This window comes from Platalea leucorodia (genome assembly GCF_965183815.1).
Source record: "Platalea leucorodia genome assembly, chromosome: W".
In the NCBI taxonomy this organism is placed as follows: Eukaryota; Metazoa; Chordata; class Aves; order Pelecaniformes; family Threskiornithidae; genus Platalea; species Platalea leucorodia.
In genome coordinates, this window is record NC_138859.1 from 39,808,188 (window position 1) to 39,880,276 (window position 72,089).

The window sequence follows — 72,089 nt, forward strand, 5'->3', positions numbered from 1 at the left end:
GAAAGCTGATCCTGCAGAGTTTATAAGCACAGTGAGACAATCTCTTTTTTTTTTCAAACAAAAGCTACTGTAAGCAACATATACATAGGAAATGTTTACATAACCAAGTAGTGTGGCAATAGGGGCAGATCTGTATTTGCAAACCTGGAAGTAGAAAAACAAACAAAAAGCACTAGGTATTTTTTCTGGTTTACAGTGTCCAGGAGATCCAGACCATCAGGGATACCAGAGACATTAGGCAAACCCAAAAGGAGTCAGTGTTCACAGAAGCCTCTGACAAATGAAGATATGCTGACACACACACCAAAAAAAAAAAAAAAAAAAAAAAGAGGGAGAGAAGCCAAAGGGCAGAGAAACTTGTGGGAGGACCTTAAAATTACCAGGGAAATGGTGACATGGGTAGTCCTCTGCCTCAAGAGAGAAAGAGGGAAATGCTGGACTTACCAGGGAAACATCCTTGAAAAGCAAAACTGAGGCTACTTAACAGAGGAGATATTTTAAATATGTCTCTTTCTTTCATTGCATCATTGAAAGGCCATACTGAAAAGCAGCAATGAATTTCCTCTCAAATACTTCTTCAGTTTGTCATCCTGAGTTAAAGATCATACAAAGCAGTTTATCATTGCTATCGATCCCTACTGTATAGATCAACAAGTATAGATCTGTAAAGATCAGCATAGAGTCATTATTTGTGTGAAAATCTCCATATTGGTCGGTTTTTTGCAATCTAGTCTCTGTGAAGACAAAGGTCTGCCTTTCAGCAATCTAAAGCTGAAAGGCTTAAGTTATCAGTGTAAAACAACTAGACAAAAGTTTCTGAAATGCAGATTTCAGCAAGACATCAAGTAAATTCTTTGTTAAACTTTTCTTAAACTGCAAGCTATTTTTAGCTGTCGTGGTTTAACCCCAGCCAGCAACTAAGCACCACGCAGCCGCTCGCTCACTCCCCACCAGTGGAATGGGGGAGAGAATCAGAAGGGCAAAAGGGAGAAAACTCGTGGGTTGAGATAAGAACAGTTTAATAACTGAAGTAAAATAAAAATAGAACAGTAGTAATAATAATAATAACAATAATAATAACAAGTAATAATAGTACAATAGTAATACAAAACAAGCGATACACTCTACAATTGCTCACCACCCTCCGACCGATAGCCAGCATGTCCCCCAAGCAGCGATCATTGCCCCTCCCCCGGCTAACTCCCCCAGTATATATATACTGAGCATGACGTCACATGGTATGGAATAGCCCCTTGGCCAGTCTGGGTCAGCTGTCCTGGCTGTGCCCCCTCCCAGCTTTTTGTGCACCTGGCAGAGCACGGGAAGCTGAAAAGTCCTTTACCACTGTGAGCGCCACTTAGCAACTACTTAGCAAGAACAAAACGTCAGTGTATCCTCGACATTGTTCTCATCCTAAACCCAAAACACAGCCCCATACCAGCTACCAAGAAGAAAATTAACTCTGTCCCAGCTGAAACCAGGACATTAGCAAAAAGAAAACATCCAGCCATCATAGCAAAGGCTCAAGAACAAGTTGAAGATCAAATAGCAAGAGCAAGTTGAAAAGCTAAGAGCAAGGGTAAGAGTATATACTCCTACTGAGAAGACAAATTCTACAAAGGTCTGAGCTCCCTTCTTAAAAACTAGCAGCAGCATCTTTCAGTGTGCTTTTTAAATGTAGTTCATTAAGGCTTAAAGCTGGCAAAAAAATTACACACCTTAGTAGCCCTCCAATCCTGAGGATATAATCTCCACAAGTAATCTGCTGAGTCTATTATGTCTACTGGAAATAGAGCTGCTCAGATGTTCATTTCCCTAAATTGTTCATCTGCTGTCAGTCTAAATCCCTTGTGCAATATTTGAGCCTTCCAGTTACTGTAACAGCAATTTTAACTTTCAGAAGGCTTCCCCTTTGTCTTAAAGACTATTTTTTTTTTGCAATTCAGTTCATTTTATTTATAAGTATTTAATTTTCATTTTCCTCCTTAAAATTTGTTCTGAGTGGGTAGTAACATGAATTTATTATGAAGTGTATTTATCTTTCTGTACCTCATTAGTGCTTAAGAGTTCTGTTGCCTCTACTAAGCATACTGCTAAACAAACTTCTAGAGGACAAATTCAAGCGCATGGAAGGAATGAAACAAATTTAAGATGCAGTTCTTTTTTTATGCCCCTCTGCAATCTTCCTCAAAATCACATGCCCCACTGGAGTTCAGAAATGGCATTAAGGCCAGTGACCTGAAAACAGGAGACATAATCTGGAGTAATTTTAACTCCCCTGTTCCCTATACAAATTGCATCAACATTATTTCCAGGAATAACTCAAAGTGGCAGTTCCAGGGGTTATAAACATACACCCAACAAAAGAAAAAGGGGGAAAAAAATCAATCTTTAAAATAAAACAAGAAACTCTGAGTCAGAGCCTGTAGTTGTTATCCAATAGTACTTTATATTAGGTTTGCTCACTGTTCATGTCTCTCTGAGACACAACAGGACAAGTCAGTGCAAATCAAATTTGAGGCTGCTTGAAAAAAGAAAAACCCAGAAGTGAAGAATTAAATGAACACACAAAAAGTTTTAAGATTAAAAAAGAAAGAAAAAAAAAAAACAAATCCCTAACATACAGCTTGTCAGTGAAAGAATAACCGACAAAGAAATAACGGAACTTTTAGCCCATCTGTGCATCTCATCATGATAATAGCTGATGACATTTTTAACGTACTTTCAATTAAACCAACCACAATTAGCAAATATTCTGATAGGATAAATATCCTGAAAACACTGCCCAGGAACAGCACAGCATGATTTCAATCTGTTTTGACTTAGGTGCATCACCTACAGTTTCATACAAACAGAAGGTCACAATTAATGGAATTTTATTTGTCATTTTAAAATATTTATGATGCAACTTTCTTGGCTGGCTATCAAACACTCTCTGACCTCTTTCCTGTTAGGGAGAAATTAGAGAGAAGTTAGTAAATGGGCAATTCCAGACATATCTGGATACTTTTTTCCCCTAAGACTAATATCACAACAACTTTATGTTGTATCGGTAAGTTCACAAAGGGAATCAAATTTTCTCATTAATACTAAATAATTTGGGAGCTGGAAAGTAACAAAATGTAGAAGCAATTAATTCTATTTTGAATTATGATATCAGAAATCATTGCAATGCTAAACACCTTGAGTACAGTAACTAAGTAGGTCAGCCTGAATGAAAACCATACATTATACTTGCTATTGTTGACTTAATGCAGCACAGAGAAAAAAAATGAAATAACACTGCAAACATTTAACAAAACTATTGAAGGAATAAGTGCTTCTTACTCTGTCTCTGCACAGATAAAAAGGATAGATAATGTATGTTGGGGCTGAATGAAAATGCATTATGCTCTTAAATCAGTGGGAAAGCATATAGTCAAAACTACCTCTACAGGCACTCTTGAAATGTCGTGATAATCTATTTCCTTTAGAATGGACTGATATTAACATCTGTGTGTACTTCAGATAAAGCAACTAGTATTTTGAAAAGTTCACGCTGGTTTACTAAAATAGATACTGCAGTTCTCCATATGGCTAAAATACCCATTAATCTGCCACTGCCATGCTGTGATATTTTAGACATCCAAACAGGTTTCCAGTTACTATTATAATGGCATTTAGACTGGGTTTTATAGTTTATAAGAGATTGGGTAGTGCTCTAACACATTTTCTTCTTATTCCCAAACAAAACACAATGCTCAGAACTGCCAGTACGGTCCTACAATGACAACAGACGCACTATCAAAATACTGTTCACTACAGATGTCTCTGGCATTTAAGTTTCCTGAATAGGAACTACTCCAAAAATTGATGCCTACAACATCATATTAAAAATTTCTAGATACTAGATGTTTACAGAAGTCACATATTTTATAACAGAAATTTCTGGGTTTCGGTGGGGTTTTCTTAGCTATTGGGAGAGTCATACCAAACACATTATTTAGATAGCAAAGCCTTGTGACAGTGAAAGCAAACTACCATAACCACTTTAGCCTTCTTGACTATTTCTGGATTCTGCTAAAAAATGTGGTTTGCAGAGAAGTGTTAAAAACTGTGGTGGGTGTTAAAACTAAGACTGAGGTCACATCTATATGCTTAGTACATTACAACTAAAATCATATCAGATTACAGTTTGAAAAAACAATTCAGTTATTATCACAGTTTCTTCTGAACCAGTAGTAAAAGTGAAAAAAGTGTTATTATCATCTTGATGGTAGTGATTATTATTAAAGAAACAGAACAAAGTCCTATAAGCTGCATAGTTCCCAAACGTTGGAAGAGTTCAGATCACCGATAAAAATGTGGTTTAACCCCAGCCAGCAACAAAGCACCACACAGCCACTCACTCACTCCTCCCCAGTAGGATCGGGAAGGAATCGGAAGAGTAAAAGTGAGAAAACTCGTGGGTTGAGGTAAGAACAGTTTAATAATTGAAATAAAGTAAAATAGTAGTAGTAATAATAATAAACAAAGCAAGTGATGCACAGTGCAATTGCTCACCAACCACCAACCAATGCCCAGCATGTCCCCGAGCAGCGATTGCCGCCCCCCAGCCAACTCCCCTCAGTTTATATACTGAGCATGACGTCATATGGTATGGAACAGCCCTTTGGCCAGTCTGGGTCAGCTGTCCTGGCTGTGCCCCCTCCCAGATTCTTGTGCACTGGGCAGAGCATGGGAAGCTGAAAAGTCCTTGACTAGTGTAAGCACTACTTAGCAACAACTAAAACATCAGTGTGTTATCAACATTATTCTCATCCTAAATCCAAAACACAGCACTATACCAGCTACTAGGAAGAAAATTAACTCTGTCCCAGCTGTTACAAAAATATTCAGTGGATGATGGGTAACTCTAGGTTTGCTTTATTTTCAGGCAACAATATATCGATGGACCACCACTGCAGAGAGTGGTGGTTCAAACTATTTTACTCCGTGCTTATATACCTTGTCTTTTACCATTATCTCATATAGATTACATAATATGTGTGTCTGTTCTGAACAGTCAGAAATTTCCAGGGTGTTCAGGGCATTTAGAACGTCTCGATTTGTTCCTGTTCCAAAGTCCCACTTCTTCTCTTTTCTTCTTGTTTTCCTTCTTTCAGGTTGGCTTGTCACAAAGGTCATCTTGGCCAAATTTCTTATTTGATCCTCGTGGTTTCTTCACTTCATCTTGATTTCCACGTATACCTAAGTTATTTCTAATTCTTATCCCTATGTACTTAAAGGTGAATAATTATCTACATTTCAATCAACCTTTTTACTTATTCTCTAATTTCTATTTAGGTAGGCAGATATTAGCCTGCCTCTGGGTTGGGGCTGTATAGGGACAAATGAGCAGTCTTGCATGAATTTAATATAATGATTGATGTTGAACACCTGCAAGCATACAACCCATGTAATTTATATTCTACATTGTTCTTCTTAACATAATAGCTTAAAGATTAAAACTTATTACGCATTTAACACATTGTTAACACCAGCCACAACCAGGATAATTTCCACAACTTATTCCATACCATATATGTCATGCCCAGGTCCCATACTTTCCAATACATTCCAATTAATCACCACCACTTTTCCAGTCTTTTGAGATATACACACAGATATCATTCCCTAAGTCTATGGGCCATCCCTCTAAAACATCCATTGAGTTCATTTAGTCCATGACTTTGAGCTTCATCTGTCATAACAGTCCTTCAAGGCAGGAGAGAGGGTGTGTGGTGTTGGATTGTTGCATGCTAAAGCCAGTTCTGGTTCCATCACCACTGCACTTTGCTCGGTTTCCTCAAAGTTCATTCTTCATTAATCTGGGTGATTCTTACTGTAATACCACTGATATGGCATATAGCCATGACAGAAGTGATGACATCCAGTATTATATAGCAACTAACATTATACAATTCAGTTCATTGGCTATTCTCACCCAAAATCAAATCCCCTTGAGGTACACATCGGACTCCCCCATCCTCCCACATCACCCACCAAGTGCATCCAGGTCCTTGAGCAAAAGCAATCCCACAAATGGGTTTGCCTCTGCCCAAGGCAGGAGTAACCCAGACTGTCTTCCCCAGCGTATTTATGTGCACTACAGGGATTTTATCCCCTTCTACAGTACGTAAAAGCTTTGATTGTGCAGGGCCAGCTCGACTGGCAGATCCCCTAGTGTTGACTAACCAGGTGGCCTTTGCTAAATGTGTATCCCAATGTTAGAATGGCCCACCACCCATTGCTCTCAGTGTAGTCTTTAACAGTCCATTGTATCGTTTGATTTTCCCGGGGGCTGGTACATGATAGGGGATGCTATATACCCACTCAATGCCATGCTCTTTGGCCCAGGTGTCTATGAAGTTGTTTCGGAAATGAGTCCCGTTGTCTGACTCAATTCTTTCTGGGGTGCCATGTCGCCATAGGACTTGCTTTTCAAGGCCCAGGATAGTGTTCCGGGCGGTGGCATGGGGCACAGGATATGTTTCCAGCCATCCGGTGGTTGCTTCCACCATTGTAAGCACATGGCGCTTGCCTTGGTGGGTTTGTGGGAGTGTGATATAATCAATCTGCCAGGCCTCCCCATATTGATATTTCAGCCATCATCCTCCATACCAGAGAGGCTTGTACCGCTTGGCTCACTTGATTGCAGCGCATGTTTCGCATTCATGGATAACCTGTGCAATAGTGTCCATGGTCAAGCCCACCCCTCGATCACGAGCCCATCTATATGTTGCATCTCTTCCTTTATGGCCTGAGGTGTCATGGGCCCACTGAGCTAGAAGTAATTCACCCTCATGTTGCCAGTCCAGATCCACCTGAGCCACTTCAATCTTAGCAGCCTGATCCACCTGCTGGTTGTTTTGATGTTCTTCAGTGGCCCGACTCTTGGGTACGTGAGCATCTACGTGACGTACTTTTACAACCAGGTTCTCTATCCGGGCAGCAATTTCTTGCCACAATGCGGCAGCCCAGATGGCTTTACCTCTGCGCTGCCAGTTGCTCTGCTTCCATTGCTGCAACCACCCCCACAGGGCATTTGCCACCATCCATGAGTCAGTATAGAGATAGAGCATTGGCCACTTTTCTCGTTCAGCAATATCTAAAGCCAGCTGGATGGCTTTCACCTCTGCAAACTGACTCGATTCACCTTCCCCTTCAGCAGTTTCTGCCCCCTGTCATATAGGACTCCATACAGCAGCTTTCCACCTCTGATGCTTCCCCACAAGGTGACAGGACCCATCAGTGAACAGGGCATATTGCTTCTCATTTTCTGTCAGTTTATTATACAGTGGGGCCTCCTCAGCACACGTCACCTCCTCCTCTGGTGATATTCCGAAATCTTTGCCTTCTGGCCAGTCCAGGATCACTTCCAAGATTCCTGGGTGACTGGGGATTCCTGTTCGGGCCCGTTGTGTGATTAGTGTGACCCACTTACTCCACGTAGCATCAGTTGCCTGATGTGTAGAGGGGATCCTCCCTTTGAACATCCAGCCCAGCACCGTCAGTCGGGGTGCCAGGAGGAGCTGTGCTTCAGTACCAACCACTTCTGAAGCAGCTCGAACCCCTTCATATGCCGCCAATATCTCTTTTTCAGTTGGAGTATAGCCAGCCTCGGATCCTCTGTATCCCTGACTCCAAAACCCTAGGGGTCAACCTTGAGTCTCCCCTGGTGCTTTCTGCCAGAGGCACCAGGTAGGGCCGTTCTCCCCGGCTGCAGTGTAGAGCACATTTTGTACATCTTGTCCTGCCCGGACTGGCCCAAGGGCTACTGCATGGACTATCACCTGTTTAATTTGTTCAAAGGCTTGTCGTTGCTCAGGGCCCCATTTGAAATTGTCCTTCTTCCAGGTCACTTGATAGAGAGGGCTTATGATCAGACTGTAATTTGGAATATGCATTCTCCAAAAACCCACAACACCCAAGAAAGCCTGTGTTTCCTTCTTGGTGGTTGGTGGCGACATGGCTGTTATTTTGTTGATTACATCCATTGGGATCTGACGACGTCCATCTTGCCATTTTATTCCTAAAACTGGATCTCCTGTGCAGGTCCCTTGACCTTACTTTGTTTTATGGCAAAGCCAGCCTCCAGAAGGATTTGGACTATTTTCTTCCTTTTCTCAAAAACTGCTGCTGCTGTGTTGCCCCACACAATGATGTCATCAATGTATTGCAGGTGTTCTGGAGCCCCACCCTGTTGCAATGCAGTCTGGATCAGTCCATGGCAAATGGTGGGGCTGTGTCTCCACCCCTGGGGCAGTCGATTCCAGGTGTACTGGACGCCCCTCCATGTGAAAGCAAACTGTGGCCTGCACTCTGCTGCCAAAGGGATTGAGAAAAACGCATTAGCGATGTCAATGGTGGCATACCACTTGGCTGCCTTTGACTCCAATTCGAATTGAAGTTCTAGCATGTCTGGCATGGCAGCACTCAATGGTGGCGTGACATCATTCAGGCCCCAATAGTCTACTGTTAGTCTCCACTCTCCATTAGACTTTCGCACTGGCCCTATGGGACTGTTAAAGGGTGAGCGAGTCTTGCTGATCACGCCTTGGCTCTCCAGTCGACAAATCAGCTTATGGATGGGAATCAGGGAGTCTCTGTTGGTGCGCTATTGCCGCCAGTGCACTGTTGTGGTAGCGATTGGCACCTGTTGTTCTTCGACCCTCAGCAACCCCACAATAGAAGGGTCCTTTGAGAGACCAGGCAGGGTAGACAGCTGTTTAATTTCCTCCATCTCCAAGGCAGCTATACCAAAAGCCCACCGGTACCCTTTTGGGTCCTTGAAATACCCTCTCCTGAGGTAGTCTATGCCAAGGATGCACGGGGCCTCTGGGCCAGTCACAATGGGGTGCTTCTGCCACTCCTTCCTGGTTAGGCTCACTTCGGCCTCCAATACAGTCAGCTGTTGGGATCCCCCTGTCACTCCAGAAATACAGATGGGTTCTGCCCCTTTATAGCTTGATGGCATTAAGGTACACTGTGCACTGGTGTCCACTAGAGCCTTATACTCCTGTGGGTCTGATGTGCCAGGCCATCGAATCCACACAGTCCAGTAAATCCGGTTGTCCCTTTCCTCCACCTGGCTGGAGGCAGGGCCCCTCTAGTCCTGGTCATAGCATTTGTTACTCACTTCTTGTAAATGCGAATCAAAAATCCCTTTATTAAGATCGGCAGCCCTTCTGCTCTGTCTGGGGAACTGCTCACTGGAAACCAGAGCAGCAATTTTCCTGGAAGAACCCCCTTTTGTAGTTGTTTTTCCTTGCAACTCACGTACCCGTGCCTCTAGGGTGGAGGTAGATTTTCCATCCCACTTCCTCATGTCCTCTCCGTGGTCACACAGACAAAACCACAGGGTGGCCCGTGGTGTGTATCCACTATATCTTCTCTCTTGAGGAGAGAGATGCTTACTCCTGATGGCTGAGATACTGGTCCGTACAGGTGAGGAATAGGACATATCCTCTTCGAGTTGCTAGAACTCCTGGGACAGTTTCTCCACAGCTGAGGTGCCGGCCCATAGGGAGGAAGAGAGACTTTCTTAGCAACAAGTAAATCATCAGCGTGTTATCAACATTATTCTCATACTAAATCCAAAACACAGCACTATACCAGCTACTAGGAAGAAAATTAACTCTATCCCAGCTGAAACCAGGACACCTCTGTCACCTCTAAGGTTTTTTTCAGAGCCACAGCTTTCCAGGCTCCTGTTCTCCATGCGATAAGCAAAACTTCAACAGCTGTGAAGCCCCATATCAGCTCCTGGGTGTATGATGGGTGACATGATTTTTTGCCCTGTTGTGTACTGTACTCGACCTAGTCATGTCATCTGTAACATATGCTGTGTTGCATGCTCATGAAGGTATCTAGGTAAGGCTGAGGGAAAAACTTGGAGCCTTGTCAGCCCTCACATGGTTCTTGGTGGTTCCCAAAAGCACTTTATGTACTCTTTATGCACTTTCAAGGTCTAATGGTTGCTGAATGGTATTTTCAGAATCTGGAGTTTGGCCCTGGGCACCACAGGGGCAGGTGGATGTTAAAGCCTTTTGCATAGCTTACAAATACATGTTTATCAAATGCTGCCTTGTTCATTCTGTAAGTACTTGCATAACCTGAAATGTTTCAGGATAGGCTCCAGTACAAGAACCTGGATAAACAGAGGAGTCCTGTCTCTAATGAACCAACAAATGACAGCATTGGAAATTACAGAACTACCCTGTAGTGCCAAATGCAGTATTGGAGGCTCATGCCCAGTCTTGTACTTCATTTAATGCATTGATGAATGATTGGTCACAAGGGAAAGAAGAAACATTATGCTGTCCTTCAGATGACAAACACTAATGTAATCTTTCAGAAATAAGTGGTACATCTAGTAGGAACAACATATCCAACCAGATACACTGGAGCGTAAACCATTCTTTCTTATTGGCCCTGGGAGTACAGACTCTTCTGAGTGACTGAAACACTTTCTGTGCATGCCGATACCCTGCATGTGTGCTGTAATTGGGATCAGTGAGCCATTCAGCTGGAGCAGTCCTTCTCCTTGTAATTTTCTGTTAGATTTTTGCCTATATTTAAACCTTTCACTCAGAAAAGCTTTTGGTTCAGATTAAGCCTAAAAGGTAATTTACTGCTTTACATCAGCAGGCAGGTAGGTAGACATCCCCTTTCCACTGCCAAAGTGGAACACTCTTTATCTTGATGATTCTCTTCAAACACGAAAGCATCAGTGCTTACAGACCTGCATGCAGCAGGGACCATGCTATCAGGTATCAGATGCCTGGGTAACAGCTTCTGTTAGATTTGCCTAACTGCTAACACTGTGGCAAAGTCAATACTAGTAAATTAAACAGAAAACCAGAGGAGGTTCCCAGGCAGTGGAACTTGATTACCCAGACAATTACATCATTCTGGCACAGTTCTGGGTGGGATAAAGATTACCCTCTCAGATGATCCCCAGATACTGGTCAGTAGCTAATACAGAGTCAGACCCAATACATACACAGTTTGGATGTAGGTACCATGTGCTGGAGTTTAGTAATATGGACAGAGTCTATGCAGTTGGTGTTGATGCTAGACAGAAGTCTTGCATGTGTTTAATTTATTCATATAGATGAGAAAAACAAACCTCAAAGAATATAACGCTGTGCTCTGCCTTATAAATTATTCTGTTCTCATCAAGATCTCATGAGGCCCAGAGCTAATTGGTCATGTATACAGCCAGGAGGGACTGCCAGTGCATTCAAGGACAGTATTAGAATGCAAAATGATCTTGGTAAATTAGAGAAATATGTCCTGAGAAAAGAAAATCAGATACAACCAACTTAGCCCAAATCATCCAGATCATTGATAAAAATATTGAACAGAACCGTCCCTAGGATTGAGCCCTGAGGAACACCGCTGGTGACCGGTCGCCAGCCAGATGTAGCCTCAGTCACTACAACCCTTTGAGCCCTGCCGTTCAGCCAGTTCTTCACCCAGCGCACTGTGTACCTGCTCATCTCACAGTTGGACAACTTGTCCGGAAGGATGCTGTGAGCATATATTTGAAATATATTTCATGAAAGGATATTACTGTTATCTGAACAGATTACCAACATGTCATCTGATACTTCTGCTGTTACACATACAATATTCCCCTGTATTTTCAGATCTCCCCTGGATCTGTGAAAGAGTTGTTTCCGCATCAGGTTTCTAAGAGCTGGACAAGGCAATCATCCTGGCTGGGTTGCATACACATTTGGCCTATCAGCTACAATGAGACAGCAGACTTGAAAGAAAAGCTTTCTAATACAGGTTTTATCTTTCTTTCTAAACAGCAAAGATGATAACAAAATGATCAGGCTGAAAAAAGGACCAAAAATATTTCTGCTGGAAAATCATCATGGCAGGTTTTGTTCTATGAAATCATGATTTTCTGTCATCCCAGCTATCATTTTGAATTCCCTTGGTTTTGGAAACTTCAGTCTAAAGTATACTGGAAGAAATTCTTGGCAATAACTGCCATTAAGAAAAGAACACATTAGCATAATAGCAACTACAGTTCTGCTGATTTTACAAATGACAAAGTAAAAGGCAAAATAAAAACCAAAAAGAGCTTCCATTTGAAATATGTATGTCCCAACCACAGAAATAAAATCATTTGGAACTGCAATGATAAGAGCTTCCTGTTGTAGGCATATTAAACAATTTTTTTGTTTTATTTAAGAACGTCTTGTGTTAAAGTAGCAGAAGTTGTTGTGTTGATGATAATAACCCTCCTTTTTCCAGTCCCATAGTGAAAGGCAGAAACGTTCTGTTTCCTGATTTCAACCATGAGGGCACAGAGGCTACCCTGCTAAGAGACATTTTTCCCACAAACAACCCTCGTCCTAAAAAACATTTTAATGGCTTATGGCAAATCAGACTGTTTTGATGATTAGCACATTGCTTTTAAACTGATTGTCTTCTGCTTGGTTTTCTGGCTTGTCACTTCACAGGACTTTTTTTCTTGTGAGGTAACTAAATATACATCTGGCTGTTGAAAAGTTGACTGCCAGGATAATGCCGGATTATGTTGAAATTATCAATCACGCTGAGGATCATATTTTGCACCCTACCTGCACTTTTTCTTCCACGAATCACTCTTTGTTTCAAAAACTTTGGATCCTCTTTATTCGTTTAAGAATAAGAACTTGTCCAATAACAAGGTGCTTGTTCAAGTCTTTAATAAACAAGCACTGGCATTAATACTAAACGTGATATAAGGAAGTAAATATGTTTTAATGAGGTTTCACATAAGAACATTAGAACCTGGAGGAGCAAGAAAAATTCCCACCATTTGTCCCCTCTTCAATGTTTAATTCAAATTTTCCACTAGGTAATTCTAATGTGAATAAGCACCACTTTCTATCCAGGTATGCACAACTTTTTGCTGCTTTTTTATAAATCCTCTAATGGAAAACAAAATCACCTTACCTAAGCTCTAAATCTTGTTGTAGGATGCCAAGATGGGATATGCTGTACTGAGCACATATGATATCTGCTGAGCAGGCAGTCCTTGCCCAGCACAGTTTATGGTCTAAGTATACCAAGAGATTCAGTGTCAGGTAAGAAGGGGGAATAGGGGGATTGCAGAAAACACCATGTTTTTGTGATCATCTAGACAAAAGTGTCTGATCAAAAACAGAGGAAGTTACTGAAATGCCCACATTTTTCTCCTAGCTGTTTTCAGAGTGGCTCCCACTCGCTGACGACTCTGGCTGTTTCTGAGCAGACTTTCTTTCAGGGATTGTCAGGCTGAGCACGTATTTGGTCTTTACACCCGTTGAATAAGAGTGATGGGATCTCCTGGACATTTATGGACTCAGGAATACCATACAGCAATCAGGAATGTTCCCCAGCATTACAGATGAACTCAAAGTAAACACCATTTCTAACCACAAAATCTCAGCTAATTTAAGCTATATCCTTAATTGCTTGCTTGTATGGGAATGAAAGTTTCAGATTTTTTTCTTAAAATAACCTCTGCCTCCTTTTTCTGATCACTCTCTGATTCAGCTCTTATCCTCTAACTCCCAGACTATATGGCATAATGTTTACACTTCATCCAGTTGATATCCTGCAGAAAGTGAAAATTTTCCACTGAGCAAAACTACAAACCACCTGTGCTCTGGGAAAGGAATTTGGGAGAGAGCTAAAAGATATAAGAGTATTTGTTTAATTAACGAATCGTGGAAAACTAACAGCTATACCCTTGAAGAAGAGCTACTGGATTGATAAAAGGGAACATCTTGGCACCAAAGACTGAATGGTGGCCAGAAAACATCAAGTCTGATAAAACTGCAGTGACTGGGTGAAAGGTAAATGCATACGAAATGTTAATCACTAACCAATAAGTGTAAAATTAGGCAGGATTATACTAATCATGTAGCAAAATAAATATGCTGTAGTTTTGTATGAAGGTGTGCTAGCTTTGTGGATTTACCACCTAGCACCCATCTCCGCGCAGACATGAAATAAAATACCTCTGCTCTGTGCGTTAATTGGCGCCTGCACACCAGGCGAATGACCCCGCTTTTGGGACAACAGTTTTTGGCGACCCAGATGGGACTGCGCTGACAGCCTTGCCCGGGTCGTCTTGCCATACCCAACGGAAAGAAGTGGTCCAACTGGACTCCAGCATGCACTGACCTGTTGATTGGGGACTCCATCGGCTCCTCTCCTGCAGTAGGGCGGTAAGCGACTCAACGGTGCAACGCTATTTGAAAGAGGTATTTTAAAGGGGAAAAGGGGGGAAAGGTGAAACCTCTTAAGGAAGCAGTTGCAGTTGGTTTTGTGCTCTGCATAAGACGCATCAGTAAAGACACGCAGTGGCAGCGTTGGTTTCTGCACGTTGCAATTGTAACATCGAGAGAAAATTCCTCATTTTGTAATTGGAATTTTGTGTGTATGAAACATTGATTTAAGCTTTTCGGTACCAAAATGGGTTCCGCTGCTTCCAAGGAGGCTCCTCCTCTTTGCACTCCCTTAGGATGCATCCTAAATAATTGGAGTAAATTTGGAGGGGATCCCATGACAAGGAATAAATTAAAACGGTATTGTAATCAATGGTGGCCACAATATCAATTGGATGATGGTGAAATATGGCCTGAAGATGGGTCTTTAAAATATAATGCTATATGAATGTTATTTTGTTGGAGAAATGAGAAATGGGATGAAATACCATATGTTGATTTGTTCTTTGCTTTAAGAAATGATTGGGATGTTAGAAAGAAATGTGGTCTGGTGGATTCAAAATACCAGAATGGAGTATACTCTTTAACTGAAAAGAAGAGAAAAAAAGAAAAAGATGGCCCGTGTTTTACTAATTGTAAGATGGAAAAAAATGGGTCAGAAGACATGGATGAAGATACTCAGCTATTGGTAGCTCCTCTGAAACAATCAAAATTGAATGAGGAGGAAACTGAATCTGCTAGCCTTGTAGCAGGGAGAACTAGGGGACGGAGACCTATAATCCAAGCTCCTATTAGGCAGGCTGTAGGACCCGAAGGACTGCTGGTATATGTACACGTACCATTTACTACTTCTGATTTATTAAATTGGAAACAGGCAGTCGGGTCTTACTGGAATAATCCTGAGGGGATGTATAGTACTATTAAGACCGTAATGGTGACTCACAATCCTAATTGGGGAGATATACAAGCCCTTTTGGAATATTTGTTTACCCATGAAGAAAGGAAGGCAGTCCTAGAAAAGGCTCAAGAAGGACTTGCCCAACAGCAAGGAGGAATACCTAATGCTGACGCATACCTCCCAGGGGAAGATCCAGGGTGGGACCCTAATACAAGCAAAGGATTAGAGAATGTGAAAGAGTATCAAAAATTGATTCTATACGGAATCCAAAATGGGGTAGAAAAGCCCAAAAATTTGTCTAAGTTGTATGAAATAAGACAAGGAAACAAAGAAACTCCATCTGTTTTTTATGAAAGGTTGTGTGAAGTAGCTCGAAGATGGACAGACTTGGATCCAGATGATGCTAGCAATATGAAATTGTTTAATATGTTGTTCATTGGTCAATCAGCATTGGATATTAGACGGAAGTTGCAGAAAACAGGGTGCGGATGGAATGGCTATTTCACAATTAATATCAATTGCATACAAAGTATACAATAATAGGGAAGAGGTAGAGGAAAAAGAGAATTAATTCCTCCACGTGCCAGAATGTCTGTTACCATTACTTGGATGGGATTTACTCTGTAAATTGAATGCACAATTAACTTTTTCTGAAGATTCTGTCCAGCTACATATTCCCCAAGAGAATGCATGGAAAGCCCAGATATGTTTGCTAACTGAGAAGAATCCTGAGGAAGGAGGAGACATTCCGAACAAGGTATTAGAAGCGGTAATACCCATAGTGTGGTCATCGGGAACACCGGGACAAGGCAAGAATGTGACTCCGGTAAAGACTGAGCTAAAACCAGGAGCCCAGCCGGTAAGAAAGAAACAGTACCCTATTAAATTGGAGGCCCGGAAGGGATTAGAACCAGTGATAAATTCCTTTTTAGAGCATGGACAATTAAGGGAATGTCAGTCAGAATTTAATACTCCAATTTTGCCTGTAAAGAAGCCTCACTCTCAGGATTAGTACAGGATTTACGAGAAGTTAATGTGAGAAATATAGACACGCACCCCGTGGTTCCAAATCCATATACCCTCCTCGCCTCAGTTCCTGACAGCAATACTTATTTTACAGTGCTGGACTTGAAGGATGCTTTCTTTTGCTTACCTGTGGATGAACAGAGTCAGACTATTTTTGCCTTTGAGTGGGAAAACCTGACTACAGGATGGAAGATGCAACTCTGTTGGACCGTCCTTCCCCAAGGATTTAAAAATAGCCCCACATTGTTTGGTAACGCATTGCCGAAAGAACTAGAACAATGGCACAGTGAGTATGATACCATAACTCTGTTACAGTATGTAGATGACTTATTGATTGGTTCTGATACCTACGAAGAGTGTTTGGAAGCCACAAATAGCTTACTCAATTTTCTGGGTCTAGCAGGCTACCGAGTTTCTAAAAAGAAGGCCCAGATTGGAAAAGAGAGAGTCCAATATATGGGATTTGAAGTTACAAAAGGACAAAGAGAATTAAGTGCTGAAAGAAAAGAGGCCATTTGCAGAATTGCTGTACCTACTTCAAAGAAACAGTTAAGGGGATTTTTAGGGATGGCCAGGTGGTGTCGGCTATGGATCCCTAATTTCGGACTGATTGCCAAGCCATTATATGCTGCCACCAAAGGAACTGAGGGGATTTTAGAATGGACAACAGAATGCCGTAAAAGCTTTGATGAAATTAAGAGAAAATTGATGGAAGCCCCTGCCTTGGGGCTCCCGAATTTGAGGAAACCCTTTCAATTATATGTACACGAAAGGCAACAAGTAGCGTTGGGAGTGCTGACACAGAAATTGGGGAGCTGGAAGAGACCAGTGGGATACTTTTCCAAACAATTGGATGAAGTCAGTAAAGGTTGGCCCGCCTGCTTGAGAGCAGTGGCGGCGACTGTAACCTTAATTGAAGAATCTCGAAAACTGACACTGGGTCAACCGATTACTGTGTTTGTACCCCATGCTGTATCGTCTCTCCTTGAAAATAAGGGATACCACTGGATTTCCCCAAATAGGTTAGCAAAATATCAAGCTGTGTTACTAGAACAAGATGATGTTATGCTTTCTCTGACCTCCACCTTGAATTCTGCCACTCTGCTTCCAATCTCTGAGCCTGATGAACTGCAACATGATTGTCTAACCACTATTGAACAAGTGCATTCCAGCAGACCAGATCTACGGGATGAATCCCTGCCTGACCCAGAAGCGGAGCTTTTCACCGACGGTAGCAGCTACATGTTAAATAAAATATGGGGCAGAGATTATGAAACTGTTACAAGCAGTTCTTCAACCAAAAGAGGTTGCAATAATATATTGTAAAGCCCACCAAAAAGGAGATAGCGGAGTTGTAAAAGGCAATCGAAAAGCTGATCTGTTAGCTAAAGAGGCAGCCCTGAAGGAGCCAACTCTAGAAGGAGCCTTGATTCCAGGATCTCGTTTAGAACTATCGCCACCAAAATACACTGAAAAAGAAAACCAATTGGCAAAACAATTGGATTGATACAAAAATGATCAAGGCTGGTAGGTAACGCCACTGAAACAATTATTGGTTCCTGAGAAAATGATGGAAATTCTGCTTAAAAGGATACACCAAGAGACACATACAGGAGCAGATGCCCTGGTATTAACTCCTAAAAGAATCATTTTTGGGCCCAAAATGCAGAATATAGCAGATATCATAGTGAAGAAATGTACTGTCTGTTGTGCTAATAATAATCCAAAAACTGAAAAGAAGTTTATGGGCGGACTTGTAAAACAAGGAATGACTCCTGGGGAATACTGGCAAATAGATTTTTTGGAATTACCTAGATGTAAGCTATATAAATATTTATTGGTATTAGTAGACACCTTCTCTGGTTGGCCAGAGGCTTTCCCTTGTCATACCAACAAAGCTAGAGAAGTAATTAGGATTCTGTTAAAAGAAATTATACCTAGATTTGGTATCCCAGAGGGTATCTCCTCTGACAATGGGCCTCATTTTATTGCAGAAGTAGTGCAGGAAGTATCCAAGTTTTTGCAGATCAAATGGGAACTACACGCTCCCTGGAGGCCCCAATCTAGTGGGAAAGTAGAAAGAATGAATCAGACTCTTAAAAGACAAATTTCTAAACCTTGCCAGGAAGCACACCTTAAGTGGACAGAAGCCTTACCTTTAGCCCTTCTACGAATTCGAATAACCCCTAGGCTTAAGGAAGGGGTAAGCCCCTTCGAGATCATATACAGGAAAGCATACCCCACAAACCTTCTAAGCGTCAAGGGAGACCAAATGCATATAAGAGGACAGGCCGCAATTAAAGAATATTTGATTTCTCTTTCGCAGACTTTCTCTTCACTACACAGGTGTCTAAATCAAAAGACTTCTCTTCCCTTGGATGCACCGGTTCACCCATTCCAGCCAGGAGACACGATCTATGTACGAACCTGGAAAGATGAACCGTTGAAAGAGAAGTGGAAAGGACCTTATACCATGCTGTTGAAAACTTATACTGCAGTCAAGGTAGAGGGAATTAATTCCTGGATTCATTATACACAAGTGAAAAGAGCACTGAGGCCTGATCAAGATAAATAGACTTTCACACCAACCGCGCCTGGAAAACAGGACTGACCTATATAGAAATTGAGTGCTCATAGTTATGAACCCCTCCCTTTTTTTAGCATTGTTAGTTTAACTTTACTAAAATGAAAGTTGTAAATGTTGTAGTTATATATTCAGTATTTGCTGTCTGTAAAGGAAATTAGTCTTACAACTCATCCAGTCATTCGGGAGAATCCACAATATCAGCAGCTTGACTGCGTGTCTTCCGCTACCAAAATCTGCTGCAAACCCCCTGGAATGGGGAATCCTGACTATAGATTTAAATCGAACATTTGAAACTGAAAGGGTTAAAGCAAAGATAGACAAAGCCACTGCATCAAAATGCCTCCTGAAAGAATTAAAGCCTAGGGGAAAGGAGGACATTTTAAATATCTTAGTCACTTAACTAAACAAAAGAAAGGCCTTTGTGATTTAGGGAGTAGTTAGAATGGTTGTAAAATAAGGGGGCTCCGGGATAATCCCATCTCAGACAACTGGGCCTTGGGAGAACAAATACATGGAAGATAGGAGGTCACAAAAGAATGACAATAGCCTTGAAGGACACCGTTTAGGTGATCCTAGGACTGAGTTTGCACAGAAGCAAAGGTCAATCAGCGAACACAGTGAAGAAGACTACGAGCCTTCATCTGAAGACCCCCAAAGACCACCTTAAGACCACCACGGGAGACTGAAAAGGGGCTTTAGAGTGTAACTACGCTTATCTAACTATTGTACAAGGTGATTAAAGTGAGTAGCCTGGTAGTCTCACAACAAAGGACAGCTCCTGATAAGAACAGAAACTTGTCTCAAGAACCAGCTGAAACCGACCCTGCGATTTGGAAAAGAGCCAAGGAGCAACTGAGTCTGCGCAAGAACAAGGGGTTACTAGCAGTGACGAAGAGGAGTCATCAGCCTTCATCCCCACCACCCCCGCGACCACCACCAGGAAGCACTGCGCAAGCACAGTTGGGAGGAGTTTATGGAAACGACCTCTTGGGGCTAATTTTAATACGAAGCGGGGACAGGTCATGCGTATGTATAGGCGTACTGGGAAATCTTATGTATATGTAACACTTTGTCGTATAAATCCAGGACGAGCTACCACGTGGGCGCGCACGACTTTGGCGGGATGACGCCCCGTGCTGCCCAGCGCTGAATAAACATACCTACTTTACAACCTTACGGGTTGTGGAGTCTGTTTCCGCAGGTCAAGACGACTGCGCATGCGGATCGTACATTTGCATATGTTAATAAGTTCCAGGAAATCTCATGTTTATGTAAATGATTTCGCGGAAATCCTGTGAATATGTAGGATTTTATAGTATATAATCTCTGAAAGTCTACCAGATCGGTGGAGCACTCATGGTGGAGAATCCCCAGTGCTGCCCAGCGCTGCAATAAAGAATACCTGCTTAATAGTAACTTCGTTGCTATTGAGTTTCATTTCAGGGACTCTCTGAATACTCCATTTCTCCCTTGGGGAGATTCAGACTGTGAGGAGAAGCATCCGTGAATTTTTGTATCAAAACCTTAATTGGCAACAGCTCGAGAGGCCTTGGTCGTGATGCTCTGGCAATAGGTCAAGGACAAAATATTACTTGTCTAAAAGTTTCAGACCTTCCAAAAAAGAGAAGCCATCCAAGACCAGGAGAGGGATGTAATAGATTCCCATGGAGAATGGATTTATCTCAAGTATGGATCAACCCTGAGGAAGGTGAGTGGCATTATATGCAAGGTGCATCCCAGTGCATTGAATGGACTGGAGAGGAGAAGTCGATGAACACAAATAGTCGAGAACCCTAATATCCTAGATGGAACTTTACACGAGTTTTTAATTGTTCCACGATTGATTATGAAGTCCAACGATTGGGTCCAATTGCCAGAGCTTTACGATTAGGGTGCCTTTGTAGAAATTATACCACTCATATAAATGATATAAATGATACTTGGACCGGTACTGATACAAAAATTCGGAGTATTCAGAGAGTCCCTGAAATGAAACTCAACAGCAACGAAGTTACTATTAAGCAGGTATTCTTTATGGCAGCACTGGGGATTCTCCACCATGAGTGCTCCACCGATCTGGTAGACTTTCAGAGATTATATACTATAAAATCCTACATATTCACAGGATTTCCGAGAAATCATTTACATAAACATGAGATTTCCTGGAACTTATTAACATATGCAAATGTCCGATCCGCATGCGCAGTCGTCTCCCGCGGTGGTCTTCAGGTGGTCTTTGGGGGTCTTCAGATGAAGGCTCGTAGTCTTCTTCACTGTGTTCGCTGATTGACCTTTGCTTCTGCGCAAACTCGGTCCTAGGATCACCTAAACGGTGTCCTTCAGGGCTGTTGTCGTCATTCTTTTGTGACCTCCTATCTTCCATGTATTTGTTCTCCCAAGGCCCAGTTGTCTGAGATGGGATCATCCTGGAGCCCCCTTATCTTACGACCATTCTAACTACTCCCTAAATCACAAAGGCCTTTCTTTTGTTTAGTTAAGTGACTAAGATATTTAAATATCCTCCTTGCCCCTAGGCTTTCAGGAGGCATTTTGATGCAGTGGCTTTGTCTATCTTGGCTTTAACCCTTTCAGTACCATGATTCAAAATAGTTCTGTTAACTGTATGTCCTGGTTTCAGCTGGGATAGAGTTAATTTTCGCCTTGGTAGCCGGTATGGGGCTGTGTTTTGGGTTTAGGATGAGAACAATGTCGATGATACACTGATGCTTTGGTTCTTGCTAAGTAGTGCTAAGTTGTTGCTAAATAGGTGCTCACCCTGCTCTGCCAGGTGCACAAGAAGCTGGGAGGGGGCACAGCCGGGGGGGGGGTGTGTGTGTGTGGGGGGGGGGGTGTGCTGACCCAGACTGGCCAAAGGGCTATTCCATACCATATGACATCATGCTCAGTATATAAGCTGGGGGAAGAAGGGGGGGGATGTTTGTAGTGATGCTGTTTGTCTTCCCAAGTAACAGTTAGGTGTGATGGAGCCCTGCTTTCCTGGGGATGGCTGAACACCTGCCTGCCGATGGGAAGTAGTGAATGAATTCCTTGTTTTGCTTTGTTTGCATGCACGGTTTTTGCTTTGCCTATTTAACTGTTCTATTTTATTTTCCTTCAATTATTAAACTGTTCTTATCTCAACCCATGAGTTTTCTCCCTTTTACCCTTCTGATTCTCTCCCCCCTCTCACCGCGGGGGGAGTGAGCGAGCAGCTGCGTGGTGCTTAGTTGCCGGCTGGGGTTAAACCACGACACTGTAACAAAACGACAATGCCTTCCATGGGTCATACTGTTTGGGTTAGTAGTGATGGAACTTGGACTAATCAATTGCCATTAAAAGGAAAGGTGCATCAACATACTTTAGGTATGCTAACCTTGTGCCCCTTATGGAGAAAGGGACCTTTAGATTCCCAATTCTGGGGAAAATAGAAGCGAGATGAAACAGACCCATGGAGACATCCCTCTACAGGAACGACAGTAGGATGGATATTGGAGGACATTTTTAGTCCTCAAATTGCATCATTTCAAAATCGCAGTTAGTTATACAGCTCAACTAATCAAGCTATCATAGTTCACGCATGTATTTGAGTATTAGTCTTCTAACAACTCTAACAGCATTAAAGAGCAAAAAAAGTTTACTCTGAGGCAAGTAAAAGTTTATCCTAATCATATTCAGTGTCCATGTTTTCTGATCTAGCACTTTTAAAACAAACTGGTTTTTTTTTTCCCATACATGATTATCACTCCAAAGCTTTCAGTTTTTCTTCATGATATTTTGACTTGCCACCTAAGTGGCTTTTCACCTTGACTAGGAGTTCTAGGTATCAGAACCATTAGTTCAAAGGGAAACTCCTCAAACTTACTAAATCTTTCTATTAACTCTAAAAATTTTACACAGCAGATAGATACAGTAAGATCACGTGCAATCTGTCCTGCAATTCTGTGGCTGATTTCTATCATATTCTCTAATTAAAGAACTAACACTATTTTACAAAACCAATCTTACTATCCTTGCACTCTAAACTTCTGTTGTTTCTTCATTGATTTCCCTGGCTTCCCTGCATTTTTAATTAGTTCTTTAGATGTATCCATTATAAGACAGACCTTATAGAACAAAAAACAGCATTCACTCCTTCACATATACACATGTGTATACATACCCACAGAAGGACTTGAGCACCCTCTACTATAGATTGAGACTTCTCAAGACACACAATCTGTTATGAGATGCTCAAAATACCTCATGAGACTGGATCTGCAGATAAGAAAAAAAAGTGGAAAAAAAGCAGAAAAAAACAGAATGCTAATAAGTCCATGAGCATCACTGTCACAGGCTTAAAAGGTGGGGGGGGAGATGATAGCAAGACTGAAAAAAGATCAGACTTCTATAATACATTTTCCCTTAAAGTCAGAGAAGAGGTTCCTGTAAGGATATAAGTTTCATGCTTCGGGGCACAGGTTTTGTGTCCTTCATAGCAACCGATGTCATCTAATGTAAGAGAAAGGACATTAGACCAGCCAGATCCAGGTGTCCAGTCCAGCATGATGGTGTGAAGGCTTAATTCCTGACCCAACAGAATTAGTACTAGTCACTAGTACTTTTCCCCTCCAACAGAAACACCGATGCAGGTGCCTGTTGTGGTGGTAGGTTTTTGTGGACTCCACAACCACCACCACTTGCGTGAAAGCCAGCAAGCAGGCATCAGATAAAAGCAATTGCTGTCCCTCCATCAGCCCAGCTGAAAACTGAACTATAATTACTAGGCTTTGACAGCAAGTATAATCCTATTTCTAATTCCCTACCTTATCATCTCACAGTCAAGACAAAACCAGTTCTTGAAGCAAATATGTAAACACTTCCCTTGAATGTACACACACCCTTCCTGTATTTAGCAACTGTCAAGGACTGTTATGGAACCAGAATTGTCTTGACATTGCTGTTCTACCGCCATCTTCTGGGTTCGACATCCAGCCCCCCGACGAAACCACCACAGGATGGATGCCCATGCAGAGACCAGGACACGAAAGGCGGGACCATGAACTTGCACGCACGCCTGCGCAGAGACCAGGGCGCGAAAGGCAGAGGCTGGAACGCGGAAGACGGGGCCATGGACTGCACGCACGCCTGCGCAGAGACCAGGGCGCGAAAAGCAGAAGCGCAAACTGCATGTATGCAGACCTGTTCTGCGCATGTGCATGGCCCTATAAAAGGGCCGCGTGCGCCTTTTGAGGTCCGCTCTTTTTCTCTTCTCGTCCTTCCCCACGCACCTCCTTGGAAGCTGCTCCTGCAGACACAGAGGCTGGACCGACTGGACCTTTGATCAACGGGACAACGCCGGACTCGGAGTGGTGGTAGCTAGTTCCCCTACGTGGCTCTTTTCTCACCCGCCTGAGCACGGTCTTTCTAGTTTTCTCTCTCTCTCTTTTTTTTCTTTTTTTTTTTTTTTCCCCCCATCTCCCTACCCGGTCCTCACCCCTTCGTTCGCCAAAATAAAGTCAAAAGGTTGTACGGCATTTGACCTCATTTGCGTCTTAATCTCGCCCTTGGGATCGTATCGAAACCTCTCCCGACATTGGATCGGGACAGCAACATAACTAACAGAGGCCAGATATAAGCAGTATATAGCTGCCGTGCTCTGAGGGAAGATCTTCAGCAGTGGGAGACACCAGTTATGCTCACCTGATGCAAGAGAATCTGCTGCCAGTCCTCATGTTTTGTGGTATCACCTCGCCACACCTGTGCTTATCTTTTTGTTAAACTGCCCAGCTGCAATCTCTCTCAGCTGCTACTCGTAAATAAGCAACTGGTAAAATGGCTCTGGCACATCAGACCTTTCCTTTCACAGAGAGCAGAGGTGATGCAAACTCACCTCCTTGTGCGAGGCTGTGTCCTGCAGTGCGTGGGCCCCCTTCCAGGGCTCCGCACAGAAATGTGCTGGGTTGCTGCGCCCGACCTGTGCTAAACCAGCTGCCAGCTCCTCGGTAAACAGAACTCTGTCGGGGCGCCCACCTAGCAGTAATGTCCTTTAGGGGAAGGTGCGAGGAGCCCTCGCTTCCATCCATTACGGCTGGGGCACATGAGGCGTTTTGGCCGCGGGGAGCCCTGTGTGGGAGGAGACTGCCAAGCGGGGGCTACGCGGGCAGGTACCCCCGCCCAGGCCAGTGCACTCCATTCCCCTCATCCCCGCCCCACTAACGGTCGCCCGCTTCTCCCTGCCGACGCCCAGCCTCGCACTGCAGGCAGCCCGGAGCAGAGGTGCTCGCTCCCGGCCACGTGCAACCTGCCCTCCCCGGCGCGGCCAATAGGGCGAGAGGGCGGGGAGGAGGTGTCCTTGTCCCCTCCGCAGTAAAACTCGGTGGGAGCGCCGTAGGGAGTTAGACGGCGCTGAGCCGGCTGGCGGGGAGGGGATGAGCGGCTGCTACCGCGCTCCGCTACCTTCCTGCGCTATCCCTGTGGGCACCTGGAGCTGCCGTTCAGGGCCGCGCTGAGCTCTCACCGACGTCGGTGTGAGAGGCAGTGAGGCGGCGACGGACGAGCACCTTGCTCAGCTCTGCGGTGGTGCCGCCCCGGCCGCCGCGATCCCCCTCCGGGTTTGGCGGCGAAGTGCTGCGATCTGCGCGGAGAGAGCAGCGGCAGGAAGAGACAGCCCTTGGCTCTCCCGGCTGCGGTCGGTCTGAAAGGATTAAAAACCACAAGAGCAAGAAACATGTTGTAAATACCTTAGTCACTTAATTAGCTCAGAAGACACCCTGGTGTGATTTAAGGATGTTGTGAATACCTTACAGTTTGATGTGATTTAGGGAGTAGCTAGAAGAACAGTTATAAAATAAGGGGGGCTCCGGGATAATCTCATTACAGACAACTCGGCCTTGGGAGAACAGATGCACGGAACCATGAAGATAGGAAGACGCAGAAGAATGGCAACAATAGTCTTGAAGGACAACATTTACGTGATCCTAGGACTGAGTTTGTGCAGAAGCAAGGGTCAATCAGCAAGCACAGTGAAGAAGACTACGAGCCTTCATCTGAAGACCCCCAAAGACCACTTGAAGACCACCACGAGAGATGACTGCGCATGCAAATCGGATATTTACATATGCTAATAAATTCCTGGAAATCTCATGTTTATGTAAACAAATTCCTGGAAATCTTATGAATATGTATGATTGTATGGTATATATTCTCTAAAAGTTCATTACCTCGTTGGAGCACTTATGGTGGAGAATCCCCAGTGCTGCCCAGCACTGCAATAAAGGATACCTGCTTAATAGTAACTTTGTTGCTATTGAGTTTCATTTCAGGGACTCTCTGAATACTCAGTTTCTCCTTTGGGGAGATTTGGACTGTGAGGAGAAGCATCTGTGAATTTTTGTATCAGGTTGGTGTTGGATGGCACCCCACTCCAGCTCCTTTTTAGGATTTTTTTTCCTTTTTTTTTTTTAACTAAAATACATGACTTCCCCCCCCCCCCTTTGAAGTTTTATTTTCATGCTAGACTACCCCCTCCCATCCTCTATTCTGCCTTTGCCTTTTCTTTTCAGACCCGCTCTCGCCTTTGCTCAACTCCCCAGCAGCAGCATGGGCATCGTGTCCTTTGACCCCACCATCATGCCACCTGCAAACAGCTCCACCAGTGGGGCCAAGGGTAGGAAGCTCCCCACCATCCCCATTGTCATGTTCATATTCAGCATGGTGGGCAACCTCATAGCTATTGTGGTGCTCTTCAAGTCCAGGAAGGAGCAGAAGGGGACCACTTTCTACGTGCTGGTCTGTGGGCTGGCTGTCACCGATCTCTTGGGGACCTGCCTGGTGAGTCCGGTCACTATTGCCACTTACCTACAGAATTGCTGGCCGGGAGGACCGGCGCTGTGTGAGTACAACTCCTTCATCCTCCTCCTCTTTGGAGACTCTGGCCTCAGCATTATCTGTGCCATGTCTGTAGAAAGGTATCTGGCCATCAACTATGCCTATTTCTACAACCATTATGTAGACTCTTGTCTCATTTTCTCTTGCTCACGCATTTTGCCATCTGTGCTTCCAATGTGTTGTTCTGTGCTCTCCCCAGCATGGGGCTCAGCAAATCTACCTTGCGGTACCCTTACACTTGGTGTTTCATAGACTGGCGAGCAAAGGAGGCCACCTATGCAGCATATTCCTACATGTACGCCGGCTTCAGCTCCTTCTTGATCACGGTCATTGTGATCTGCAACATCCTGGTATGTATGGCCTTAATTTGCATGCACCGTCAGTTCATGCGACGCACGTCCTTGGGGACAGACACCACCTCCAGCCGTTTATCTGACTTTTGCAGACACCGGAGCTTCTGTCGGATGGCTGGAGCAGAGATCCAGATGGTTATTCTGCTCATTGCCACTTCCCTGGTGGTGGTGATCTGCTCCATTCCTCTGGTGGTGAGTAACATTGTGCAACCCTTCTTTTCCATCATCCGCATTGCTAAGTCTTTTCTACTCCTAGTCTGTGCCTGGAGGACAGAATCCTATTTAGCTGGTGCTGCAAACTGTTATAATAATTTAAATGCAGTTAGCATACATACATGGTGAGAGAAAGTTGTATTGGTTTATATTTACAAGAAAAGAAACACGTTTATCCCAAGTCCTGGGCTCCTTTGGTTAAAATACAGTGCCAAAAATTCTTAATAATTTTTCCACAGTTTAACTGGAATCCACACAGCAAAAAATCTTACTGAGAGCTAAAGGCACTTTAAAGTTCACTTCCAAAATGAATTTGTGATAAGTGAGGTTTGGGTCTGGCCTGCACTTCTGGATGTTTATTGTGTTTTTAAAATGTGCATGCTGTTGCTGAAGGGTACAGCAGTCCTTGATACGCGGAAGGAGGAGAGAGTTCTGTTCACGTGGTACCAGCAATGCGCAGAATGCTTCACACCCAAAACCTGAGCCGAGCTTCCCCTCCTGAAGGATTCACTGTCTTTGGGGTAGATCCTACACTCTTAACATCCCTCAAGCAGCTCCCCGGTGTGGGAGGAGTAAACTCAGTGGAACCACTCATCGGTATAATTTTCAGTTAAATGAGAGTTGGAGGAATCTGGCCCACATAAACCTAGAGATCATACCAAAATGTCAGACAAAATTACCGCTAACCATTTGCTAATTTTCTGAAATGGCTGATACGATTATTGTCATTGAATTGAATGTGCAGGATCCACTTATTTCTATTCTTCCACTTTATCTCCAAGGAAAACAAAACAATCCCCACCAGCTCAAGGCTCAGTTCTTGCTTGCTGCCCACCATAATAAAACTTGGCAAACTTCTCTTCTGGCTTAGAGACATTAAAAAAACAGTTGGCTTGCCTTATTTGCCACCTTCCAAAACACAGTGTAGGGAGCCAAGCAGTAGTTGTTAGACAAAAAGTGGGTTTAGAAGGATTGTTTTAAGGGGGTTTATTGTAGTTAGGTGATCCTTCCGTTGTAGAGGGGTTACAATGTGTGTGAAATACGGCTGGCCAGCTGGAGACACAAAACAAATAGCATATACTGCAGTAAGGAAGTTTAGAGAAATACACATGAACAGGACTCAGAGAGGTCAGCGAGTCCATTCCCCTGCTTCAGTGTTGTTACTTCACATTGTGCCGTGGCATAACTGAGCACAGTGCCATGTGTTTGCTTGTCATCTTAAGGAAGTCAAAACGTGCCGTTTGAGTTGCACGCAGGGTGTCTTTGAGAGGTGCGCATGCGTTAGACCTAGGAACCGCACACAACCTGCCCTGCAGTCCAGCACCAGAAACTTCATGGTTAAGCAGACTCGCCACACCAAGAGGCATCAGGTCATAGAGTGGCCAAAACTCCAACAGTATCTGTGAATTGACAGTACTTAATTTGATTAATCTAATATTATAACAGCTACTTCACAGAAGAACAATATTGCATTTTCAAAAGAGATGCTGGTAAATGCAGAGAACAGGTTCTGGGAATTAAATACAATGGCATAACACGATACAGGGTATCAACTGATTGACTTGAGCAGTTTCAGAAAAAAGCCAAAACCTTATCTTGTGGAGGAGCAGCTAGAGTAAGGCTGAGAAGTCTGAATGTAAAATGCAAAATTAAATTGCTCATATCCATTTGGAGCTATGGAGTCTTTTACAGAATATTAAAAAACAAAAAAAGGGAAAAACCAAGAGGGAGGGGTTACCAGAAAGGGAACTAGATTCTTGACAGTTAAAATTAATGAACCTGGGTGTTGCAAAAGGTTTATTTTTTAAACAGTAGCTAGTGAAAAACTTGTATGTAGCAGAAGGTATGTGAAGGTGCAGGTGAAGTTGTGAGGCGCTCTCTGACCTTGATTTCACTACTTACAAAGGCACAGTGTTATCTTGGGAGTGTTTGCATAAGTTAGCTTTTCCCAGCTAAAGCAGCACATCTCTTCTATATGTAAAATGAGGTAAAAGACCATCATTTCACTATTTCCATATTTCACTTAGATGCGTGACTAAGAAAAAAAGGAAGCTTTTTTAATTAAAAATATTTATTAAAAATTAATTTTTATTTACATTTTATTAATATTTATTTAAATTTTATTAAATTTCAAAAATATTTATTAAAAAAACCCAAAACACACACATACACATCATTAAAGTGTCCAGTATGGTTAAATTGCTTCATTATAAAAGTAGCTTTTATAAGTCATTTGCATCCCCCTGCGGGAATAAGCTATAGCCATATATGCTTCTTTATACCATGATGTACTGCTGTGTATGCCGCTGTATTAAGCCATCTGGTTGCATATAGACTGAGGTTAAGAATTCAGATAAACTCAGAGAAGTGACACCTTTATGCTGTAGATCCCTAGAAAGAGCCACTAGCAGAGATAGGTAAATCACTAATATACACGTACATTTTATGACTCAGAGGAGTTACACAGAATTAATCTAGGGAGCCCTCACTGAGCAAGAGGCTCGTTTATAACAGGATAGCCTGGCAGACATCACGAACATGCAAGTGGTAAGGTGGTGGTGGTGGCATGATTCAGATACACAAAGCAGGCTCAGAGGGTGCTTTGTGACTGAAATTTTCTGATGACCTGACTTCCTACTGATGATTTCAGCTGAATAAACCATCACTTAAGTCAAAGCAAAGCAACTTCTGAGAGAGAGACATAAACCTCTAACTTTTTCAAATGAACGCTTTCACAGGATAATAAAATAGCAGACAGAGGCAATCCAGCAGGCTATACTTATTAGGGTTTAACAAAAATTTTCAAGTCTCAAAATATTAAATAGCCTTGAAATAATAAGCAAAGGCTTGTCTTGATTTAAAAAGCAGTTAAAGAACAGCAAGCTGAGTCACAGAGAACAGCAGTTTTTAATAATGAGATACTCCAGCACTCGGTTTACAAGCAGGGTTGTTTAGTGTTTTAATGATTTATTTATAAAATCGGCAAAATTTTACAGTGACAACAAGTGCTATAATAAAATTATGGAGGATTGTGCAAAATGCTGAATGAACTTGACAACTGAAGGCTAATCAAATTTATCAAGGAAAGAAAAGTTGAATGAAAAACATTACTGAAAGTAAACTTTTGATATAACCTGATGTGTTCTCAGTGTGCAGAAAGTGATGTGAAAGGCATGAAGAAAAATCTGACAATAGTTTGAAAATGAAATAAGGAGGAAAAAAAAAACCAAACCATAAATTGTGTGCTGTTATCTGCACTCCACACTGGTTATCTCATCTTTTAAAAAATTGTGAGTTTTTAGAAAGTAGAATTGGATAGAGTTAAAAATAGGGAATAAGTTATATTAGGAGGGATTTTGTCAAGAATATAGTAGAAATTATTATCCAGCCTTTAAAAAAAAATCAAACTCTCTCAAGAGTAAGTAGGCACACATTACTTAAACTCTGTAATTCACTCCAGCAGTCTGTCAGATACTCTTAGATTTTTAAGTGCATGATTTTTTTTCTGATCCTGACCACTGAACATTGTTATTAAATTATGGTGAAATGGAAAATAAAATATCATGTTTCAGGGTGTACATCTGGTTGATCGCATGAAATAATCAGGAGTTTCTAACTTAATGTTTAATTGATCTACAAGTTTGGATTTTGTTTTGGCTTGGTTGGTTTTGACTTTTCTCTTAAGTATCAGGGACTGCCCACAGCAAACAGCAAGGTGGCAGACATGATTTTTGAGCAATGGAGCAGACACCAAGCCCTTGAAGGGCAAAGGTTATTGGCTTGTAGAGCTGAAAAACTTGTTCCTGCTTACTACTGTTGGTTTTTAAATTTATCCTATCAGTATGTGGGGAGATTTTGAGGACAGGTAGAAGCTATGAAGACAATTAGCAGTGTGACAGTAACTATACAAGTCACTTTATAGTACTTCATAGGAACAGAAATCATGATTTGCATTTGTATTTAGTAAAAAGGAAAAGCACCAAACAGCACACGTGACTCTGATCCTACAAGTACCTCTCACTTGAGCATAAACTCAACATACCTTGGAGCTATGTGCTGCTTAACACAATTGCAAAAACAAACTGCTAATACTTTTAAGATATGTTGCCTGAATTCTACAGCTACAAAGGTAACATAAATTCATTATTTTGAGATTCGAATTGTTCTAGTTTGCTTCTTCAAATTGCACAAATTCAAGCATCAGATTAGCTAACTTAGTAATGGATACCACTTACTTGGCACTTACTTAGAAGATCATAGAATCGTTTAGGTTGGAAAAGACCCTTAAGATCATCAAGTCCAACCGTTAACCTAGCACTGCCAAGTCCACCACTAAACCATGTCCCTAAGCACCACCTCTACATGTCTTTGAAATACCTTGTCCTGGTTTCAGCTGGGATAGAGTTAATTTTCTTCTTGGTAGCCGGTATGGGGCTGTGTTTTGGGTTTAGGATGAGAACAATGTCGATGATACACTGACCTTTTGTTCTTGCTAAGTAGTGCTAAGTAGTTGCTAAGTGGCACTCACACTGGTCAAGGACTTTTCAGCTTCCCATGCTCTGCCAGGTGCACAAAAAGCTGGGAGGGAGCACAGCCAGGACAGCTGACCCAGACTGGCCAAGGGGCTATTCCATACCACATGACGTCATGCTCAGTATATGAGCGGGGGGAGTTGGCCGGGGGAGGGGCAACGATCGCTGCTTGGGGGACGGGCTGGGCATCGGTCAGTGGGTGGTGAGCAATTGTAGAGTGTACCGTTTGCTTTCTATTACTATTGTACTATTATTACTTGTTTTTATTATTATTGTTATTATTACTATTACTACTGTTCTATTTTTATTTTATTTTAGTTATTAAACTGTTCTTATCTCAACCCACGAGTTTTCCCCTTTTGCCCTTCTGATTCTCTCCCCCATCCCACCGGTGGGGGAGTGAGCGAGCGAGCGGCTGTGTGGTGCTTAGTTGCTAGCTGGGGTTAAACCACAACATACCTCCAGGGATGGAGACTCAACCACTTCCCTGGGCAGCCTGTTCCAATGCTTGACGACCCTTTCGGTGAAGAAGTTTTTCCTAATATCCAATCTAAACCTCCCCTGTTGCAACTTGAGGCCATTTAGGCCTCTAGTCCTATCACTTATACTTGGGAGAAGAGGCTGACCCCCACCTCACTAAAACCTCCTTTCAGGTAGTTGTAGAGAGTGATAAGGTCTCCCCTCAGCCTACTCTTCACACTAAACAACCCCAGTTCCTTCAGCTGCTCCTCCTAAGACTTGTGCTCTAGACCCTTCACCAGCTTCGTTGCTCTTCTTTGGATGTGCTCCAGCATCTCAATGTCCTTCTTGTAGTGAGGGACCCAAAAATGAACACAGTACTCGAGGTGAGGTTTCACCAGTGCCGAGTACAGAGGGACAATCACTTCCCTGGTCCTGCTGGCCACGCTATTTCTGATACAAGCCAGGATGCTATTGGCCTTCTTGGCCACCTGGGCACACTGCTGGCTCATATTTAGCCAGCTGTCGACCAACACCCCGAGGTCCTTTTCCATTGGACAGCTCTCCAGCCACTCTTCCCCAAGCCTGTAGCGTTTTTGAACCTCACTTAGCCTTGTTTAATCTCATACAACTGGCCGTGGCCCAGCCTGTCCAGGTCCCTCTGTAGAGCCTTCCTATCCTCCATCAGATCAACACTCCTGCCCATCTTGGTGTCATCTGCAAACTTCCTGAGGGTGCACTCAATCCCCTCATCCAGATCGTTGATAAAGGTATTAAACAAAACAGGTCCCAATACTGAATCCTGGGGAACACCACTTGTGACCGGCTGCCAACTGGATTTAACTCCATTCACCACAACTCTTTGGGCCTGGCCATCCAGCCGGTTTTTTACCCAGCGAAGAGTACGCCCGTCCAAGCTGTGAGCAGCCAGTTTCTCCAGGAGAATGCTATGGGAGACAGTGTCAAAGGCCTTACTAAAGTCCAGGTAGACAACATCCACAGCCTTTCCCTCATCCACTAAGCGGGTCACCTTGTCACAGAAGGAGATCAGGTTAGTCAAGCAGGACCTGCCTTTCATAAACCCATGCTGAATGGGCTTGATCCCCTGGTTGTCCTGTACGTGCCATGTGATGACACTCAAGATGATCTGCTCCATAACCTTCCCTGGCACCGAGGTCAGACTGATGGGCCTGTAGTTCCCTGGATCCTCCTTCCAGCCCTTCTTGTAGATGGGCATCACATTTGCTAACCTCCAGTCTACTGGGACCTCCCTGCTTAGTCGGGACTGCTGATAGATGATGGAAAGTGGCTTGGTGAGCACTTCCACCATCTCCCTCAGTATCCTTGGGTGGATCCCATCCGGCCCCATAGATTTGTGTGTGTGTCTAAGTGGTGTAGCAGGTTACTAACTATTTCCCCTTGAATTATGGGGGCTTCATTCTGCTCCCTGTCCCTGTCTTCCAGCTCAGGGGGCTAGGTACCCCGAGAACAACTGATCTGACAATTAAAGACTGAGGCAAAGAAGTCATTAAGTACCTCAGCCTTCTCCTTGTCCTCTGTCGCTATGTTTCCCCCTGCATCCAACAAAGGATGGAGATTCTCCTTAGCCCTCCTTTTATTGCCAATGTATTTATAGATACATTTTTTCTTGTCTTTTACAGCAGTAGCCAGTTTAAGTTCCATCTGGGCTTCGGCCCTTCTAATTTGCTCCCTGCATAACCTCAGGACATCCTTGTAGTCCTCCTGAGTTGCCTGCCCCTTCTTCTAAAAGTCATAAACTCTTTTTTTTTTTTTTTCCTGACTTCCAGCCAAAGCTGTCTGTTCAGCCAGGCCAGTCTTTTCCCCCACCAGCTCGTGTTTCAGCATATGGGGATGGCCTGATCCTGTGCCTTTAAGATTTCCTTCTTGAATAACATCCAGCCTTCCTGGACTCCTTTGCCCTTCAGGACTGCCTCCCAAGGGGAGATGCAAGGCAATATCCTTTATTATGCTACATCCTGCAGCAGAAGACTTGTAGCCAAAACAGGATACATCTCTTGCTGTTCTTGTAGACGATATATTAGTAAATGCTGTTTCACCAGTATGTAAAGAAATGATAAAACTGACATTCTGACACAGATTATTTTTTACCATATTGCGATTAAGATGTAATCCAAGCAATAGGTTTGATAAATGCATTTGACATTTTTGGGGGCTTCTAATAAAAACATGGGACCTTTCTGGGAATTTGATACAGTTTTGTACAGTCCAAAGTTTTCACTAAATAGGTCCATTTTAGGAATCTTTTACCTGTGTGTTCCTTATCTGTTAAAAAGAAATAAAACATACAGAGATAACATAAAGCAAGCTGCACCGTGCAATTAGAATCATAGAATCATAGAATGCTTAGGGATGGAAGGGACCTTTAAAGGTCATCTAGTCCATCCCCCCTGCAATTGGCAGGGACATCTTCAACTAGATCAGGTTGCTTAGAGCCCCATCCAGCCTGGCCTTGAATGTTTCCAAGGATGGGGCATCTACCACCTCTCTGGGCAACCTGTTCCAGTGTTTCACTACCCTCATCGTGAAAAATATCTTCCTTATATCTAGTCTGAATCTACCCTCTTTTAGTTTAAAACCATTACCCCTTGTCTTATCGCTACTGGCCCTGCTAAAAAGTCTGTCCCCATCTTTCTTATAAGCCCCCTTGAAGTATTGAAAAGCTGCAATAAGGTCTCCCTGCAGCCTTCTCTTCTCCAGGCTGAACAACCCCAACTCTTTCAGCCTTTCCTCATAGGGGAGGTGTTCCATCCCTCTGATCATTTTTGTGGCCCTCCTCTGGACCCTCTCCAACAGGTCCATGTCTTTCTTGTGCTGAGGACCCCAGAGCTGGATGCAGTACTCCAGGTGGGGTCTCACCAGAGCAGAGTAGAGGGGCAGAATCACCTCCCTCGACCTGCTGGCCACACTTCTTTTGATGCAGCCCAGGATATGGTTGGCTTTCTGGGCTGTGAGAGCACGTTGCTGGCTCATGTCCAGCTTTTCCTCCACCAGTACCCCCAAGTCCTTCTCCTCAGGGCTGCTCTCAATCCCTTCATCCCCCAGCCTGTATTGATACTGAGAATTGCCCTGACCCAGGTGCAGGACCCTGCACTTGGCCTTGTTGAGCCTCATGAGGTTCACACAGGCCCACCTCTCCAGCCTGTCCAGGTCCCTCTGGATGGCATCCCATCCCTCAGGCATGTCGACTGCACCACTCACCTTGGTGTCATCTGCAAACTTGCTGAGGGTGCACTCGATCCCACTGTCTATGTCATTGGTGAAGATATTGAACAGTACTGGCCCCAGAACAGAACCCTGAGGGACACCACTCATCACTATTCTCCATCCAGACATCGAGCCATTGACCACTACCCTCTGGATGTGACCATCCAGCCAATTCCTCATCCACCGAACAGTCTGCCCATCAAATCCATATCCTTCCAATTTAGAGAGAAGGATATTGTGGGGGACAATGTCAAAGGCCTTACAGAAGTCCAGATAGATGACATCCATAGCTCTTCCCTTGTCCACTGATGCAGTCACTCCATCATAGAAGGCCACTAGGTTGGTCAGGCAGGACTTGCCCTTGGTGAAGCTGTGCCGGCTGTCTCAAATCACCTCCCTGTCCTCCATGTGCCTTAGCATAGCTTCTCGGAGGACCTGTTCCGTGATCTTCCCAGGCACAGAGGTGAGGCTGACAGGTCAGTAGTTCCCAGGGTCCTCCTTTCTACCCTTTTTAAAAATGGGTGCAATATTTCCCTTTTTCCAGTCACCGGGGACTTCACCTGACTGCCATGACTTTTCAAATATGATGGAGAGTGGCTTAGCAACTACATCAGCCGATTCCCTCAGGACTCTGGGATGCATCTCATTGGGACCCATAGACTTATGTACGTTCAGGTTCCTCAGGTGGTCACGAACCTGATCTTCTCTTACAGTGGGAGGACCTCTGCCCCCCTGATCCCCGTCAAATGGCCCATTGACTCGGGAGGTGTGAGGAGAGAGGTTGCCAGTGAAGACTGAGGCAAAAAAAGCTGTTGAGTACCTCAGCCTTCTCATCTGTTGTTACCAGCTTGCCACTTTTGCTCATCAGAGGGGGTACGCTTTCCTTAACCTTCCTTTTCTGGTTGATGTACCTGTAGAAGCCCTTCTTATTATTCTTTGCATCCCTCGCCAGGTTCAGCTCCAGCCGCTCCTTGGCCTTCCTGATCCCATCCTTACACAACCGGGCAGCATCCCTGTACTCTTCCCAAGATACCAGTCCCTTCTTCCACTGCCTGTGCATTCTCTTCTTGCCCTTTAGTTTGACCCACAGGTCATGGCTCAGCCATGCCAGCCTCTTCCCTTCCTTGCCTGATTTCCTGCACCTGGGGATCGAGAGCTCTTGTGCCCTATGGAAAGCATCCTTGAAGACCTGCCAGCTCTGTTCTGCTCCCTTGTCCCTGAGGGCCATTTCCCAGGGGGTCCTGTTGATTAAGTCCTTGAAGAGCTGGAAGTTTGCTTTCCTAAAATTCAGGGTCCTGACTATACTCTTCACCCGACCCTTATCTCTCCGGACTGTGAACTCTACCAGTGTGTGATCACTGCAGCCGAGGCTGCCTCCAATCTTGACATCACCAGTGAGCTCACTTGCATTGGTGACCACCAGGTCCGGTACTGCGTCCCCTCTGGTAGGGCTATCTATTACCTGGCTTAGGAAATTGTCCTCCATGCACTCCAGGAGTCTCCTAGATTGCCTACCGCCTGCTGTGTTACTTTCCCAGCAGATGTCGGTGTGGTTGAAATCCCCCATCAGGACAAGAGCCTGTGAGTGTGAAGCTTCCTGTAGTTGGAGAAAAAAGGCTTCGTCAATAGGCTCCCCTTCATCAGGCGGCCTGTAGTAGACCCCAGCCACAAGGTTCCCTTTGTTGCCTTGGTCTCTAATTCTTACCCATAAGCTTTCAACCTGCTCATGGCTATTCTTCAGGGACACTTCTTCACATTCTACCCATTTCTTGATGTAGAGGGCAATGCCTCCGCCCTTCCTACCTCGCCTGTCCCTTCTGAACAGCCTGTAGCCTTCGATAGCTGAACTCCAGTCATGGGATTCATCCCACCAAGTTTCAGTAATGGCAACTAGGTCGTAACTTTCTAGCAGCATGGTAGCTTCCAGAGAGAAGCTACATAGAGATTGTCCTTTTCAGCCACAGTCAGCGCTTAAAGACATTTTTGTCTTTCCGTGAAGTCTGCGAGGTAGACAGAGAATGGTGAATTAGGTACCTCCATTTCAGATGGTGCTTATCAAAAGAACAAAGCCACTATTAAATCACCAATGTGTAACTATAGCTCCAAGTTCTTTAAAACAAAAAAATCCAACAGGTCTCCAAAGTTGGACTGTGTACTTCAGCTGTCTTCAAAGTGTGCCTTCTGGTTCTGTGATTTGGATGAATTTGTCAGCAAATACCCCTCCTTGTCACACCTCTAATCTTCCTGGTAATGACTACATTTTGTAGTATGAGCTGCTAGAAGGCCTCCACTCCCACAACACTGTCCTTTGGACTCCTGGTTCTTGGAGCGGGTACCTGTCCAATGATCAGCTGGTCAAATACATAGACCAGCATTTACATACTTTCAGGGTGTATTCCCCTGCATAAGGAAATTTCAGTACAGAAGAAAAAAAAAAAAAAAAAAGGAGCATTTGGAAAAAAATGTTGTTATGGCACAGGTTAAATCCCCTGGGGAAATTTGACCTTTGTATATTTATGACCTTTTATCAGTTTTGGAGGGGGAAAAGAAAATCTCACACAAATGGCCAAGTAGATATTTCAAGAACAGAGTTTAGCTGATGCTAAAGTTACATCAACTTATTTTTCAGTCTTCCAGGTTCAGGAACCCAGACTGCTGCATTTCATGTTCAGCACCTGTGTCACTAAGAGCAGCTTTACTTGCACAAGCTTATAAATTGAGTCACAAAACTTCTCCCCACCTGCAAAGTTAATCACTGGTTGCCCATTTCCATTTGCTAGCCTCCTCTGAGATGCAGCGGCTGCCCGTCACTGCAGGGTAGGTGGCAGAGCTGCTGGCACTGTGGCTTTGAGGTGGGATGCTGTGACCGTGGGACATCCGTGCCACCTGGCGGTGCGCTCAGGAAAGATGTAGTCAAGTCAGATGAGAGACTGGCTTTCCTGCACCCTGCCACCAGCAGACGGCAAGAGATTTTAATTAAGTGCATTTTTAAAGAACCAATGAATTCCAGCAAAACTGTATATTGTCGTGGTTTAACCCCAGCCGGCAACTAAGCACCACACAGCCGCTCACTCACTCCCCCTACCCCAGTGGGATGGGGGAGAGAATTGGAAGGGTGAAAGTCAGAAAACTCATGGGTTGAGATAGATAAGAACAGTTTAATAACTGAAGTAAAATAAAATAGAATAGTAGTAGTAGTAGTAGTAGTAATAATAATAATAATAATACAATAATAATATACAAAGCAAGTGATACACTATACAATTGCTCACCACCTGCCAATCAATGCCCAGCACATCCCCAAGCAGCGATCACTGCCCCCTGGCCAACTCCCCCCAGTTTATATACTGAGCATGACGTCACATGGTATGGAATAGCCCTTTGGCCAGTCTGGGTCAGCTGTCCTGGCTGTGCCCCCTCCCAGCTTCTTGTGCACCTGGCAGAGCATGGGAAGCTGAAAAGTCCTTGACTAGTGTAAGCACTACTTAGCAACAACTAAAACATCAGTGTGTTATCATCAACATTATTCTCATATTAAATCCAAACCACAGCACTACACCAGCTACTAGGAAGAAAAAATCAACTCTATCCCAGCTGAAACCAGGACAATATATTTAAAAATTTTGGCCTCTGGAGGGACTGGTCTTCTCTCAGCCAGTGATACATGGAATCATGTAGTGATGGACATTGGATAGGAGGCTAATATAAAATAAATAATGAAAAAATTCAAAGCAAGTAAAGTTTAATAAAAGAAAAAAACATAAAAATAAGTTCAATATGCATAGGAATACTCTTTGAAGTACTTCAGTTGCATGTTTGGTTTAACAGAAAAATAAGCTTAATAAATTAGTTGTCAAAAAGACATTTGCAGTGTTAGAAATCATTAGGAAAGTAACTGAGAATAAAACTCTGATCATTCTATTGCTGTATAAATTCAAGATTTTCCCATATTTCCCAGTTTTTGTTACCCATAAACCTAGAGAAAAGTACTGAAAAAGAAAATATAGACAATCACTGATTTGATAGTCAGTGGTTTGAGAGAGACTGTATGCATAGGACTTCTGAAGAGGGACTCTACATTATTTTACTTCATACCTCATTGATAGCTTTGGACCACATTCAAGCTCTGAATTCTGACAAGCAGAATGTCACCACATTGCCCTGCTGCAGGAAAATTTCTCCAAACAGCATTGTGAAATTTTTCAGCAGACTTGGATGGCTTCACATGCAAAACTTCTAATAAAAATGACTTAAGAGGGTTGTTCTTGTTTGGCTCCAATTTATTTAAATGCTTGTCTGCCTCCTTGTCTGTAACCTTCTCCTAGCTAGGCAAGACTTGATTCATTTCAGGAGTCAAGGCCAAGACTTTAAAAACCTCATAATTTTGCTACTAGATTTTTACTGTATCAGATAAGATAATTAAGGGATTTCTTTTGAGTGACTTACTTACCTTAAGGAATCTGAAGAAAATAGCATCTTCCATTATCAGTTCTTTTCAGTGGCTTTCCTAGGCCTTCCTATAATTGGACACTGCGTAGGTCTTGCTAAAATGGAGAGCAGCTATTTGAGACTGATCAACATAAACTCATATGATATCAGCCTCCTTAGCAACACTGGAAAGATAAAAATTTATATCAAAGAATTGGACTGTGCCTTACTCACAGTAGCATTTATAAAAGTGGCCCCTAAACCAGGATAGGGACTAGGTTACTGGTTTTTTCTCTTGGATTCAAAGGAAGAACCCAAAGGAGACATTTTTGTGTAGAAGACAGGATCCTAATTAGTCTTAAATTTCATGCATGATAAACTAAAAGTGCTAATTAAATAGTCACTTCATGCAGCAGCTTCAACATCTTCAATTCTTGACCACTTTATCAGTATTTTTATGCTTTTCTAAGTAGAACCAAAATGCTGGCTCATGTAAGAGAAAGCAAAGCACTCCAGTCCAGTGCTGGAATCATCTAATCATTTTGACCTATTAAAAATCTCCTAGCTGGGGGACTTTTCCTTTTCTTTTTTTTTTTTTAATTTCTTTTTTCCAAACCATGCTGCAACAAGCAAACAGTTGAGGGTATACAAACAATTCCGGTAAGGACAGGTGTCAGCAAAATGCATTTCTAAACTTTGGAATCAACAGCTCTGGACTTGTTTCTAGTATACTAGAATACTTGTTTCTAGTATACTTGGATTATAATCTGGATTTCAGTTTATTTCTAAGCAAACAATTATTAGACCTTTGCTAGAGGAACTGATTGTCCAGGTCTCTTCAGTCAAATATCTCTTTGCAGGTAGCATAAGACTTGAGGTATACCAAGAAAGCAGGATACAGGTCTACATCTTTGCTCCTGGGTTCTATCAATTAATAAGGAAGTTTTTAAAACAACAGCCAAAAGTTGAAGGTTCAAGGATTAATTATGAGGGGAAGGAGAGAGAAAGAGCCATTCCTTTTCTACCTGTAACAAAAGTCAATTTATAGCAGATTCATCTCTCTGATTTTTTTTTGGCTATTTCCAAAAATAAACTCATGGCTGCCAATCCGAGATGCCTGGCCTTGCCAGCCTCTTCTCTTGTTGTAGCTTGCAGTTGCAAATCTAGATCTCTGCTTTGAAATATAAACTTTGATTTCCTGATGTAATTGTATAATTGTGTCTTTCTCCTCCCTCATCTCCTTGGGTAGGTCCGTGTCTTTGTGAACCAGCTGTACCATCCAGAATCAGTGAGGGATGTGAGGCAAAACCCTGACCTGCAAGCCATCCACATTTCCTCAGTGAACCCCATTTTGGACCCATGGGTCTACATCCTCCTCCGCAAGACTGTGCTCAGCAAAGCCATTGAGAAGATCAAATGCCTCTTCTGCCAAATTGGAGGGGCTCGGAGGCAGCACTCAGGGGACAATTTCAACTGCATCAATGGCCACAGGACCTCCTCTGCCATATCAAGTCAGTCACCCTCCTTCATCTCTCGTGAGCTGAGGGAGATCAGCAGCACCTCACAAACACTGCTTTATCCTCCAGAGTTAAGTGAAAGCAGCATTGGGGGTCGCATGCTGCTTCCAGGCCCCAGCGCAAGTTTGGCTCAGTCTGACATATCAGTAAGGACACCGCATAGCTCAGAGACCTCAGACTCTTCACGGGGGCAGGACTCTGAGAGCATCTTCCTAGTGAATGAAATCAGGTCTGGTAGTGGGGCCAGCTCTACATCCAAGGGCAGCCATCTCCAGGTCATCTTCCCCACAGAGACATTGAATTTATCAGAAAAGTGTATATAACAGTGAAAGGCATCAACCCTGGTGATCCTTCCCAGTACGTTGGAAAAACTGGTGCAATAGATAGATGTTCTACCTATTCAAGGGGAGAGGGGTTCAGCTGTGCTCCAAAGGGCTATTTTTCTCTTGCCATGTGATGGGTACATTTCTTTTAGACTACTGAGGACTGTGTGGAACAGACACTGCACTTGGGCCCTGCCATCAGGAATTGTACAAGACAGGTCTAATGGGACTGGAAACATGAACTGCCTTGTCTTGTTCTGGGACACAGGTGAGCTACTGGGCCTCTGGAAATAGAAAGATCCATTCCTCACTCTCTTTCTCTTTCCAAATCTGGTAGAACTGTGTTTTCTCTCCTGTGACTGCTCAGCTATCAAGAGTTTAAACTTCTGGTACTAGAGCTGAATGTGAGGCAGCTACTAGGACCTGGACAGAGCTACTCTGACAGCTGCCTGGGGTAGGATTTTGAAGTGTCTCACTAAAGCGTGAAAATGTGAGTTTTTACCATTATATATATCAGGATTGAAAATATTTAAAAGTCTATTCTTCTCTATGAGAAGGTTTCTTATTAATACAAGATATATAGAAATGATTGCCAGCCTTCTCTTCCCTCAATATTGCCTGCTGATAAGACATTCTTCATTCTTGGTTTAGATTTGTTGTCCATGCTAGATTCACAGCTGATGAGGTAATTCTCTAGCTGAGAATACATAAGCACTTTCTGAGTGAAATGGGAACACATGTGCTATTGAGAGAAAAAGAAAACACATCCTTTCAGTTAAGAATACTCCTTTTCAGTATATGTACATACTTAAAAGACAGATTTTATTTATGTGCTGAGAATGTTTCTCTGTGTAACACGTCCGCACCTCTCCGAGTACTTTGGCCCACATTCTGCACCCACTTAACATTGCCCATCAGAATAGTCCCTCTGCTGCCAGGGAGACTCCTTACATGTAAAGTTAAGGATGTACAGAAGTGCTTTCAATATCAGGGACTAAAACTTTCAACTCCTGGTTAATAGTCTTAATATTCACTTTAGTTAAAGCATCACTGATGTAGTAAAGGTATTTTTTCATAACATCTATAATTTTACTTTAAATAGTAAATAGAATTTTATGACTGTGTAATCTGATATTCCATCAAATAAATGTACAAAACCATGGAAGCAGAATCTTCATTTAAAAGTATAGGTTATATAGAACCATATCCAGGTCTTGCACCCCTTGAAAATTATTTGTTCCTAGAGTTTTAATGGCAAACACATCACCAAAACCAGCTGTTAACCACTGACAAAAATGAGTTTTGTGCTTTATTTTGTAAGGGTTATATCTTGTTCCAGAAACACTGTTTATCAAAATAATTCTGTACAGATATTTGGAGGATGTTTTGTCAAATACTAAGCATGTTATGCTGCTTAAAATGTTTTCATGTGAAATGCTTTATTGTAATGAAAATCTTGAGCCTTATGTTGATATGTTTAAGCAGTTGTACTGATGTCATTTTGGAGATCACAATTAAATGGAAATGTTCTGCTTGATCTCAGAATTTTATACGAGTCTTCCATTCAGTGCCAACTCCTCATCTTAATAAGCCACCCACCTTGGAATGCTTTGCACTCAGCTACTGTCAAAACATATACTTTGTTCTTTAAGTTTCCAAAACACCACAGAATGATCACCATCAGCAAGAGGCAGCCATCTTCAAAAATATCCCTGAGAGCACCGACACAGAGCCATGAAAATTCTTCATGCAAGCAAACAACAACAAAGTCAAAAAACACACTCAATTAAACCTCAGGCCTGCTTCATTTTTTTCCTTTAACAGGGGAGCAGTTGAGCTTATTCGCCTTGATACATGTAGAAAGTGAAGTTAAATCTCTACACAAGTATTTGCAGCAGAATCTACTTTTCCACTGGTTAAGCTGGAGAACAGTATTACTCAAGTTCCTACTGAAGCTACAGATAGAGATCTGCCTGAATTCTTTGCAATTAAACCACTTAACTATGGTCTGTTGCTTACTAGTGACCAACAAATAGAATGCACTCATCATACTTCCTAAGACAGGAGATATAATACCTGGCAGAGTGGGAAGGTGGGACTGCCACTTGCAGCAACACCACCTATACAAATATTGGATCATACCTTTGCAGCTGGCCCAAAGCAGCACACCAATGTTATTGGTATTGAATGCAATAACAGAATTAAATATCAACAGTCTATAATAAAATAGTCCAGTATTTAAATAAGCAAGGGCTATGCATTACTGATGAAAACGACATATGGTCTGGAAGATCATTAAGCAAGAATAGACCATCTTAAGTAGTTGACCTTCTAGCTTTCCCTTAGCAAACACGTACGATAAGCCTGAGGTGTTTCTCCTGCCCACAGCATTGCTGGTGTGTCAGTAGTGGACTGGACTCATAGCACACATCATCAGCACTAACTCCCTCAGTAATGAACTCAAGGATTCCCAATCAACCCACAGATTACAAAATCTCCTGAGCAATACTGGAATTATCTGTGACAACTCAATGGCAGTGCACAAAGATAAAATGGGAGCATCTCTACTGCTTAGCTGGAAACACAGATGGACGTTCAGAAGTAGCCTGGTTAAAAGGACAGAGCAACCATGCCTTTGTTTAGGGTGACAGACTATTGTGTCTCTCACCTGCCTGCCAGTCCCACTCAGCTTTGGCACCCTCCTCCATTCTGACCACGAACATATTACTGAATTCTCTTCCTCAGCTTCCCTTAGCATAACATGTCTCCTAAAATAAAGCTACAAGTTTGTAGAGATTAATTTGCAACATGGAAGTTAAAAGAAAAGGTTATTTTCCTGCTAGGTATTATGAGTAGTTTCCATACATTCAAAAGCGCTTCCCTTCTCACACATAATAGCTTCCACTCCCCACCTCTCAGAGATCCATATACCCCTGAAATGGCCTGTCTTCCACATCTGCATCCACTTTCCTCAGTCCTCTGTTCACAGAAAATGCATTAATTCACCATTCAAAAATTTCTCATGCTAAAATTATCTCTCTCTGACTCCATCCTGCTAGTCCTGTGCCTGGCAGTCCTGTGCCCTCACTTCCAGCAGTCTGCCCTGCCCACATGTCCCAGACCACCGCTTCACAGAACCCTTTCCATCCAGAGGTACCACTAGACCTCTCACCCGCGTACCATGCCCCAAACCCCAGTCCTAATTCAATTTAAGCCTCTGTCCTGTGGCATGGCTTGGAGAATCTACCCACCACAGAAAGGATGAGAGCCAGTATCTGTAGGAGACAGAGGTTTCTATGAAAATTTGTAGATTAATTTGAATCTCTGGTCAATAATATAAGTTAGCTTTATGATTGGGCCCTGGTTTAGGGTGTAGGATATACTGACAGAGGGCTTGGACTATAAGGGTGGGCTGTAGGATCCTGTTTTAAACCAAGCTTATACATCTCTGCTGTCTGCAACACTACTGCTACCTAACCCAAATCGGTGCTATAGACGCAATACCAAAACACTAACAAAATCAACGTAATCCACTATCTTCAAATGGCACCAGCCATCACCAAGAAGCCCTCTACAAAGTTTTTTAGTCCCTGTTCTTCTCCTAGACACAACTGCAAATCTAATTTACTTAAGGCAGATTTGCTATTAGAGCTACTAAATATCACCAGACCTTTCCACTGCTAGGCCTTGTTCTAGACCTGTCGGCTTTACCAGATCTGGAAACCAACTGAAGCCTAAATCCCCTGCTTTCTGAACCCAAATAGTCAACTCATTCCCCACCTCTAATCTTTCCCCTTGATCATCTACCCTCTACAACCCATAGAGCTCCTAGAGTTGCTGCTCGAGGTCAGGCTAACAGGCCTGTAGTTCCCTGGATCCTCCTTCCAGCCCTTCTTGTAGATGGGCATCACATTTGCTAACCTCCAGTCTACTGGGACCTCCTCGGTTAGCCAGGACTGCTGATTGATAGATGATGGAAAGTGGCTTGGTGAGCACTTCCACCATCTCCCTCAGTACCCTTTGATGGATCCCATGCAGCCCCATAGACTTGTGTGTGTGTCTAAGTGGTGTAGCAGGTCGCTAACCATTTCCCCTTGGATTATGGGGGCTTCATTCTGCGCCCCATCCCTGTCTTCCAGCTCAGAGGGCTGGGTACCCCAAGAACAACTAGTCTGACTGTTAAAGACTGAGGCAAAGAAGTCATTATGTACCTCAGCCTTTTCCTTGTCCTCTGTCACTATGTATCCCCCCGCATCCAAAAAAAGATGGAGATTCTCCTTAGCTCTCCTTTTGTTGCTAATGTATCCTGGCTTGTATCAGGAATAGTGTGGCCCGCAGGACCAGGGAGGTGATAGTGCCCCTGTATTCGGTACTGGTGAGGCCCCACCTCGAGTACTGTGTTCAGTTTTGGGCTCCTCACTACAAGAAGGACATGGAGGTGCTGGAGCATGTCCAAAGAAGGGCAACGAGGTTGGTGAAGGGTCTAGAGAACAAGTCTTATGAGGAGTGGCTGAGGGAGCTGGGGTTCTTTAGATTGGAGAAGAGGAGGCTGAGGGGAGACCTTATTGCTCTCTACAACTACCTGAAAGGAGGTTGTAGCCAGGTGGGGGTCGGTCTCTTCTCCCAAATAACAAGTGATAGGACAAGAGGAAATGGGCTCAAGTTGTGCCAGGGGAGATTTAGATTAGATATTAGGAAAAATTTCTTCATGGAGAGCGTGGTTAGGCATTGGAACAGACTGCCCAGGGAAGTGGTACAATCATGGTCCCTGGAAGCATTCAAAAAATGTGTGGATGTGGTGCTTAGGGACATGGTTTAGAGGTGGACCAGGCAGTTAGGTTAACAGGTTGGACTTGATGATCTCAGAGGTCCTTTCCAACCTTAACGATTCTATGATTCTATGATTTGTAGAAACATTTTTTGTTGTCTTTTACAGCAGTAGCCAGTTTAAGTTCCATCTGGGCTTTGGCCCTTCTAATTTTCTCCCTGCATAACCTCATGACATCCTTGTAGCCCTCCTGAGTTGCCTGCCCCTTCTTCCAAAGGTCGTAAACTCTCCTTTCATTCCTGAGTCTCAGCCAAAGCTCTCTGTTCAGCCAGGCCAGTCTTCTCCCCCACCAGCTCATCTTTCGGCACATGGGGACAGCCTGCTGCTGCGCCTGTAAGATTTCCTTCCTGAATAACATCCAGCCTTCCTGGACTCCTTTGCCCTTCAGGACTGCCTCCCAAGGGACTCTGTCAACCAGGCTCCTAAACAGGTCCAAGTCTGCCCTCCGAAAGTCCAAGGCAGCAGTTCTGCTGACCCCCCTCCTTCCTTCTCCAAGAATCGAAAACTCTATCAATTCATGATTGCTATGCCCAAGACAGCCTCCAACCATCACATCACCCACGAGGCCTTCTCTATTCACAAACAAGAGGTCCAGCGGGGTGCCTTCCCTAGCTGGCTCCCTCACCAGCTGTGCCAGGAAGTTATCTTCCACACACTCCAGGAACCTCCTAGACTGTTTCCTCTCTGCTGTATTGTATTTCCAGCAGGCATCTGGTAAGTTGAAGTCCCCCTCGAGAAGAAGGGCTAGCGCTTGTGAGACTTCTCCCAGCTGCTTATAGAATGTTTCATCTGCCTCTTCATCCTGGTTGGGTGGTCAGACTCCCACCATGATATCTGCCTTGTTGGCCTTCCCCCTCATTCTTACCCATAAACACTTGACCCTATCATCACCATCATTAAGTTCTAGACAATCAAAACAGTCCCTAACGTACAAGGCTACCCCACCGCCTCTCCTTCCTTGCCTATCCCTTCTGAAGAGTTTATAGCCATCCATTGCAGCACTCCAGTTGTGCGAGTCATCCCACCATGTTTCCGTGATGGCGACTATGTCATAGTTTTCCTGCTGCACAATGGCTTCCAGCTCCTCCTGTTTGTTGCCCATGCTGTGTGCATTGGTGTAGATGCACTTCAGTTGGGCTATTGATATTCTTATATATGGCCAGGTAAGTTTTCAATGCTACCTCTCTCATCTTGATCCCAAACACCAACAGTTACTCAAAGACAACTTTCAGGAACTAGAAGAATAGAGGAAACTTCTTTGTTTTTTTCCCCCCTCCATAACTACTTTTAAAATCCAGTCTCTTATCATGTTACCAAATTAGAGTCACTGTTGTGTTATTTGATCCATACTTTCTTTACCCTCTAGTATTGTCGGAAAGGATTTGTTCTCTCTCAGTATAATCTATGTTTAGTTATTTGAAGATATTTATCTCCATCTGTAAGGGTGGAATTCATCTTCCCTGTTTCAGCATTTGAAGTTATCTGCCAGTCAGTCACCTTCAGCTTCCTTTGTAGTCAATGGAATTAATTAGGCACCTTAGGAGGCTGATTCAACTCATTCTAAGATACTTATCTAACACAAGGCATATGAATGGCCCTCTGCGGCTGTGTATTTCTTTCCATTAGATATAAAGAGATTCAAAGGGAAAAATCTAGATTTAAATGTTTAATTGTAGATGTTAAATTAAGCAAAATTAATCCACCTAAACTACTGTTGCCCTTGAGATTTCCTCTTTAACTACGTTGCAACACTTCAGCATTTTAAATATATGATTCATATGGAAGGCAAACACATGGAAGCTACTGCAGCCATTGCCACTAGTGATGAAGAACAATAAAAAAAAAATTCCTGCTAGCAAAGTGGGAGAGTACTTCACACATATCCTATTTTTTTATAACAAAGGCTTTCTCATTTAAAAGCACAGAGTACTACCTTTTATTAAACATTTTTCTTGAGATGTCTGGGGGTTTTTTGTTGGATTTTTGATTTGGGTTTTGGGGTTTTTTTTTTTTACTATAACACATTAACATGTTCAGCAGACACAGAAGCCAACTGATTGAGTAACATTCTAAAATGGTCAATGGTAACCCTTATTCTTGTTATAACCAAAAGAATAAACAGGCATCACTAAGCAGAAGAGAAGTCGATATTTTATTCAAACATCCAAAAAATCCCATACATGCAAAACATGGCATGCTGTACAAAAAAACCCAGATGTTGAAATCATCAACTGTTGGAATTTCTTCCCAGTTTAAGAACAACACTGTCACAAGAACTTATCTGCTCCCCGTTACAAGACCCTACAGTCATGACAATACCTAGAATTCATAACCTAATCTAAACAGAAGGAAAAACAGATTTAGTACAGGGGATGGAAACAACAACCCCTCGAACGCAGCATGGCTGTTCAGCCTGATAGTGTAGATACGCACTCCTCTATTAGTTTGGCCCAGCAGTGCTGAAGTCAATAGGAATTCTGTGAATCATTTCAGTGGAAACAGATTATGTGATAACATGGACCTCTGAAAGCCAAGAGGCAGCCCTTCCTGTATGAGTAAATACATAACACTGACACAAGCATAAAGCACAAAGAAAGAAAAGATGTTTGATTATAACCAAGCTCCTTCAAAATGGGAAAGAGAAAACATACCTTACAGCTTCTTGCACATTTCCTTTTCTAGCCAGAGAATAACTCTTCTTTGAAGAAATCTGTCCAAATCCTTCTCATGCTAACTCTTCTTATGGCTGAATAGATTGTATTAAGTTGTTAGGAAAAATAAGATTAAGAAATTCTTCAACTGGGACAATTTAAACCATCTATCAAACGATATCTCAAGGTCCGTTCGGATCTCTCAAATTTACAGGACAATGTACTCTGTGATTTAAACTTTATTTCATGAGCTCATTAAGAAATATAGTAAACAAACACAACAAACGGGCTCAATCCCCTTTTGCCCACACTAGTCTATCACGTGAATTCACTTATTCACCAGTCAAGTCATAAGCTTTCATAACTTATAACCCGTAACTCTTAATATCGTGCACCTATGAGCAAAAGAAAAGAATTAGTTACCTAGCCGACAGTGAGAGTGCTCATCCGTCCTCCTCTGTCATGGTGCGGACGTCCCCTGTATCGCACCAGGAAACACAAAAGCCTCAGCAGTCCAGCTGCTGTTGGATCCACTTCAAAAGTTTTTTGGGTAAGCTGATGTTTTATACCCTCCAGCTTGGAGGTTTGGTCTATACCATTTCCGTAAGTTAGTGGAACAAACTGAGGAAACTGCCAGACAAAAGATAATGGCTGCAGGACACAGCAAGCTGCAGGTGATAATGGCTGCATAATGGCTCTTTAGCTGTTCCTGGCCACCAGTCCTGCCTATGTGATGCTCTCCCTTTGACCTAGTGGCGCTGCTCCCAGCATACATCAGGCCTTAGCTGGGTTAGCCAAAATCTAAGCAGGAGTTGAGTGAACAGTCACAGTGGTCCTCCAAACAAGTTACAGACAGTAACATATCTTCTCTCTTCTATTTGATATTCCTCTGCTATATATACAAAGATCACTGTTGGATATGGCCACACAAACAAGTAAATAAGGTAAGAAGGACTCTGAATTAACAGATTATGTGTTCTTCATATCTGCACTGGTATAACTCCTTCTACCTCCCATGGTAAAGTGAGATGACTTGCTATGGAAATGCTCTCTCATTAAGGGGCAATTGAGCTTGTATTTACCGAAAGACAAGGGCATGCACAGAAGCAGATGCTTCACAGTAGCTGAACCCCGTAAGTTCCTACATTAGTTTATGGCATCATAACTTGTTTAGCTATTATGTTATACCAGGAATACGTATGTAGTTGGTTGTCCAGAAGTACACTCTTTCCTCCCATCCTGTATGTGTGACCTGCATTCTTTGGTATGACCTCATGTCCTGGTTTCAGCTGGGATAGAGTTAATTTTCTTCTTAGTAGCTGGTAGAGTGCTGTGTTTTGGATTTAGGATGAGAATAATGTTGATAAGACACTGATGTTTTGGTTCTTGCTGAGTAGAGTTTACACCAGTCAAGGACTTTTTAGCTTCTTGTGCTCTGCCAGGTGCACAAGAAGCTGGGAGGGAGCATAGCTAGGACAGCTGACCCAGACTGGCCAAAGGGCTATTCCATACCATATGACATCATGCTCAGTATATAAGCTGGGGGAAGAAGAAGGAAGGGGGGGACATTGGGTGTGATGGCGTTTGTCTTCCCAAGTAACCGTTACGCGTGATGGAGCCCTGCTTTCCTGGAGATGGCTGAACACCTGCCTGCCGACGGGAAGTAGTGAATGAATTCCTTGCTTTGCTTTGCTTGTGCGTGTGGCTTTTGCTTTACCTATTAAACTGTCTTTATCTCAACCCATGAGTTTTCTCACTTTTACTCTTCCGATTCTCTCCCCCATCCCACCGGGGGGGAGTGAGCGAGCGGCTGTGTGGTGCTTAGTTGCTGGCTGGGGTTAAACCACGACAGTCCTTTTTGGCGCCCAACGTGGGGCTCGAAGGGTTCGAGATAATGACAGATTTAATTGGAATGTGCTAGATTGAATTTATAGCTGTTACTGCTGTTTAGGTATTAATCAGCAGGCTTCTGTACTTGCCATGGGGCTTGCTTGCCTTACTGTATGTTAGAGTATAGTGCTCGTTAGTGGCTGCTTTTTGCTTTTGCTACTTGCTGAACTGCTTATCATCTTACTGTGCTGTGCCTGGGAACATTTTGATAACAACAACGGCCATGCCCTGGGCTGGCAGATGGCCAGGGCATCGCTGCTGTTTCTGCACTGCTGTACTGGACAGGCTGGAACTCCAGTGTGAACTCGAGTCAAAGGGACTGTGACCTGTGGATGAGTCCATGTGGGAGCAGGACACCCCAAAGCGCCTGTGGACGTGGATAAGCCCATACCAGAGCAGGTATGTCTCGAAGAGTCTGTGGCCATGGTTATGTCTGTGCCACAGCAGGTATACTTCTTGAAGGGATTGTGGCCCAAGGATAAGTCCACGCTGGAGAGGGTACACCTCGAAGCATCTGTGGCTGTGGATAAGTCCGTGCTGCAGCAGGTACACCTTGAAGCATCAGTGGCTGTGCATGAAGTCATGCTGGAGCACCTCAAAGCGTGTGGCCATGGGTAAGGCCATGGTGGAGCAAGTTTACTTCTGAAGAGACTGTGGCTGCGGGTAAGGCCATGGTGGAGCAAGTTTACTTCTGAAGAGACTGTGGCTGCGGGCAAGGCCACGCTGGAGCAGGTATATCTCTGAAAGCATTGTGGCCCATGGAGAAGGTCATGTGGGAACAGGTGCACCTCTAAGTGACTGTGGCTGTGGATAAATCCATGCCACAGCAGGTATACCCCTGGAGAGACTGTGGCTCATAGACAAGGCTCCGCTTGGAGCAGGTAAACCCCTAAGGGACTACAGTCTGTGGATAAGTCCAAGCCGAAGCAGGGGCAAGGGGAGGAGTCCATTGCAGTGTTAAACCCAATGGTCTGGTCCAAAGGGGCCAGGGGTGGAGATTGTAATGGAAATACCTTTAAATTGTTGTAACCCAGGATTTGAGTTGCATGTTATGAGAATTACTATAACAGGAACCCCTTGTTGCTAGCCAGGCTAGGAGCAAGGGGAGGAGTTCATTGCAATGTTAATCCTGGCCCAAAGTGGCCAGGGGTGGAGATTGTAATGGAAATACCTTTAAATTGTTGTAACCCATGATCTGAGTTGCATGTTATAGGAACTACCGTAGCAGGAACCACCTGAACAAATGGAGGAGAAGCCTTACAAGAAGCAGTGCAAGTGCAGCAGTGACCCGACCTGAGCTGGCTTTGGTGCCCAATAACTCCACGCAACACACCACCTCTCCTGTCCTGAGTGATCACCATCACCGATGGAGCCCAGTCACGGACTAAATGAACCCAATGGACATTATGTGGACATTTGTGGATGTTTATGGACATTTTACAGACATTTTACAGGAGTGGTCCATAGAATAAGTGGGGTGGTGGTTAATGAGGATGTATTGGATAATGTGGGACCTGAGCATGACGTGAATGGTATGGAATAAGGGGTGGATACTGTCCTGGTTTCAGCTGGGATAGAGTTAATTTTCTTCTTAGTAGCTGGTAGAGTGCTGTGTTTTGGATTTAGGATGAGAATAATGTTGATAAGACACTGATGTTTTGGTTCTTGCTGAGTAGAGTTTACACTAGTCAAGGACTTTTTAGCTTCTTGTGCTCTGCCAGGTGCACAAGAAGCTGGGAGGGAGCATAGCTAGGACAGCTGACCCAGACTGGCCAAAGGGCTATTCCATACCATATGACATCATGCTCAGTATATAAGCTGGGGGAAGAAGAAGGAAGGGGGGGACATTGGGTGTGATGGCGTTTGTCTTCCCAAGTAACCGTTACGCGTGATGGAGCCCTGCTTTCCTGGAGATGGCTGAACACCTGCCTGCCGATGGGAAGTAGTGAATGAATTCCTTGCTTTGCTTTGCTTGTGCGTGTGGCTTTTGCTTTACCTATTAAACTGTCTTTATCTCAACCCATGAGTTTTCTCACTTTTACTCTTCCGATTCTCTCCCCCATCCCACCGGGGGGGAGTGAGCGAGCGGCTGTGTGGTGCTTAGTTGCTGGCTGGGGTTAAACCACGACACCTCATTAGAGAAGAGAAATAAGGAAAAAAAGAGGAGCTGTTTCTTTATATGACTAGAATATAAAGATGTTGCATGGTACCAATTTAGAAGTAAGATAATGTTGTGGTTTTACCCCTGTAGGCAGCTAAGCACCACACAGCTGCTCGCTCACTCCCCCTGCAGTGGGATGGGGAACAGAATTGGAAGGGCAAAAGTGTGAAAACTTGTGGGTTGAGATAAAGACAGTTTAATAAGTAAAGCAAAAGTTGCACATGCAAGCAAAGCAAAACAAGGAATTAATTCACTACTTCCCATCGGCAGGCAGGTGTTTAGGGCCATCCCCAGGAAAGCAGGGCTCCATCACACGTAACGGTTACTTGGGAAGACAAACGCCATCACTCCAAATGTCCCCCCCTTCCTCCTTCTTCCCCCAGCTTTTATTGCTGAGCATGACATCATATGGCATGGAATATCCCTTTGGTCAGTTGGGGTCAGCTGTCCCGGCTGTGTCCACTCCCAACTTCTTGTGCACCCCCAGCCTACTCGCAGGCAGGGCAGCGTGAGGAGCAGAAAAGGCCTTGACGCTATGTAAGCACTGCTCAGCAATAACTAAAATATCAGTGTGTTATCAACGCTGTTTTGGTCACAAATCCAAAACATAGCCTCATACCAGCTACTATGAAGAAAATTAACTCTATCCCAGCCAAAACCAGTACAGATAAGAAGTCAAAAGTCTTGCAGTTTAAGTTCAGTGTTGATTTACACATACCCTTTTCAATTCAGTAGGGCTATGAATGAGTCATTAGAAGAAATCCCGTGGAACACATTTAATTGGATTAAGACCAAACAGTATGTTTCACCCGAGCCTTAAGTAAAAGCTGAACCATCATAAACTTACTGTAAGTTAGAAGTGAATTCTAATTGCAGCAATCCTACGAATTAATTAGAAATTAATGAGAAATTTTTCATATTAGATTGTGGCAGTCTTTGTAAATATCCTTGACAAGCAGATAAGTACTGGGGACAAAATAGACCAAAACCTAATTAAGAAACAACATGTTCTTCTCCATGAAGACAAAAGCATATTTTCAAAGGAAAAGCTGAATTCAAGTCTAAACCAACCACCTCTGAACTCAGAATAACAATTCTTCTGATGTGGTCAGTGACACAAAATTTATTTTCTCCCTCTCTCAACACACAAACATGCAATTATGAACCAGCAACAATGCAATTTGGTAATTATCATTTGAAGTCATCATTTAGTTGTACTGATACCAAATAGGGTTTCAGCCAAAGAAAATTGCTAGTTATTCAAATAGCATTGCATTAATCATTCAAAAGATTTTGAAAACTCAAAACAGCAGACATTCCAAGAGATTCACAGTTCCTGTTGTTGATCCATCCTCTGTCCTGTAATCGTTGCTATGATTTACAAAAATAAAACCAATTATTATAATAATTATTAAAACCAATAATTTCCAATTAAAATAGAAAAAGATGGTGAGAAACAAAGACAAAACTAAAAACACCTTCCCTACACCCCCACCCGTCTTCCTAGGCTCAACTTCACCCCTTCACTCCTGACTCTTCTACCTCCTTCCTCCCTGCCCTAAGCGGTGCAGGGGGGATGCGGAATGGGGGTTGTGGTCAGTTCATAACACTTAGTCTTTGCCACTCCTTCTTCCTCACCCTTTTCCCCTGCTCCAGCGTGAAGTCCCTCCCATGGCATACAGTCCTTCACATGCAACCTGCTCCAACGTGGGTCCTTTCCATGGGGTACAGTCCTTCAGGAACAGACTGAATAAAGTCAAAGGGGGAATAAAGTTGAAGCTCTGTCTTCTCAGGGACACCCAAACCTTTCCTTCTATCCTTTTGCTGTGTACAGGCCTTAGCTTCATGGTCCCTCAGTTTTATAAGGGTCCAGAAGCCGAATGTGAGTAGGCTCTGAAAGCTTTTCGCTTTGAGGGGATCAAGTCAAAGCTCTGTCTTCTCAGGGATGTCTGAACTATTCTTTCTATCCCTTTGCTGTGCATAGGCCTTAGCTTTGTACTCCCTCACTGAGAAAAGTCAAAAACAAATTGGGAAAATGGGTCATGGTTCTTCCTGTCTGGATCCTGAAAGCCCATTAGGCTCCGTGTGCCACAATTATGGTGCATGACTGGGAAAAAATGAGGGCAGGCAATGGGTCCAACTTGCCGACCAGTGGAATGGTTGTACTTATGCCAAACCAGAACTGCAGTTTCCAGACTGGAGAACCTTTGACCTGGCTAAATTAACTTCCCTCAAGGATAATAAACTGAAAAAAAAGGATGCTTGATTTTTGTGGGATAAGGAGGAAAACCACCACCAGCAGAAATCTATTGTAGCTATCTTACAGGATATTAATGCAAAAATTAAAAGAACAAATTGAAAAGATGAAATTAGGTGAAAATGAAAGTAAGGATCCTTCTAAAACTGTAGCTGCAGCACCTAAATCTACCCAAGCTTACTACCTGGTGCTACTGCACCAGTCCTACCCCCATATCCCAATCCTCCTGTGAAGCCAGACATCCCACCTTATACCCCAGGTGGTGCAGGGTTACAAGTAGATCCAGATTTGGAGGATTATAATCTGAAGACAGAGGAAGCTGTTAATCATAAGGAACCTGAACAATATAAAGTACATAAGGAAGAAATAATGGAGGGAACCAGGAGACCAAGGGTTATCCCCATACACCCTGATTCACAATTTTTGTTTACCTCCACCTATTGTATTGAGCTATCCAATATTGCCAAACTAGTGTCTTCTCAGGTCCAGGATTAGTTTATTGTACCAACTGGTGTGCCATGCCACAACCTGAAACCTGGAGATTGTGTCCTTGTAAAGGAGTTTAAACAAAAACATGCTCTATCACCATGCTGGGCTGATTCCTGCCAAGTGCTTCTAATGACCCCCACAGTGGTGAAGGTTGCAGAAAAGAGAGCCAGGATCCAGGCAGGGGTACTGAGAGGACAGAAGGGTCTGTGCCAGTTTTCAGGGGATCCACGAATGTGCACGTGCTTGTGAATCTAGGGAGTGTTGCATGTGTGCTTTCACTAGTGAACTTGTATCCTTACTAGCCGAAGAGGAGGAAGGGGACTTGGCTGTCTGTGTTTACGTTTTATGTGAATCCTATATGTAGGTGCTGTTGACAACAGCACTTTGTCTGTGGCAGTCTGTGTAACCGGCCATGTCAATGTCCTGTGTGTGTATCTATCTCTGGGATATGTGCTCAGCTTTGCTACTGGTTGAGCCTGCAACTGGGAAAGTGGCAATTGCATCCCTCAGTCTGATCAGAGACCCGGAGTCCCCAGGCACCAGGCCAGTCTCCAGCAGCCGGGCAGGAGGAGTCCTGGGGTGGAGCTGCTAGAAGAGGTGGCCATTCCTAACATCCCTTAACAGTTTCATAGCCAGCAGGATATGTTTGAGTTGTGAGTATTCCTGAGATTATGCATGTATAATCCTTATACACAATTTGGGCACAGGGATGAGTCAGGTGACAGTTTCGGTGCCATCCTGCAGGACACCCCACCCTCACACACACCCCTTGAACATAAGTGCTAAAGACAAACCATGAGGTTTCCTTTGTTGGCTTGGCCCCTAATTTTTACCCATAAGCTCTCAACCTGTTCATCGCTGTTTTTCAAAGACAAATCTGTGCAGTCAATCCATTCTTTTACATAGAGGGCAACCCTCCCACCCCTCCTTCCTTGCCTGTCCCTTCTGAGCAGTTTATAGCCATCAATTGCAGTGCTCCAGTCGTGCAATTCATCCCACCATGTTTCAGTGACAATGATTAGATCGTAGCTTTCTAGCTGCACAGTGGCTTCCAGCTCCTCCTGCTTGTTACCCATGCTGTGTGCATTGGTATAGACGCATTTCAGCTGGGCTGTAGACCTTGTCACCTTTTTAGAGGAACACAACCTAATTCCTTTGAGACATTTCACAGCTGTTTCCCTGTTGGTTCCTAATACATCAGCAACCTCTGGCTCTTCTCTGTTCCTCAAAACTCCATCCCCTTCCCTCACTAAGTTTAGTTTAAAGCTCTCCTTATAAGCCTGGCCAGCTTGTTGGTGAAGACCTTCTTGCCCCACTTGGTCAGGTGAATCCCATAAGCTCCCAACAGACCTGGCTTCTCCAAGGTAGATTCATGATCACAGAAGCCAAAACCTTGAGTACGGCACCAGCCACTCAGCCAGGCATTCACCTGTTCAATTCATCTCCTCTTTCCTGAACCCCTTCCTCTGACTGGGAGGATAGAGGAGAACACCACCTGTGCTCCTGATCCTTTTAACATTGCTCCAAGGGACATATAGTCTCTTTTGATGATTCTAAGTTGCCTTGTTGCAGTATCATTGGACCCTATGTAGAATAGGAGCAGATGATGATAATCTGTAGGGTTCACCAGGCTCGGCAGCCTCTCAGTGACATCGTGAATGCAGCAAACTTCTCTAGAGAAATTGTCTGGATAGCAAATGGGTGCTTTGGTGCCTCTCAGTAAGGAATCTCCAATTACTAATTCTTTACATGCTTTTCTGGTGGCACTGGTTCTAAAGTGGGTGGGCAGTTGGATCAACTTTGTATGGTCAGCTTCTCCTGGATCCTGTTTGTTACTCACATGCTCTTCATTCTCCAACCCCCAGAGCATCGTCTCTGTTATGCAGGGGCACTTTAGGGGAAGGAGGAAGGTTCTTCATTCTGCCCTGAGCAGAGACAAGTGTCCAGTCTCCTTCACCTCGTGAGTTACTTGTGTCAGTCAGCACAAGGTTGAATTCAGGCTTACATTCCCCTTGCATAGCCTTAAGGCAGGGCTGTCACTCACCCTGGGACAGCGCACAATACCATGTATCAATCTCCCACTCACATTCCCGGATACTGTGCTGCCTGTTGAGCTCCTCTTGTAATATAGCTACTTGTTTGAAGAGTTCTTCTAGCTGGGCACAAATGCAGCTATGACATCCACCTCTGCCTTCAGGTGCTAGGGGGATTTCCAGGTGCTGGAGCTCCATGCAACCTGAGGTCTGGACAGTTATTTCAGTCCTTGGGAGGTCTGTTTGGGTGGAGACATCAGCATAGCTAGGCTGTAGTGTTTCTGTTTGGGTTTCAGCCTCAGCCTTGCAGTTGTGGCAAGTGGACACCATTTTCTCTCAGCAGGTCACAGTCTCCTTGTAGTTCTGAAAAAAAAAAAAAAATGGCCCACTTATTTATAAAGATGTAATCCTTCTAATTCTGGTTCCCTGGAGACCTCAAGCTGCTGGGTAGGTTTGCACAGTCAACAGCTAGCTGGGGTGACCGTCAGGGCTGCATCCTAAGCCTACAGGTGAGCAGAGCAGGCAGCAGCCCTTCTCGCAGAAAATGCCAATACCACTCCCTATTTGCACACCTTGGTCACTGGTGCTCCCTAGGGGCCGGTTATATGCAGCTTCCCGCGGTTTGAACTGCCCGCGGGGACTGTCGGCCCCACCCAACTCTCGCCCGCCCCTCTCGCAACACCTGTCACCTGCTGGCTGGTCCCGCCACACACACAGCCCAAGGGTGTCGGGGGGCCCAGAAATCCCCTCAGACACCCCCGGGGACCTGGCAAGCCTCGCACTCCTCTCAGCACGTGGCAACAACTGCCGCTGCTAGCGTCCTTTCTTATTGAGACCAGAAAGAACCCTGCACTGTCTTGCTCACTCTCTCACCAGCCCATAAGATATAGCTCCTATTTCATGCTTTTTAATAGGCTTTCTTACATACCTAATTTACCAGTGCACATAGAAACTGTATTAATTAAAATCTTGGAAAATAATAAGATTTGTTTCTTATCACAGAACTTCTATTTCAGAGGTCCCTCACTGTTTACCACTGGGTAAGTGCCCGTGTCAGGCCTTTTTTATAACCAACACTATAGGCATACTAGCTAGGGTATCATGTACGCAGATGTAGAGTGCTCACAGACGCTGCATGCACCCACACATAGTGCACACATGGTGCATGCATACGCAGAATGTACCATGCAAACCAACATGCTGTTGTAAATAGTTTCTAAAGCTAAGCAGAAACAGTAATTTTCCAATTAGCAAAACTACTAACCACTTGTGCCTTGGGAAAGGAATTTGGGAGAGAGCTAAAAGATATGAAAGTGTTTGTATAAGTAATGAACTGTGGAAAACTAATGGCTCTAGCCTTGAAGAAGAGCTAACAGACCAATAAAAGGGACCATCTTGGCACCGAAGACTGGACGGTGGCCAGAGAAGCATGAAGTTTGATAAAACTGCAGTAACTGGGTGAAAGGTAAATGCGGCGAGGGGAGATCGCGACCACCGACTCAATTCAGGACCGAAAAGATTTGCCCCCCCACACCTGAAAGGAGCATGTGCGCTAATTTACATAGCAAGAGAGGCTAATTTAAATACAGTAAACCAATAGTGTATGAAATGTTAATCACTAACCAATAAGTGTAAATTTGGGTGGGTTTATACTAATCATCTAACCTGATAAATATGCTGTAGTTTTGTATGACGGTATGCACGTTAGGTGGAGATATCCCCCATGCATCCAGTGCTGCAATAAAGAATGCCTGCTTTCTAAATGCCAAATTGGTGTTAGAAATTTTTTTGGACCGGTTTGCAGTAACACACAAAACCTGGCTGAAATATCAGTCTATATGTTGCCTGAAGGATATTTTATTTTAATGACTGTATGTGTCAAGTCTGCACTTTATACTTGGATACTTTGCTCATTTAAAAATATGCCTTTCTACAGTGTTGAAAGTAGTCAAAAAGTAATGATGATGTAACTGTGAAGCAGGTTACTAATCTTGTGTTTTGATTCAGAAGGTACTGACAGATTATATTGGGCCTGGCTGGGATGGAGTTAACTTTCCCCATAGCAGCCCTCATAGTGCTGTGCTTTGTATTTGTGGCTAAAACAGTATTGATAACATACCAATGTTTTGGCTACTGCTCTCCAACCCCAACCCTGCAAAGGCCAGTAGGCTAGGGGCGGGCAAGAGGATGGGAGGCAACATAGCCAGGACACCTGACCCAAACTGACCAAAGGGATATTCCATACCATATGACATCATGCTCAGCAGTAAAAGCTAAGAGAAAGGAGGAGGGGGGGAACATTCGTTATTAAGGCGTTTGTCTTCAGAAGCAACCGCTACGCATACTGAGGCCCTACTTCCCTGGAAGTGGCTGGACATCACCTGCTGATGGGAAGTGGAGAATAAATCTTTTTTTTTTTGCTTTACTTCCATGCACAACCTTTGCTTTTCTTCATTAAACTGTCTTTATCTCGACCCATGAGGTTTTTTTCATCTTATTTTCTCCCCCCTCTGTCCTGCTGAGTAGGGGGAGTGATAGAGTGGCTTGGTGGGCACCTGGTGGCCAGCCAAAGTCAACCCACCACAGTCCTTTTTGGTGCTCAACATGGGGCCTGAGACAACAGCAGTTTTGAATTGAGTGTGCTATAGCTATAGTAGTTATTAATTGGCAGGCTTCTGTGTAGGTCACGGACTTTGCTTGCTGCACTGCTTATTTTGCTGAGCTTGGGAACATGCTAGTACAAACAATGGCTCTGTGCGTGGCCCTGGCATTGATGGCCTTACTGTGCTGGGGGAGCTATCTTGTGGAGAGGATGAGGGAATACATCTCCCTCTTCCTACCCAGGATTGATGTGGGTGGTTTTATTATGCAGGCTCCTGAGGTCCTTGTTCACCCTTATGTGAGCTGTTTAATACTACTAATTAACACTGTTGGCTTATTGTCAGGTTTGTGGAATCTGGTGTCATCCTCGTGTAAGAAAGAGGAGACAACTTTTGGGTGAGGCAATACTGAAACATGCCCTGAGGCAGCTGGTCCCTAGGTGGCAGGGTGTGTGGAAGTATTTGGGCAGGTGCCTAGGGCAGTTATCACCTCCCATAGCCTGGGATTTTGCACCTGAATAAGCAAGTAACCCTGGTAAACTGACGCGCCACCTGATATAAGGGTGCCTTGCCTAACTCCAATGAAAACCAGCAGCTTCTAATACTGTACTGGGGCTTGGTCTGTGCCTATCAAGACACAATGCAGTATTCTCAGAGGACTGTGGTTAAGACAGGGACCCAAACCACCTCTGAGGATGCCATGACTGAGACCGAGATCCAAACTACATCTAAGAACACGATAGCTGAGACAGAGACCCAAACTGCATCTGAGGACACCATGGTTGAGATAGGGACCCAAACACCAACTACATTAATTGTCCCAGTAGTGAAAAAGAAATAGTGGACAAGGAGGTCAATGGGTCCATATCACTGATTAGAAAAGAAGGAAGAGGAGGAAGGATCTGATCAGGAAGCCGGTCCTTCAGCAAAGAAATTGGAGGAATGAGTGAGAGAAATCACACAAGAGGCAGAAACTACCCAGTCCCTGATCTCAAAAGAACTTAAGACATGAGGAAAGTTTACAGCTGCCAGTCAGGTGAGAGGATTGCTGCCTGGCTGTTCTGATGCTGGGATAGCAGGACCAACAGTCAGCAATTGGAAGGTAAGGAAGCCCAACAGCTGAGATCCCTTGCTAGAAACAGGGAATTGACAGAGGAATTGGAAACAGCTTAGTAACAATGTATTGCCCAGATATGGATACACCAACTGTGGAGAGAGCGTCTTCCTGGCTCTGAAATTTTGAAGAAAATCTTTCTCCTTCCTCATCCCCACGGGCCAGCGCCTTGGCTGTTAGGGGCGCCCCAAGAAGTCAGTCCCCTCCTGCCCCACCCAGAGGGAAAGGGAGCCCCAGGCGCAAGTCACGTGGCACACTCTGGTTCTTCCTGTGTGACCAGGGGGAGGACATGAGAGAGTGGGATGGTGAGCCCACCTTTAAGCTGGAACCCTGTGTACGCAAACTGAGAGGGAAGACAGCTGTTAAGAAGGGGCCACCCAAGAAGGCTGTCAGCTTAGTTGCTGTAGAGACACAAGGCGGCAATCAGCGATCTCCCAGACATAGAAGGACTGAGATCACCTCCCTTGATCCTGGTGAGGGGACTTCTGGTCTGGCCCTGAAAGGGTCAGACAGTGAATACTCCAACCAGGAACAGGAATAGAGGGTCCCTGCTTTTGGCCAGGAGGAGGAAAGGGACGACCGGGTTTACTGGACTGTGTGGATTCGATGGCCTGGCACATCAGACCCACAGGAGTATAAGGCTTTAGTAGACACCAGTGCACAGTGTACTCTCATGCCATCAAGCTATAAAGGGGCAGAACCCATCTGTATTTCTGGAGTGACAGGGGGATCCCAAGAGCTGACTGTATTGGAGGCCGAAGTGAGCCTAACCGGGAATGAGTGGCAAAAGCACCCCATTGTGACTGGCCCAGAGGCCCCTTGTATCCTTGGCATGGACTGCCTCAGGAGAGGGTACTTCAAGGACCCAAAGGGATACTGATGGGCTTTTAGTGTAGCCACTGTGAACACAGAGAAGATTAAACAGCTGTCTACCCTGTCTACCTGCCTGGCCTCTGGGAAGATCCCTCTGTTGTGGACTTGCTGCAGGTCGAAGAACAGCAGGTACCAATCGCTACCACAACAGTGCACCGGCAGCAATATCACACGAACCGAGACTCCCTGGTTCCCATCTATGAGCTGATTCATCAATTGGAGAGCCAGGGAGTGATCAGCAAGATTCACTCACCTTTTAATTATCCTATATGGCCAGTGAAAAAGTCTGACGGAGGGTGGAGGTTAACAATAGACTATCATGGCCTGAACGAAGTCACACCACCACTGAGTGCTGCTGTACCGGACATGCTAGAGCTCCAATATGAACTGGAGTCGAAGGCGGCCAAGTGGTATGCTACAATTGACATTGCCAATGTGTTTTTCTCAATCCCTTTGGCAGCAGAATGCAGGCCACAGTTTGCTTTTTGTGGAGGCGTGTCCAGTACACCTGGAATCGACTGGGAGTGGAAGCAACAGTCCTTTGTGGCACCCAAAGTGGGGCTTTGGAGGAATTCAAGACAAGGATAGTAACTGGGAGAGGTAACGGGCAAAACATGGACTGAACATTGCTAGAGAGCGGAATAATTGTGGGGGAATTTTTGTTGTTGTATTTATGAAGGGACAAGGGGTGGAGCGTGTGTAAATTGTTCACCTTTGTCAGTGTTGTGATGATGTTATTTTGATTTTGGTGTGGGGAATTCTTTTTCTTGCTGTAAATGAAGTTTGTGAAGGTTGTAAATTGTGTGATGAATGTATATTTTAATGATAATTCTTAAATATGTGATTCACAGAGGCGAGGGGTGAAATGTATTGGGTTTGCATAGCAAGGTTTTGGTAGCAGGGGGAGTTGCAGGGGTGGCTTCTGTGAGAAGATACCAGAAGCTTCCCATATGTCAGACACAGCCAGTTCCAGCCAGCTCCAAGACGGACCCGCCACTGGCCAAAGCTGAGCCAGTCAGCGACATTGGTAGCGCCTCTGTGATAACATATTTAAGGAAAGGGTAAAAACTGCTGTGCAACAGCAGCTGGGAGAGAGGAGTGAGAATATGTGAGAGAAACAACTCTGCAGACACTAAGGTCAGTGAAGAAGGGGGGGGAGGAGGTGTGCCAGGAGCCGGAGCAGAGATTCCCCTGTAGCCTGTGGTGAAGACCATGGTGAAGCAGGTTGTCCCCCTGCAGCCCATGGAGGTCCATGGTGGAGCAGATATCCATACTGCAGCCTGTGGAGGACCACATGCTGGAGCAGGTGGATGTGCCCTGAAGGAGACTGTGACCCCATGGAAAGCCCACGCTGGAGCAGGCTCCTGGCAGGAACTGTGGCCTGTGGAGAGGAGTCCACACAGGAGCAGGTTTTCTGGAAGGACCTGGTGGTCCTGGTGGTTTCTGGAAGGAACCCAGGTGGGGTCTCACCAGAGCGGAGTAGAGGGACAGAATCACCTCCCTCAACCTGCTGGCCACGCTTCTTTTGATGTAGCCCAGGATACGACTGGCTTTCTGAGCTGCAAGCACACATTGCCAGCTCGTGTCCTCGTGACCAGAGGACATGGTTTAGTGGTGGACTTGGCAGTGATAGATTAACGGTTGGACTCGATGATCTTAAGGGTCTTTTCCAACCTTAATGATTCTATGATTCTATGATTTTCTTCCACCAGTATCCCCAAGTCCTTCTCTGCAGGGCTACTCTCAAGCCATTAATCTCTTGAGTCTGTACTGATATTGGGGATTGCCCCGACCCAGGGGCAGGACCTTGCACTTGGCCTTGTTGAACTTCATGAGGTTCACATTGGCCCACTCCTCAAGCCTGTCAAGGTCCCTCTGGATGGCATCTCTTCCCTCTAGCAAATCAACTGCACCACTCAGCTTGTTGTCATCCACAAACTTGCTGAGGGCGCACTTGATCCCACTGTCTACATCATTGATGAAGATATTAAATAGTATGGGTCCCAGTAGGAACCCTTGAGGGTCACCACTCACTCATCACTGATCTCCATTTGGACATTGAGCCATTGACTGAAACTCTTTGGACATGGCCATCCAGCCAATTCCTTATCCATCTAGCAGTCCATCCATCAAACCCATTTCTCTCCAATTTAGCAGCAATAAAGTTGTGGGGGACCGTGTCAAAGGCCTTACAGAAGTCCAGGTAGATGACGTCAGCAGCTCTTCCCTTGTCCATTAATGCAGTCACTCCATCATAGAAGGCCACTAGGTTGGTCAGGCACAAATTGCCCTTGGTGAAGCTGTGTTGGCTCTCTCTAATCACCTCCCTGTCTTCTATACACTTCAACATAGCTTGCAGGAGGACCTGTTCCATGATCTTCCCAGGCACGGAGGTGTGGCTGACTGGTCAGTAGTTCCCAGGGTCCTCCTTTTTACCCTTTTTAAAAATGGGCATGATGTTTCCCTTTTTCTAGTCACTGGGGACTGCCACAACTTTTCAGATATGATGGAGAGTGGCTTAGTGACTACATCAGTCAATTCCCTCAGGACCCTGGGATGCATCTCGTTGGGTCCTCAGGTGGTCTTGAACCTGATCTCCTGCGGTGGGATGTTTGCATGAGAACTTCTTGCTGCACTCCTAGATAAAGTCAAGGCCACGAGGGTGGCATAATTGCCAGTATCAAGTGGAAGCTGCCTGCAGACTCCTCTGTTACAATGAGCTGGCTGAGTTTATCCTGCGGCCAAGGGATATGTGCCACAAAGTACAGGACTGAAGGCTGTGCAGCACAGCTCAGCACAGGCCCGTGCCTACTCAGGTTAACTGTTATGTGGATCACTAACTCCTCAATGTACAATGGTCTCCTGGTCAGGATCCCTACATTCACCTGTTGAGCCACATACAGTTTACCTTTCTCAAAGATATTATAAGTAAGTTCCAGATTATATTAGTAAACTGTTCTTCTAATAGAAATTTTCTTATATACAAAGAGGTCTCTGAATAATAATAATACAAGAATAATGACAAGTAAAAGAAATGCTGGTTGTGAAAATAAATGCAGTGTGAGGCTCCACATAGTGGTTCTGTATAATATAAAACAAAGGCATTATTTTATGTACAGCATATGGTGGGGTTTGTTTGGGGGTTTTTTTAAATGTACTGTAACCCCTGCGCATAAGGCCGCTGAGGCAACTTTTTAGCTTTCAGTACCTTACAGGCTGCATACCACTATACAAGTTCCTGAATGGCTCCCTGTGTACATGGGATGCCCCGACTTTGAGTCTGTATACATGTGCCATCAACACCCTGGCACCCAGATTTTTCACGGACCCATTTAGCAAGGGTTTCCTCATCAGGACATAGTACATCAGGGGATGGGGTATCAGGAGGTAAAGTAGCTCTATGAATTTGAGCTAATTGATCAACTGTGGCATTGTGCTCCCTCTCTTCCCCAACAGTCCGGGTGACATGAGCATCAACATGTCAAACCCACAGGTTTAAATTCACACATTTCTGTTCACTGGGCTAACTGCTTCCATAAATCCCGACCCCACAATGGTTTCCTGTGTATTGTCCAGTTGTCCACTTGCCACTTACTGACCCGTGTGGTTAATTCCCTATACACTGCCCAGAAGTCAGTATATATGTGTAGCTCAGGAGTGTGTGTGGGAGGGGTGTCTTCTAATATCATGAGCACAGCCATTAGTTCTGCATACTGACTGCTACCTCCCCCCCCCCCCCCCCTTCCCAAAAAGATTTGCTTGGCAGGATTAAAGGCAGCAGCCTTCCACCACCTTTCTCCCTTAACATATTTTGCTGATCCTCCTGTGAACCAGGCGCATATTGTCACTGCTCAGGAGTGAGGTGTTGGTATGGTAGGGCTTTGTTAGCCCAGGCAGGGGCTAGTGGCTCCAAACTAGGTTTAATCACATTTGTCAATTCCAGTTGGGCTGTTTTTCCTGCAAGGCACTGGTTTAGTGGGGATCTGGCTTTGCACACATAGAAATATACCATTTCCATTTTACAGTACTGGATTGTTATGCTTTTCCAATTCTATCATTGGTATCATTAGACAAAACCCACTGCAATATAGGCAAGCCCATAGAGTAACAGTCTCTCCCCTCATGACTCATTCAGTTTCTACTAAAGCCCAATATACAGCCAATAGTTGTTTTTCAAAAGACATGTAGTTTTGTGGAGAGGGATGGTGTTGAAGTGACTAGAAGCCAAGTGGGATTTGCCTGCCTTCCCCTTTTTGCCACAAGTTCCAATGTGCTATATCATCTCCTGAGACTAGGACTTCCAGTTCAAAAGGTTTGTGAGGTTGCTTAGGACCCAGAGCAACAGCATGGGAGCCAGCATGCTTAGCATATTCGAAAGACCTTTTTTCATCTTCTCCCCATACAAACTGATTCGTCTTTCTTGCTACATTATACAGGGGTCTTAAAATCTGTGCTGCATGTGGGATAAATTGATGCCAGTACCCTAGTAATCCTACAAAGCACTGCGCATCAATCTTGTTTCAGGGCTCAGCTATGTGAAGTATTGTTTGTTTTGCAGCCTCAGGTGTCATCTGGTGAATGTGTCTGCCCGATAACCCCCGCTTCTGAAAACTGGTTAATAGTTTGACAGATCTCAGTAAACCCCCCAGGCAGCCAGTATTGTTTTAAGGTTATAGGCTTGGAGGATGACGGTCAGCATAGTGTGGGGAGCCACAGTCCTCCCTACTATAAGTGCTCGGATCCAAGCTGCTTGGGTACCAAAGGAACATTTTCCCTGAGTGGAATAAAAAGTCTTGCCTGTTAACAGATCACGCCCTAAAATATATTCACACACTCTCACAATCCATACTTAAACCAAAACCAATGGATATCCTTCTAATTGCAAGATTAGAGAAACTTCTCCAGCCAGCTCTTTGCTTCCCCTGAATGCATTGATATTTATCAGTTTATTCTTGGGGTAATGGGATGGATTTCCATGAATTAGGGTTACTTCTGCCCTGGTGTCTAGCAGGGCCATAACCCATTGCTTATTATGCTGGCTCCAATATACTACAAGTGGAATGTGGGGATGGTGGTCCCCCCAGCCAGCTCCCTTTATCAGCTGTACTGGAGAGAGATCACACATTCCCTATTCTTGTCTCCAAGGAAGAAAGGTCAAGATATTTAAAGGCAATTGGAGAGGACACATCTTCACTGCTGACAGAGGGTGATGTGGATGAGACCGATGCCCTGATGCTTTGCACTTACCTTTGCCCCTTCTCTTTTGCTTTTGCTTTCTTATACAAACTTGTCATGGTTTAAGCCCAGTAGGCAGCTCAGTCTCACACAGCCACTCGCTCACTCCCCACACAGTGGGATAGGGGAGAGAATTGGAAGGGTAAAAGTTCGAAAACTTGTGGGTTGAGATAAAGACAGTTTAATAAGTAAAGCAAAAGCTGCATGCACAAGCAAAGCAAAAGCTGAAGGAATTCATTCACTACTTCCCATCGGCAGGCAGAAGTTTAGCCATTTCCAGGAAAGCAGGGCTCCATCATGCATAACGGTTACTTGGGAAGACAAACGCCATAACTCTAAATGCCCCCCCCCCTTTCTTCATCTTCCCCCAGCTTTTATTGCTGAGCATGACATCATATGGCATGGAATATCCCTTTGGTCAGTTGGGGTCAGCTGTCCCGGCTGTGTCCACTCCCAACTTCTTGTGCACCCCCAGCCTACTCACAGGCAGGGCAGTGTGAGAAGCAGAAAAGGCCTTGATGCTGTTTAAGCACTTCTCAGCAATAGCTAAAATATCCCTTTTTTACCAATGCTGTTTTCATCACAAATCCAAAACATAGTCCCATACAAGCTACTATGAAGAAATTTAAATCTATCCCAGCTAAAACCAGCACATTGTCCACCCCTTATTCCATACCATTTGCATCATGCTCAGGTCTCACGCTATATCCAATACATCCTCATTAACCACCACCCCCCTTCCCATCCTTTGATACAATACACAGGTATCATTCCCTTAGTCTATGGACCACCACACTAAAATGTCCGCATAATGTCCATATTGAGTTCATTTACTCCATGACTTTGGGCTCCATCTGTTATGGTGGTCACTCAGGACAGGAGAGGTGGTGTGTTGCATGGATTTACTGGGCACCAAAGCCAGCTCAGGTCAGGTCACTGCTGCACTTGCACTGCTTCTTGTAAGACTTCTCCTCCATTGGTTCAGGTGGTTCCTGCTATGGTAATTCCTATAACATGCAACTCAGATCATGGGTTACAACAATTTAAGGGTATTTCCATCACAATCTCCACCCCGGCCCCTGTGGACCAGACCATGGGATTTAACATTTCAATTAACTCCTCCCCTTGCCCCTGCTCCAGCGTGGACTTATCTATGGACCACAGTCCTTTAGGGGTGTATATCTGCTGTGACATGGACATATCCACAGCCACAGCCGCTTTGAGTTGTTCCAACACAGCCTTATGCACAGCCACTGATGCTTCAAGGTGTACCTACTCTGGTGTGGACTCATACATGGCCACAGATGCTCTGGGGTGTCCTGCTCTCACATAGGCTTGTTCCATAGGTCACAGTCCCTTCAAATTGAGTTCACACTGGAGTTCCAGCCTGTCCAGTACAGCAGCACAGAAAAACAGCAGCGATACCCTGGCCATCTGCCAGCCCAGGCGCATGGCAATTGCTGTTATCAAAATGTTCCCAGGCACAGCACAGTAAGATGATAAGCAGTACAGAAAGCAGCAAAAGCAAAAAGCAGTCACTAACGAGCACTAGACTCTAATATACAGTAAGGCAAGCAAGCCCCGTGGCAAGCACAGAAGCCTGCCGATTAACAGCTAAACAGCAATAACAGCTATAAATTCGATCTAGCACATTCCAATCAAATCTGTCATTATCTCGAACCATTTGAGCCCCATGTTGCATGTCAAAAAGGACTGTTGTGGTTTAACCCCAGTAGGCAGCTCAGCCCTACACAGTGGGATGGGGGAGAGAATCGGAGTGAGAAAACTCGTGGGTTGAGATTGTCCTGGTTTCAGCTGGGATACAGTTAATTTTCTTCCTAGTAGCCGGTATAGTGCTGAGTTTTGGATTTAGGATGAGAATCATGTTGATAACACACTGATGTTTTAGTTGTTGCTAAGGAGTGCTTACACTAGTCAAGGACTTCTCAGCTTCCCATGCTCTGCCCAGTGCACAAGAAGCTGGGAGGGGGCACAGCCAGGACAGCTGACCCAGACTGGCCAAAGGGCTGTTCCATACCATATGACGTCATGCTCAGTATATAAACTGGGGGGAGTTGGCCAGGGGGCAGCGATCGCTGCTTGGGGACAGGCTGGGCATCGGTTGGCAGGTGTTGAGCAATTGTATCGTGCATCACTTGGTTTGTATATTTTTTATTATTATTATTATTATTATTATTACTACTACTACTACTACTATTACTACTACTATTTTACTTTATTTTATTTCATTTATTAAACTGTTCTTATCTCAACCCACGAGTTTTCTTACTTTTACCCTTCCAATTCTCTCCCCCATCCCACCGGGCGGGGGGGGGAAGGGGGAGCGAGCAGCTGTGTGGTGCTTAGTTGCTGGCTGGGGTTAAACCACAACAGAGATAAAGACAGTTTAACAGGTAAAGCAAAAGCCGTGCACGCAAGCAAAGCAAAACAAGGAATTCATTCACTATTTCCCATCGGCAGGCAGATGTTCAGCCATTTCCAGGAAAACAGGGCTTCATCACACATAACAGTTACTTGGGAGGACAAATGCCATAACTCTAAATGGCTCCCCCCTTCCTTCCCCTTCCCCCAGCTTTTATTGCTGAGCGTGACATCATATAGTATGGAATATCCCTGTGTGACATCATATGGTATAGAATATCCCTTTGGTCAGTTGGGGTCAGCTGTCCCAACTGTGTCCCCTCCCAACTTCTTGCTCTTCTTCCCTCTCTCCCTTTTCTCCCCCCCATTCTTTCCACTGCCTCCCTACCTGGTCCTCACCCCTTTGTTCACTGAAATAAAGTCAAAGGGTTGTACGGCATTTGACCCTATTCCGTGTCTTAATCTCGTCCTTGGGATCATATTGAAACCTCCCCCGACATTGGATCGGGACACAGGTCCTGGTAATTACGAATACTGTGGTAATGTGCAAGGGCCTGCTCAGCTGGATCTGTATTTCCCAGTGTAAAAAGGACACAGAGTGTATCAAATGTCACAGCAGAGCTGAGCAGGAACTTCCTTTGATCAAAGGTCAACAGAAGTACAATCTATGACCATGCAAATAGACTTTGATGGGCCTATTGTTCTCACCTGAACCTGTTGATTGGTTTTGGACTTCCATAGCTTTGTTTGCTCTGGGATTTTGCATTTGGGGTTATATTATTGGTCATATACTGACTGTAAGGGTATGTGAAAGGAGAGTGTCTGCTCCTTTAAGGATATCTGGTCAAGGAACTTTTTCAATGCAAAAAAAGGAATAAGAAAAGGAGGAAGCCATAAGCAAGAACATACAGGAACACAGACCTGACTGACAAATGGTAAGGGAGGCAGTAACAAAAGCAAATCTGGTCAGTCACACTAATTGATGAGGGCATGTGAGAGTGTGAGAATGTTTATTCCAGCAAAGTTATCTGATGAGGACCTTGTCAATTGGGATACTAAGGGAAAGGGGGAAAGCAGAGACAAATATACAGACACAGACACAATGACAAGAAACAAACCTCACACTAATTGATCGGCTATCAGCGCCACTTCCAGGAAGATCAACCTGGACTCTGCAATTGATAAGATTGTAAACCAGAGGGACCCCAGACTGGGAGGGATGCAGGAATGATAGACCTATACAAACCCATGAGTAGACATGCAGAGGAAGGAGGAGCAGAGAGGAACAAAGAGGGGGGTAGACAGAAAATGGTATAAAAGGGGCTGGTTGTGTGTAAAATGGGGCCAGTCAGTACGCTTGTCTGACTGAGCCCTGTACCTGATCACCACAGTCTGTCCTATCTTCCTATTAAAACCTTTCTTAACTATCTCTCTGCATAATCTCACTCTATCCCATGTATATGTGTGCTGCAAGGACTGAGTGCCAGCTACTGGTGAGACCTGTGTGGGTCTTAGACCAGGGCTGTAGGTGCCCCACAGCCTGTTGTGTCAGCTACTAGAGCAAGTGGGGTCTCAGCATCATCTACTGGAGTGAGTGGGGGGTCTCAGCTACCAGCCACTGGGACAGGAATGGTGTGTGTCTCAAAAACCAGCTACTGGGAAGGACTGGCATGAGAGAGATCAGCATCAGCAGCTGGAGTGGGACCATGGGTCATCACCTGTGTGCCTGGTGCCGGCTGATGGACTGCATGCTGAGTGTCTTTATCTTCCCCAAACTGTGTGTGCATGGGGGTGTACATGTGTAATTTGCTAGCAGCCTTCAAGCTGGACTAGCTGCCAAGTAGGAGGCCCTGGGTCCAGGCAGGTGTATCAGGCAGGCAAAGTTCCA

The 72,089-nt window shown here is 44.3% G+C and overlaps 1 protein-coding gene across 1 annotated transcript; it reads left to right on the forward strand.

Moving 5' to 3' along the window:
• Positions 1 to 26,329: 26,329 nt before the first annotated feature.
• LOC309601974 (prostaglandin E2 receptor EP4 subtype-like) lies at positions 26,330 to 41,688 on the forward strand (the record flags this gene model as incomplete). The annotated part of the gene is given in 3 exon segments (XM_082335228.1): positions 26,330 to 26,759; positions 26,762 to 27,162; positions 41,098 to 41,688. Coding segments are annotated over 3 exon segments (1,422 nt in total).
• Positions 41,689 to 72,089: the final 30,401 nt, after the last annotated feature.